Here is a 70,526-nt window from a genome sequence, read left to right on the forward strand (position 1 = left end):
CAAGGGCTTATGCTGGTCACTGGTGAAGACGCCTGTTGGCACCGGCTCTTGGCCGGATGCTGCTTTCGCAAGCACGTCGACCGCCTCATTGAGGCACCTTAGGATGTGATTGAGCTCGAGGACATCAAACTTGTCCTCCAACCAGTGGACTTCTTGGTAGTATGCGGCCATCTTGGCATCATGGTAGCTTGACTCCTTCATGACTTGGTCGATGACCAGCTAGGAATCTCCTTAAACATCGAGGCGTTGGATGCCCAACTCGATGGCAATGCTTAGGCCGTTGATGAGCGCCTCATATTCAGCCACATTGTTGGAGGAGGAGAAATGGAGATGGATCATGTACCTCATGCGTAGCCCAATGGGTGACACAAAGACCAGCCCTATGCTGGCACCCTTCTTCATCAATGATCCGTCGAAGTACATCATCTAGTACTCTTGGTCGACGACCACTAGTGGCATTTGGACCTTGGTCCATTCCATGATGAAATTAGCCAACACCCGGGACTTGATGGCCATCCGAGAGGCATACACAATGCCCTGACCCATTAGCTCGAGTGCCCATTTTGCGGTTCTTCATATGGCATCCTAGTTTTGGACGACCTCACCGAGGGGGAAGGACGTCACAACTGTCACCGGATGTGACTCAAAGTAGTGGCATAGCTTCCTCTTGGTGATGAGGACGGCGTACAGAAGCTTCTAGATTTGGGGGTAGCGGGTCTTTGAGTCAGATAGGACCTTGCTAATGAAGTACACAGGGCGCTATACTTTGAGGGTGTGCCCCTCTTCTTCCCACTCCACTACCAGGGCGGCGCTGACCACTTGTGTGGTGGCCGCAATGTAGAGCAGAAGGGGTTCTCCATCGGTAGGAGGAACCAGGATCGGGGCCTTTGTCAGAAGTAGCTTGACCATGTCAAGTGCCTCCTGGGCCTTGGATGTCCATTCGAAGTGGTCGGCCTTCTTCAAAAGTCGATAAAGGGGGAGACCTCGTTCGCTGAGGCGCGAGATGAAGCGGCTAAGAGTGGCGAGGCACCCTGTAACTCACTGTACTCCCTTCATGTTTTGAATCGAGCCCATCCTTATGATGGCTAAGATTTTCTCTAGGTTTGCTTCGATGCCACACTCGGAGACGATGAAACCAAGCAACATGCCCCTCCGAACCCCAAAAATGCACTTCTCGGGATTGAGTTTGATGTCGTTTGCTTAGAGTTTTGCAAAGGTCTACTCAAGATCAGCTATGAGGTGGTTAGCCTATTTGGACTTGACTATGATGTCATCAACGTAGGCCTCAATGGTCCGCCCGATGAGGTCCCCAAAACACTTGAGCATACAATGCTAGTATATAGCCCCAACGCTCTTCCGACCGAAAGGCATGGTGATGTAGCAAAATGATCTTAAGGGGGTGATAAAAGATGTCACGAGCTGGTCGGATTCTTTCATCATGATTTGATGGTATCCGGAGTACGCATCAAGGAAGTAGAGGGTTTCGCACCCCGAGGTAGAGTCAACTATTTGGTCTATGCATGGCAAAGGAAATGGATCCTTTGGGCATGCTTTGTTGAGACCCATTTAGTCAACACACATCCTTCATTTCTCATGGGGTTGGCTAACCACTCTGGGTGGTACACTTCCTTGATGAATCCAGCCGCCAAAAGCTTTGTGATCTCCTCGTCGATGGTCCTGCGTTTCCCCTCGTCGAAGTGACGTAGGCATTGTTTTGCTGGCTTGGAGCCTGGGTGGTTCTTCAAGGCGTGCTCGGCGACTTCCCTTGGAATGCCTAGCATGTCTGAGGGTTTCCATGCAAAAGATGTCTCTATTAGCGCAGAGGAAGCCGACGAGCGCACTTTCCTATTTGGAGGAAAGCGTGGTTCCAATGCTCACCATTTTGCCCTTGGTGCTCCTGGGGTCTACGAGGACCTCCTTTCAGCCCTCCACTCGCTTGAAGGACCTAGTTGACCGCTTGGGGTCGGGTGCTTCTTCGACGACCTCCTTCCTAAGAGCCACGAGCTCTATAGAGGTGACGATTGTTGCGGCGTGATCGCAGCACTCGACTTCGCACTCGTAGGCGCGCTAAAAGGAGCTATCGATGGTGATGACCCTACCTGGGCCCAGCATCTTTAGCTTGAGATAGGTGTAGTTGGGGATGACCATGAACTTCACGTAACATGTCCATCCTAGGATGTCATGGTAGGTTCCGTGGAACCCAACCACTTCGAAGGTGAGGGTCTCCGTCCTATAATTGGACGGACCCCTGAAGGTGACGGGCAGATTGACCTACCCAGGTGGCAAAGCCTGCTTTCTAGATATGATGCCGTGGAAAGGTGCTCCGGTTGGCCGGACACGCTCTCGGTCAATGCCCATGGCGTCAAGTGTCACGGCATACATGATGTTGAGGCCGCTGCCCCCATCCATCAGTACCTTGGTGAGCTGCTTCGTACCGACGATCGGGTTGACCATGAGCGGATATCTCCTTGGTTGTAGGACATTTTCTAGGTGGTTGGTCCGGTCAAAGGTTATGGCAGATTCTGACCACCAGAGGAAGGTAGTCGTGGCTGGTTCGGTCGTATATACCTCGCGGTGTGCGACCTTCTAGCGGCGCTTGGAGTCGTAGGCCGCCAACCCTCTGAAGACCATGTGGCAGCCATTTGGTGTTGGAAAGCTGCCATCTTTTCCCTTGGCATCATCCATGGTCGGGTCAGGGTCCTTCCCATGCTCCCCTTTGTTCAAGCCTCTGGACAAGAACCGCTTCATGAGGCCACAGTCCTTGTACAGACGCTTAACGGGAAAGGCATGGTTCAGGGATGGTCCCTTGAGCAGTTTCTAGAAGTGGTTCAGAGTGCCCTCCACGGGCTTCCAACCACCCCTACGGTCTATGGCGGCCATGAGAGAGCCCTCGCGCCGCTGCTTGTTCTTCTTCTTAGCGGGATGATTGTAGGTGCCTTCATCGGCATTCTCGTCCCATCTCACCTTGCCTTTGAGGCGGTCGAAGATCGCTCTGACCGCTTCTTCACCTGAGGCATGGCTACTAGCGATGTCTAGGAGTTCCTTGGTGGTTCATGGTCTCTTGCATCCCAGCTTGTCAACTAGAGACTCACAGGTGGTCCCGGACAGAAAAGCTCCTATAACGTCGATGTCGGTGACGTTAGGTAGCTCGTTGCATTACCGGAAGAAGCACCGGATGTACCCACAGAGGGTCTCTCTGGCCTTCTATCAGTAGTTCTTGAGGTCCCATGGGTTCCCAGGGCACTTGTATGTGCCCTGGAAGCTTCCCACGAAGATCTCCTTTAGGTCCGCTCAACTTTGGATTCTGTTGGACGGAAGGTGTTCCAACCATGCTCGTGCCGAATCGGCCAAGAACAATGGAAAGTTGTGGACAATGAAATCGTCATTATCCACACCACCAGCTTGGCAGGCAAGCCAATAATCCTCGAGCTATAGTCTGGGGTTTGTTTCCCCAGAGTACTTCAGGATGTTGGTTGGTGGTCGGTACCTTGGTGGGAAGGCAGCGTTGAGGATGTGTCGACCGAAGGCCTGAGGACCCGGTAGGCCAGGGCTTAGGCTTCGGTCCTCGCTGCTGTCATATTGTCTGCCATGATGAGGGTGATAGCCACAGCTAGCTCCCTCTCTTAGGTCATCATGGGTACGCCTGCGAGCGTCGAGGGTGTTACATGCGTCACGGTTGCGGATGAGACGTTGATGCACCAGAGCCGTGGCACGCTGCCTGTCACTTTGTGGTGCCTGGTGGACCGATGCGTCCCTATTGAGATGCTTAGAGAGCATGTGTTGGCTGGCATCGAGCTCGCGTCGATGAGATAATGAGCTCTTGGCCTACTACGTTGGCGCACGCTCGAGCAACATGCGAATCTTGCGGTGGGCCTGATGATCCTCGGGCGTCGTGGCCTTTGGAATACCATGGAGCAAGGCCACTGCAGCGGTAATGGTCTGACTAGCCCGAATGAAGCGAGGGAGGGTTTCATCATCCATGATGATCCTTCGGTTCACATCATGGGCCATGGCACATGCACGCCCACCGTCTCCATGGCGCTCGATCTCCTGATCAAGTTCCACGCGCTCCTGCTCAAGCTGGAGTCACGCTTCCTTGAGCTCTTGGTGTTGGGCTTTCAGCTACTCCACCCGCATGCATGGGGGGCTACTGTCTCCCCTTAGCCTCATCACCAAGGTCGTTTATTAGGGTATCCTCCTCCTCATGGACGCTTTCAATGTGTCCCTCAGGGGTACCTATCATGAAGTATTCATGAGAGGGGTGATGACCCCCCTGCTAGAGTCAGAGCCAGAGGGTGACTCTGGCTCCTCTGCAAGGAGGTCATGGAAAGATTCCACAACACGTTTGATCACCCCCACGAATTCGTCATTCGTGGGAGGTGGAAACATGCATTGCACCAGAAGGTGGCTAACGGTCTCCGTGGCATTGCGGAGACCGAACAAAAGCACCGTTGGGGCACTTCGGATGAGGTGTTCTAGAGAGAGGGGTTCCCCTCTGGCAAGCCATGCTATGTCATTGGCGTAAGAGAAGGTGAGGTGGCGCAGGTCTTCCTGGGATGGCTAGGGTCCCAGGAACACGCTGAGCTGGCGCTCAAGCCTCCCGTAGTCGAGAAGCTAGTTGTTTCTGAGGGAGTAAGCCCCTGGTGCATGCAGCTACAGCTCCTCAACCACCTCATCGACTGTGTCGAGGCCAATTAAGGGGAGAGGTCAGATGCCAACTCTCCTCCCACCATGATGATGAAGTCCAGGTCTCCGAAGCACACGTGTGCGCCTGGGACCCAACTGATGCCATGACTAGCCATCTGTGGCCTGATGTTAATGTTGAGACGCGCAAAGGCCCCTACCTAGTGCGTCAACTATCGATGTTTTGAGTAAACACCAACAAGTAAATTTGTGTTATTGCGCATCTAGCTAGGATGGTATGCTAAAAAGACACAAGGTTTATACTGGTTCGGACAGAATATCCCTACGTCTAGTTCAGGGCTGCTGCTCATGTTATTAGCACTGAAAAGTTTGTAGTAGGGGTTACAAACGGGCGAGAGAGGGATAGGTCCCAAGTTTCAATGGAAAGGTCGAATGGGTGCTGAGAGCTTGGTTGCTGCTCAGCTATGTATGATGTGATGTGTGATGTGTTGAATCGATCCCCTTAGTGGGGTGCCACGCTCTCCCTTTTATAGGCCAAGGGAGAGTATGGATTATAGATGGGAGAAAAGAGGAAAACGAGAGGCAAAGGAAGTCCCTCAAGGATGTCGGGTCTTCCTTTTCCTCTATGCGGGCCCCCTTGACATGGTAGGCGATGATGGGGATAGCCCCACACCGGGCGCATGTCTGTTGATCCTAACAAGGCCACACTGAGTGTCTGCCCGCTGATGATGCCATGTACTGGTATTATCAGTAGGTTGTCACGTCCCATCCCGCCCCAGCAGGTGGCACGGCGGACCAGCATGCTAATCAATATCCATATGGGGAGCAGGAAGCACCATGACCGCAAGTCCGTTACTGTGGATGATGCGAGTTTCCTTCTAGATCATAGTGGTTGTCGTGAGCTCCTATAAGGATCCATGCCCGAGGGCAAATGACGGCCCCCGCAACACTATAATGGCAAATGTCGGTGCCTACAACACTGTTGGGGCTCTGACATGCCTGGACAGTTGCAAAGCACCCTTCTGGCATAGCCTGACGGTACTGTCCTATAGGTGTGCAGGGTATGATCCTCGATACTACAGTTGACTCGAGTGTCTTGCCTTATCTACTCCGCCTAATTCCTAGGTACGTCGGGCAAGGCAGAGCCAGCCCTCAAACGTCAGGCGAGGCAGAGCCAGCCCTCGGATGTCGGGCAAGATGGAGTCTTCCCTCAGACATTAGACAAGGTGGAGCTTGGCAAGCGGCGTAGTCATGCTCTTGATTGTGCGGATGAATCAATGTTTGATGATCATTAGCTCCTCCTCTTTGGGTACCCTAGTATTGGTCCCCGACAGCACATGAACGGACTTGGCGAAAAGGAGGAAGGAGAAATGGCAGCGGTTGAAGAAAGGCTAAAGAACAGGAGGAAAACCCTCTCCCTTCCCCCTATTTAATGCGGAAAGGCGTGCGGCGGGACGTGGCCCTAGCTGACAGGACATGGCCTGCTCGACGAAACATCGCCTGGCTAACGGTACGTGGCCTGGGTGGGGCCCACCACTACCACAACTTGGGCATGGGAAACAAGGCGCAACTGCATGCAAACAACCCTCCGCCGTTCCAGGTAGGGTCTAGAGGGGCCCATCGATGGAATCTCCATTGAGGAGAGGCCAACGGGTCACCCGAGTCGATCGGATGGCTCGAGCGGCTGCCGAGAGACGGGTAAAGAGCAGTGGGATGCCCATGCAGGTTATGCCAACCCCATCACGAACGATGGACACGGATCCTACTCGGACATATCCGATAGAAGCTCCTCAGACCCGTCACTCGAGCCATCAAGGTAACTTTACCAACCCCCATTCTACTTTCCCAGTGCATGAGCATTCATTCATCCATTCTCATGTATACATTCAGTCATTCAATCATATATTCATCCATTCAGTCATCCCATACATCCAAGCATTGTATATGTAATTGTTGCATCACAACGCTTCGTGTTGCATCACAAAGCGGTGGTCGTCTCATTCATATGAGCGACGGCCGACCGCGGTTCGAAGGCTAGCCCATAAAGGGCTCGAGGCCACCTAGCGTCAAACACAGCCAGGGGAGAAAATGCAGACGAGCCCCAGCGGCCCTCGCTCGATCTAATCAGAAGTGGACAGGGCCATCTTGACCTTCTCGTTTGATCCTGACCTCGAGCCATGCTCACAGAATCTCCATCGAGGGGAGGTCAGCGGGCCACCAGAGTCGGTCTCTAGAATGGCTTGGGCATCTATTGGGAGGCGGGTTAAGGAATAGTGGAATGCCACATGAGGGCTATGCCAACCCCGTTATAAATGACAAACCCTAATTTCTCTCAGACATGCCCATTATTAAGCTCACTAAGTGCGCCACTTGAGCCATCGAGGCAAGCAACATTAGCTCAACCCCTTTGGTTGCGAAAACCGCAGATGGGGTGACGCATGAAACTCGACCAACCCCTATCGAGCCCAACGGGGCTCGGGGGCTCAGGCCACCCGACCCCGACGCGGGAGTCCAGCCGACTGCACAGGTTGCGGTCGAAATGTACACGGGCGAACACCCCGACCAAAAGGAACCAAGATTCCATAGCCCTAGAAAAGAGTACCAAAGTGCTCATCCTCCAACCGACTCTCCAGCCGGCTGTAGGCTCGGGGGCTATGCCCATCTCTGTCTCGCTCGACCCTTGGGTTCACGCTCCATCTCGCCCGACCCTCAGCCATGGGCTCCGTCTCGCCCGATCCCTCGGTTACGGGCTCCATCTCACCCGACCCCTAGTGTTCGGGCTCCTTGTGTGAACAGCCCCTTCATGGCTTCACAGAAGTACCAAAGGGGCTTGGGTGCTCCTATTGGGTTCATAAACCCAGGGTCCCCAATAGACTCGCTTCCCTACAAAACTTGGGGTCCCCAATGGACCTGCTCCTATCGGCACAGCGATGACGCGCACCTGGGCCGGCTCAGATTCATAATGACAGGCCGAGACAACGATCCGGTCCCCAATCGGAAGACCTGGCCAAGGTGGGACCGTAGTCCGACTTCGACCTCCTTCTCCGACCGAGGATACGCTAGACCTCTGCTCGCTACACTTTCCCTACCGACACGGTCGGGGCCGACTAGGAACGACCAACTAGGGACGCTTGCTCGGTGAGGGCCCAGGGATCAGGCGAAGCAGATAAGGTAAGGCGCTCAAATCAACCGTAATACCAAGGACCGTACCCTGCCATGCCCTGCGCACCTGCAGGACGAAGCCACTAGGCCATGTTAGACAGACACTATACAACCTTCCAGACGTGTCAGAGCACAAACAATATTGTAGGCGCCGACATTTGTCGTACCAGACGAACACGGTAGAGCCTGCCAGATGCGTCTGAACATAAACAGTATTGTGGGCGCCGATGACCGTCTCATACCTGACAGCGTGGGCAATAAGACTAGGTAGCACACGTATACACTCTATCTCTCTTTCTCTCTAACTTATAAGGCCATCCCTTTCAATTATAAAAGGGGATGCGCTCTCTCCCAATAAAAGGACACTGGACAACTCGAGGACTCGACGACCTGAGGACTCGAATAGCTCAATAGCTCTAGAACTTGATAGCTACACAAAGCATATACTCCAATACTTAGCGTACGTTAGAGAACCCGTCACTCTCTTCCATTCGGTTCTGAGTCTGACCAGGCCTTTAACACCCCTCTTCTTATTCCTACTCGTTTGTAACCCCACAGCAAACTTCGAGCACCTAGGCTGAGGGATAAAGTCACCGACCGACTAAAATTGAACGTAGGGCACATTGTCTGAACCAGTATAAATCCTGTGTCATTGAGTGCTAGGCCACATCCGATCACAACGCACGACAAAACTACAAATATTTACTTGTTGGTCACTTTTTGCACCGACACAACACTTGCAACATACAAAAGAAGACAGATGAAACACTTAAAACATGTATCTAAAACACTTGCAAAAATATCTTAAAACATTTGGAAAACCATTACAAATATACACAACATGCAGATAAACACACTTGTAACGTATGTGTAAAATATATGCAACATGCAGATAAACACACTTGCAACATACTTCTAAAAAACAAATGAAACATCAGGAATAAATGCTTGCAACATATGTGTATAACCATTGCAACATATGCAACATCCCGATCCACTTTACAACATCCGTATAAAACACTTGCATTATACCTCTGAAACAACACAACATCTCCTTGCTGCATGGGAGAATGAAAGCTCGTCGGTGTGTGGAGTTGATAAGAGGCAGCGGCCAGGGGCGAGGAGCAGAGCTAGGTTGGCAAGTGGATCTTGGCGAAGAGTGAAAAAGATGGCACCTACATCGAGTTTAATGAGGTGACGGATGGATCTTGGAAGAAGGGCAACCGGCGGTCCTCGGCTCCCACCCGGAGTTCAAGGAGCCGGCAGTCCGGGGTGCGGGGGAGCAAGCATGGGCGACGCGGCAGGTCAAGCGGGAGGGCCGTGCGATGTCGGGTCGGAGCAGTGAGGAGGCGGTGGGGCGTGCGGTTGCGCCAGTGGTCGGCGGGTTGGGGCTGCGGGTGATGGCGCAGCGCTGCAAGCAGGCGGCTCGAGCTGCGCGGGTGCAACGCGGTGGGGAAGGAAGAGAGCCACGAGGCACGAAGGCCAATTTCTCTTTTTAGAGAAACTCCCAAGCGAATAGAAATGGGTAGTTGGGCTAGAGTCATGGCCTGGTAGCATCCGGATGGACAAACGCCGCTTCCCATATCACTGTAACATAAAAGAAAAACCATGACAAAAACAAATGGATTAAAAAATACAAGACTCATAGTAAGGGGGTGTTTGGTTTCTACAGTAAAATTTTAGTCCCTGTCCCATCGGATGTTTGGACACATGCATGAAGTATTAAATATAGATGAAAAAAATAACTAATTGCACAGATTGTGGCTAATTTGCGAGACGAATTTTTTAAGCCTAATTAGTCCATGATTTGACAATGTTGTGCTACAGTAAATATATGCTAATGGCGGATTAATTAGGCTTAATAAATTCGTCTCGGAAATTAGTCTCCATCTGTGTAATTAGTTTTATAATTAACTCATATTTAGTTCTCCTAAATAGCATCCGAACGTTCGATGTGACATGGACTAAAATTTAGTCCAGGAAACCAAACACCCCCTAAGACTCTTCACGAATCACGAGAACTCAATGAATGCACAAAAAGTAGTATTCTGTGAGCGTACAAGCACACACATCTTTCATAGCTTACTTACTCCCTCCGGTTCTCTAAAACAGGTCGTTTTGGACATCGACACGGTTTTTAAGAAACGACTTTGACTGTAATTTTTTACTATAAAATATTTATAAAATATAGTCAATATATACTTTTATGAAACTTTATTTCGAGATGAATCTACTTACATCACTTTCATATTTTTAAACTCAACCCAAAAGAAGTTATTTGTAGTCAAAGTTTAAAATGTTTGATAAGACAACATCAAAACGACTTGTTTTAGAGAACCGGAGGAGTATTCCTTACACTAATAATCACATCGATCAACTGCCAAATACTGAAATACAGCCACCAGCAACATGGAACAGTGTATATCTCTTCCAACGAATCTGCATCAGCATCGGACCAACGGTGCGAATCGTTATCAGAAAACCATTCCGGATTGCCGGTTCAATGTTAGTTGTTATTTGAGGCGCGGGCAGCATTCTTCGTCATCACCAGCTTGGCGTACTCTACCACTCTATCAACGTCCTGCAGGACCGCCTTGGCCGCGTCGAGCTCACAGAAGCGCTCCATCCACGCGGCCAGGAGCGGCGTCTTCTCAGCGTCGATGAGCTTGGAGCCGGAGAGCGGCTCGGATGCCTTGACCCACGACACCATGCCACCCAGAAGGATGTCCACGTACCCGACGCTGTCGCCGCCGAAGAAGGGGCCCTGGCCCCCAGAGCACTCCTTGAGGCCATCCTCCAGCACGTCCACCGCTGCGATCGTCTGCCTCATCGCCTCGGCCTTCTCCTCGTCGGTCTTGACCTTGAACACCCGCCCCCACGGCGTCAACATCTGCGCGTGCGCCGTAAGCGCAGTTAATTCTTCAGCACCGTAGCTAAATGTTCTTCTAGCTATGAAAAAACAAACACACAACAAGAGTGTACAGGACAAGGACATGTCACCTTGTCTTCGAGGTAGGCGGCCCAGAAGCACGCAACGGCGCGCTGGTAGGGGTCGGCGGGGAGGAGGGACGGGCCAGAGCCGGCGAAAGCGTCGTCGATGTACTGCACGATGACGGACGACTCGCAGACCGGCTTCCCGTTGTGGATCAGCACTGGCACCGCCTTGTGCACCGGGTTGGAGCTGAGCAGGAGCTCGCTCTTGTTGCCGAGATCCTCTTCGACGTACTCGTAGCTTAGGCCCTTGATCTGGAGCGCCAGCTTCGCTCTGGTGACGAACGGGCTTGCCCACAGCCCCAGCAGCTTAAGCTCACCACCGACTCTCGCCATCCCCTACTATACAGTCTCCTGTCCTACCACAAAACTAGAAGGGTGTGTTTGCTTCTTTGTGATTCTGAAAGTTGGAGTTGGAGTGGAGCTCTAGAGTGCTTCGATGGGCTCTTTATCATGGCCGGCAAGGAGCTGATAGCCTGCTATTGGGTGAATCTTCTACCGTTTGTGGATGGTTTCCTCCATGTTCAGATCTAGGGGATATGACAGATGCATGGATTATTCAGAGCTCCAATCCTATCGACGACTGACGGACTGAGCGCCGTGCGTGCGTGACGACCCGTTACTACGGGGCACAAGTCGCATAAAATCCACCGCTTACTCTTCAGATTCAACGGTTGACTACTTGTGGAATATGGCCAGCATTGCAAACCAGAGCTGTCGAGATCGATGACCCCTGACAGGCCTTGGAGTCGACGCCACCACGGACTCATGTGACTGTTGCAAGAATCGTGGCGTCGCAGGGATGTCATTGCTTCCGTCAGAGTACCATGTTGTACAGTACTACTCAATCTTTCACTTTCTAAAGTCATCTGGCACAATTTTGTCGATTTGCGCTCACTACTACATAAATCTATATCGAGGCGGCCGAAAACGATTTACGGAGGCGGGCAGTGCAACCGACTCCATTTAAAGATCTCGGTTAATCCAAACTTAGACTGTTGCTTTACCCGCCTCCGTCAATTAATCAGAAAAAAAAAAAGAAAAATCCGTCGACGAGTCCACCAAGCCAATCCACAGGTCCACCGAGCCCATCGACACACCGCCGCCGTCGCTCGCTGGATCTGTCACCGCCGCCGCATTTGGAGGTGGAGGGGGGAGGGGAGCGGCCCACCGTTGGGATTCAGTCGCCCACCGCCGGATCCAACCTCTTGCTGTCGGGATCCGACCACACGCCTCCGGATCCGGCCACCCACAGCCGCATCCGCCACATCCATGCCAGCGTCGCCACCGGCCACACGAGCGCAGCCAACGGATCCCGCTGGTCCTGTGATGAGGGAGGGAGGAGAGGTGCGCCGCCATGGGTGGGGCCAGCCCATGCGCGCGCCGCCGCCGGTGGGACCTGCCCCGCATGCCACTGAGAGATGGAAAGAGAGGTGGGCGTCGGAGGGAGAGATAGAGGGCGACTGGGCGAGTGAGGGACAGAGGCGTCAGGTGCGCCGTCGGAGGGAGAGAGAGGGAGAGGGAAGAGCCGAGAGAGAGAATGGAGAATGAAACCCTATGCCCGAGTATATATAGTCCTAGCATGTTATTGGGCTTGGCCAGCATTTTTTGAAGCGGGCCTTATAGTGTGACTGTCTTCGAAAATGGATTTACGAACTGAAAATGGACCATTTTTTAGGCGATTGTCTTAAAACGACCGCCTCCGTAAATCTATTTTCGGAGCCAGACATTTTCCAACTGCTACAGTTAATAAAATAATCGCCTCCGTAAATCGGTTTTATGAGGTGGGCAAACTTGACCGTCTCCATAAATGAAAACATCCGCTTTCGAAAATCGACCGATATTTTCTGAGGCGGTTGGATTATGTGACCGCCTCGGTTAATAATGTTTGAGTACTATTTCGTAAAATTATTTTTGTAGTAGTGGTTTTGCAAAGAAGTACTAGAATTTTTTATTGTTCACACGCTCAAATGGCCGTTACATCATTGAACCGATTTTAGTTGCTACTACTAGTGTCCGTGGCCATGGCTGCAGCTCGTGCCTGCTTCATCTTGCTGTACTCGACCAGCTTGTCGACGTCCGGCAGGATTGCTTTGGCGGCATCCAATGCCCCAAAGCGCTCCACCCACGCCACCAAGAGCGGGCTCCTAGTGTCGTCAAAGAGCTCGATGCCATAGCGCGCCTCGCCGTAGTAAACCATCGGTGTGAGGCCCCCAAGCACGATGTGCAGGTGCCCCACGCTGTCACCACCGAAGAAAGGCTTCCCCTTGGAGAGGTCCTTGAAGGCTGCCTCCAGGGTCTCCACCGCCGCGAACGTCTGCTTCAGTGCCTCGGCCTTTTCCTCCTCTGTCTTTGCCCTCCTCACCTGAAATGCCGAGGCAAACAGCTGCAAGACGTACGCGCTCGATCCATCAGTATGTTTGAGCAAATTAGCACCATTGGTGAACGCTTGCATCCACAGATTCAGTAATCAGTACCTTGTCGTCAATGTACGCGGCCCAGAAGCGAGCCATGGCACGTTCGTAGGGCTCGACGGCGAGGAGAGAGGGGCCATTGGTGCTGAAGGCCTCGTCGATGTATTGCACGATGAGCTGGGATTCGCAGATGGACCTACCGTTGTGGATGAGCACGGGGACCTGCTTGTGCACCGGGTTGGACTTGAGGAGCAGCTCGCTCTTGTTGTAGTAGAGGTCCTCCTCCTCGAGGTTCTCATAGCTCAGGCCCTTGAAGCTGAGCGCAAGCTTCACTCTGATCACAAACGGGCTCGCCCACGTACCGAGCAGCTTCAGCTCCTCTCCTCCTCCGGCCATTCTCTGCTTTGTTCACCAAAGGTTTAACTCCTTTTTGCTTGTGCCTCTGTTGTGTTCTTAATCAGGGTCCGAGCGACAGGTGTACATATATACGCCACTGTGTGAGCAATGCCATTCTCCACACTAAATTAGTTGAAGAGTGATCTTGCATTGAAATGGATCTTCATTGGTCCTCAGAAATATAATGGTACTCGATTAAATAAACTTATCCAATGGAACATTCAACTGTCAACTGGTCAAATGAACAGAAAGTCCACTTGAATAAATTGTAGATAAAACTCACTAGCTCCATGCTTTGAGACAGTGCATTATTTTATTCTTCTCTATAGACTATAGTGTCCATTCAATCAATGTTGGAATTTGGAACCATTGATGATTTGTTCAAATCCTTGGAGAAGAAGTTTAGGAAGTAGTAAGCAGAAAAATGGTGCCTTCTTCTCTGCATTTTTTTTCAAGGTCTACTACTAGTATCTCAAGATACCTCTTAAAAAAAGTAGCATGCGTAGTAAAAACATTTAATACTTCGGGAAGCCAGAATAACACTTATTTTAGAACGAAGGGAGTAAGTGAAGGCATGAAATATAAAAAAATCATATTGTTGCAAAGAAATTGTATATGCTAGTAAATATGCCCGTGCGTTGCAACGGGAGAAAAAAAAACTATTAGATATTCATGGAAATTAAGAACCGAAATGATACATATCTATTTACATTTCACTCTTTCTATAGAATTTTAAAGCTATAATTTATTAATTTTATGATAACTATGACATTCATAATATAAGCTAATTTTATATCATCACTTTAATATTACTTTGGTACATGCATATTAGACACATTTATTTAAACTGATATGGACAACAAGCTGTTTTAGATTGTAGTTCACGTTCAAGATTTTATTAGTTGGATCAACGGGCTAAATCAGACTAATAGGATTAGTTTTGTTTGTACTCAAAATTGCATCAATAACTTTAGTGGTGTAAATCTCTATTTCTTAAGGAAGAGATGAATTCCAACTGTTCATACTATTATTATTATATCTATTATTTGTTTTAATATTTATATGATAAAAAAGGAAAAAAGGATGGAAAAAAATCAATCTGTTGTTAAGGACAGATGCAATCGGATGTGGAAAAAGAGGTAATAAGAAAACACACAGAAAAAAGATATTTGTTTTTAATATTTATATGATAAAAAAGAAAAAGGATGGCAAAAATCAATCGGAAGTTAAGAAAAGATGCAATCGAATGTGGAAAAAGAGGACCGTGAAAAAAAAACGGAAGCCATTCACATACCGTAAAGCAGACAAAAAAAAGTAAGTACAAAGAAACTTTTCACCCTAATAAGAAAACATGAAAAAAAATAAAAAGGCCTAAAACCCAAAACGCATCGTGGTTTGATATTTATGATAAGCTTTGACTTATTTTTATTTTTATTCTTTTCTATTTGAAGTAGGATTCCTATTCAGGTTGTTTAGGATCGAAGGGATCTATTTGAATTAGTATTCCTAGATATCTAGGTTACCTTATTATCTATTCCTAGCTATCCAGGTCACCTTATTATCTATATGCATATGTCATATATATAATAGCGTAGACTTCTAGACAGTTTCCATATTCATAGAGTGAGTTAGGGAGGGTTCGACCAAAAAATTGATAGAGAGAAATTTTGCTTCTTTAATATTAGGTATAGGCATAGATTTATGGGTTAACGAACAGATAATGAGATACCGACGAAACTGTTTAAAAATCGTATCTGTTTTATTACGTTCGAACAGTTTTCACCAGCAATACAGAAAACAGAAAACGGTAAAAATGCCATCTTAACAGCAGTCCGGTTCATCAACATCAATTCGCGTCTGCAGGCTGGGCCTCCCTCGTATGCAATGGAATCATTCAACGGTCAACTGGTTAAATGAGCAGAAAGTCCACTTAAATAAATTGTAGATAAAACTCACTAGCTCCATACTTTGTGATGGAGAAGTACATTATTTCGTTCTTTTCTATAGTGTCCACTGGAGGTTGGACCAATCAATGCTGCAATTTGGAACCATTCAGGATTTGTTCAAATCCTTGGAGAAGTTTAGGTAGTAAGTACTAGTAAGCAGAAAAATGGTGCATTCACTTCTTTTTTTTTAAAGGTCTACTAGTACCTCAGGATAACTTTTAAAATCAGTAGTACTACCTAGTAAACAATCTATTTCCAAAATCACAGTCGGTAAACAATTTACCGAGTGTTTATCCATATTTGCCGGGTGTTTATCACACTCGGTAATTAATCAGTATCCCGTAGTGTGATGACATGAAGTATAGAAAAAAAAACATATTGTTGCAAAGAAATTGTATATATTTATGGGTTAACGCACAGATAATGAGACACCGACGTCATTGTACGTATCTGTTTTTATTACATATCGTACAGTTTTCACCAGCAATACAGAAGTTCGGTTCATCAACATCAATTCGCGTCTCCTACAGCCTGGGCCTCCCTCATCTTGGCGTACTCGACTAGCCTGTCAATATCCGGCAGGACCGCCCTCGTCTCATCCAGCACACTGAAGCGCTCCACCCATGCGTTTAGCAGTGGGCTCCTGGAGGCATCAAAGAGCTCCAAACCATGGCGCGCTCTGGAGGCATGAACCCATGCCACTAGGCCGCCAAGCATGACGTCCAAGTACCCGACGCTGTCTCCGCCGAAGAAGGGCTTCCCCTTGGAGCACTCCCCGAAGGCAGCCTCTAGAGTCTCGATCGCCGCGAACGTAGGCTTCAACCTCTCCATCTTCTCCTCCATAGTCTTTCCCCTGCTAGCCTGCACCCATGAGGCCAGGAGCTGCAATATATACACACGTTGGTCAGCATAAAAACTTGAACTGAATTGATGGATACAAATTGGATTGCAGGGATAGAAGAGTTAGTGCTACTAACCTTGTCGTCAATGAAGGTGGCCCAGAATCGTGCCATGGCACGTTCGTAGGGGTCAGCTGGGAGGAGGGAGGGGCCTGTGCCAGTATAGACCTCATCGATGTACTGCACGATGATCTGTGACTCACAAACAGGCTTGCCGTTATGGATAAGAACGGGCACCTTGTTGTGCACCGGGTTGGACTTGAGGAGCAGCTCGCTCTTGCTGCCGAAGAGGTCCTCCTCTACGTACGCGTAGCTCAGGCCCTTGAAGCTGAGCGCGAGCTTCACCCGCAGGACGAACGGGCTCGCCCACATGCCCAGCAGCTTGAGTTCACCATCACCTCGTCCGGCCATTTTCCACTCTTCTTCTCAGCTCGGTTTCTAGCTTCTGCTCTTTTGTGCTGCGTTGTTGAGTCCAGTGGAGCAAGAGAGACCGCATATATAGACATATAGTATTTTGGAGGCTGGGTATGGATCCCATCTGCTTGGACGTGATATTGCCAACGATACGGTTGCTTAGTTTATTTGTTCATTTTGGGGGCGATTCAACTTCCAAATAGGAGATACTAGTAAACAGTGTTGGAATATGGAACTGTTCAGATTTGTTCAACTCTTCTTGGGGAAGAAGCCTAGGAAGTAAACTAAACGTCCCATGTCACTGTCCGGACTCACAGGCTGTTAGCGTAACTCCAGCATGGCCTGGTCCATGCTGTGAAAAATTTCCTCGAGTACAAGCTTAGAATGTGGTACACAAAACCATAATGCAATCACTGTTTTCTTTTTATGTCTCGTTTTTGGAGACGATCTTTGTTCCTGTTTGGCTAGACAAATAGGATAATCACTACAGGAATCGCAAGCTTTGAGTGCCAAGAACTTTGTCTGAGCGTTTTATATCGGGCACTCGGCAAAGGATGTCTTTGCCGAGTGCCCAAACTCGAACACTCGACAAAGGCACGAACCTCGGCAAACTGCTCTTTGCCGAGTGCTCAGGGTTAACACTCGGCAAAGACGTCCTCTTTGCCGAGTGCTCAGAGGTAACACTCGGCAAAGACTTTCTTTGCCGAGTGTCAACGGCTCACACTCGGCAAATTTTGGCCCGCCGTCAAACCAGCCTGCCGCCGTCAGCTCTTTGCCGAGTGTACAAAGGCAACACTCGGCAAAGAGGCTCTTTGCCGAGTGTCAAAAGTAGACACTCGGCAAAGTATAATTTTTTTTGGCTCCTGTACTTCAAAATTTTTCACCTCTCCACACACCACATGTGGTACTCCATGCTTAAGCTTGGTGTGTTTTTGAATTTATTTGCTATATTTAACTAATTAATTGCATTTCAAGCAATTTTTTGAATTAAGTTAAATTTGAACCGCAAGTGATTCAAATATTTGGAAAAAATGAGTATAAAATTGATATTCATGTTATTCAACCCAGTTTGAGGCCTTACCTATAAGATTATAAGGGTTTTCGAACATCTTATTTCAGAAACACGACCCCGAGTGTTTGGTTGAATGGTTTTTAAATTCAATAAAAAGCAAAGGAAGTCCGAAAATCATGAAATTTGATAAGATGTCATGATATCATATGTGGAGGCTGTGGTAAAAAATTGAGAAGGTATCGCATAAGTTGTCACGTACATTGCTTACAAACTGAAACATCTCCGAAGAAGTTTCATGATTGTTGAGAATGATCTGGTAAGATTTGTAGTGAAAGTGATGGTCGAGTTGTGGTTTGACTCCGAAACTTTTTGTATAGCCAATAGACATCAAATATCGTGTCATGTCAAATTTTAGTGATTTTTTGGATCTATTTGATAATTATTCATTTTTAATTGCAATTATATAAATGGAATTTGAGCTATAACTACATGAAATCATGGTCTATTTTTCGCTGAAGCATCAAATTTGCATTGTTGAGTGAATTTGACAAGGTATTTTCAAAGTGTATTGGAACAAATTTGGAAAAAACGGTTAAGGAAAAGGGAAAGGAAATAGAATTTTTTTTTAAATACCTTTGCCGAGTGTGCTAGGGTTAGCACTCGGCAAACTATAGTCTTTGCCGAGTGCCTTATCGGTTTGACTCTCGGCAAAGATGTTTATTGTTTTTTTAAAAAAATCCCGGCTTTGCCGAGTGCTGGATCGCGGACACTCGGCAAAGGCCTCACCCAAGAATTAACTGGCACGGCCGAGACTCACTCACGCATGCCCCTGCCTCACCGCCCCCGCCCTCACCCGTCCCCTCTCTCCCTCACCGCCCCTGGCAGCGCCGCCCCCCGCCCTACCCGTCATCCTCGTGCCGCTCCCGTCACCGCCCCGCACGCCACCCCGCCCGCAATGCCGCGCCTGCGCGCGCCCGCCCGCCCACGCCAGCCGCTCCCGCCGGCGGCCCGCCGCCTAGACTCGTCTCGCCCGCACCCGGCACCCGTCCCCGCGCGCCGACGACGCAAGCTCCCACGGCTGGCCCCCGGCGTCCCGCACCCGGCGCCCTCCCCCGCGCGCCGACGACGCAGGCTCCGGCGCCTGGCCTCCTGCGCCACCTAGGTAATCCCTTGTCATCAATAACCTACATATTGGATATCAATCTGTATTAGGCAAACTTATTTCTAGTTAAAACAAAAAAAAAAGAAGAGATGTACAAAAAAATATCACCTCTGGAGCAACATAGTTGGGTGTTCCACATGTAGTATGCAGCAATCCATCATTCTGCTAGCATTGAAATAGTTAAAGATTATGGTGTAAATTAGTGAAATGCAGTGAAACCAAAAGAAAGAAAGAAACAAACAAAAAGAAATAAAACACAATAATTTCTGTTGTATCTTGTCTGATAGTACCTTCACTTGGTCTAATAAAGCACTTAACCCGAAATCTGAAATCTTGAGGTTTCCAGCAACATCAAGTAACAGATTCTCTAGCTGCATACGAGAAATATCAACATTTAAGTTTCATACTATTTCCTTGATCATAACTGATGATACAAACAAAGAGCAGAATCAAGGATGAACAATACTGCACCTTCAAGTCTCTGTGGTATACACCCCTACTGTGGCAATAGTCTACAGCATTGATCAACTGCTGAAAGTATCTACGTGCTTCCTCCTCCTTCAATCTTCCACTTGTGGCCTGGTTGTGAATTTGGACAGTGAATCACAAACTGTCATGTAGAGAAAAGAAGCAAACGTGCTATATATATAAAGCATGGAATGTTAAATGTCTCTTCATGCAAAGTTTAGGCTGGAAAAGCAGCTAGCAACTAGCATGCTATATAAATTATCATTGATGAGAAAAGAATAAGGTCAAATGACAGAGGAAGCATTGACAATGATACAACAGTGCTTACAATGATATCATGGAGCTCTCCACCCATAACAAACTCCAGCACAATGTAAATCCTTGTTTTACTTCCCATCACCTGTCTTAAAAAAAGGAACAAAAACAATGCAAATAAATGGTTATGAACTGTAGACCTGGATGTGCATCCCATTCCAATGCAAGAAACGTAATACTGAAAAATTATATATTTTTACATTTAAAGTTTAAGCTTTATTACCTCATACAGGCGAACAACATTGGGATGCTGTACTAACTTCATTGTACAGATTTCCCTCCTAATCTGCCATACAGTTGAGAGGGTGGGATCGGTAATTATCACTACTAGAGAACAGATTTTAGAACGATGTCCCAATTTAGCATTAGCTTTGGTATTTTTTGTCCCCGGGACTAAAGGACCATTTAGTCTCGGTTGGTAATACCAACCAGGACTAAAGGTCCCTGCCCAACGGTCGTCCGCGGGTCAGGGATCTTTAGTCCCGGCTGGTATTACCAACCTACCTTTAGTCCCGGTTGGTAATACCAGCCGGGACTAAAGCTTTTAGTCCCGGTTTGGGTTATGCCCCGGGAATAAAGATTAATCTTTAGTCCCGGTTTGGCCCCCTAACCGGGACTAATTATCCCGGCCTATAATCCAGCTCATTTCTTCCTCCCCGAGCCCGAGCCATTCCATTCAAACTCACTGCCTCTGTTCTTCAGCTTGCTGTTGTTCTTGCTCTCTCCCCCTCCATTGGTGTTGCTCTTCGATTTTGGAGGTAACAAACTTAATCCTCTTATGTTTTATCAGTAGCTTGTCTCATTTTGCGATGTAGATGCATGTGTAACTTTATATGTTGGACTTTATTATGATTTTATATGTCATTTTTAGCTCAAAATCACATGATGATTTGCATATATGTTTGGATAAACAAAAGTTAAATTAGTTCATCAAAATCACGCTTTGCTCGTCCTCGCTGGAGCACGCGCCGTCCTCGTCCCCGACGGCTTACGTGATCTTAGAATTAATTTTTTCATGAAATGAAAAACTTAAAAAATAGTTAGAAAATTGTAGAAAACCCGTACTAGTTGAACTTGCGGACCGTGTTTAGCTCGGCCAACATGTTCTCTGCCGAGCGGTAACGGACGTCAAGGAGGAGCTTTGATTCTACGAGCAAGAACGACAACGGTCGTAGAAGACCGTGTTCCCTTTCTCGTAGAATCGGAGCTCTTCCTTGGTCAAGTACGGTACCGTCCGGTGGAGAAATGCTGGCCGAGATGATCACGTAAGCAAGGTCAACTAGTACGGATGTTTATTTATTGAAACATATTTTTGAGCTATAATTTGATGGATATTTGATAACTTCAGACCTACAAATGTCATCTACAAATGTTACTATCCTCGGCAACCTAAACGCCCGCGAGCTCGCCGATATCGAGCAGGTCACTTAGAATTATTTTTTCCATGAAATGAAATACTTAGAAATCATGCTTTTTATTTTTTAGAATTAATTTTTCCATGAAATGAAAAACTTAGAAAATAGTTAGAAAATTGTAGAAAATCCGTACTAGTTGAACTTGCGGACCGTGTTCAGCTCGGCGAGCATGTTCTCTGCCGAGCGGTAACGGACGTCAAGAAGGAGCTTTGATTCTACGAGGGAGAGCGGCAACGGTCGTGGAAGACCGTGTTGCCTTCCTCGTAGAATCGGAGCTCTTCCTTGGCCAAGTACGGTGCTGTCCGTTGGAGAAATGCTCACCGAGATGATCACGTAAGCAAGGTCAACTAGTACGGATGGTTATTTATTAAAACATGTAAAATCCGTACTAGTTTTGTTTAAATATATCATTTTAGAAAATATGAAATTTACACTAGTTTGCAAAAATAAGTATAGAAAGTAGATGACAACTAGTACCGGATCCTCGGCCTCTTGTTCGGTTGCGAAACGACTGAGGCCAGAACTTCCTCTCATTATCTGCGACAAGTGTAAGCAGAAGATTGTGATGGAGTACCGAGTCAAGAGACAGGGACCCAACAAGGGTCGTGTTTTCTACAAGTGCCCGGATCGCGATGTGAGTTTCTTACGCATTTTATTATTATGGCTAATTGACCTGCTTTTCTTGAATATTTTTGACTAAATATTTTTTGGCTTTAATTTCAGTGGGAGGACAATGGATGCGATGGTTGGTACTGGGAGGAAGATTATGCTACATACGTGCAGAATTTGGGTGCGCTTGAGGTAGCGGCTGCTGATGATGAGGCAGTGAGCCAGCAGGAGAAGCTTATTGATATTCAACAGAAGAATGATTTGTCTGTTTTAGTTGCGTACGATCACGAAATAATTATGTTACTGAAGTACATTATAGTTTTAGTTTATTTAGTGATAGTTGGGATTGCTTACGTTGTAGCCAAGCTTAGGTAATTAATCAACCATGTGTGTGTCATCTATGTTGTGTAATAAAATACTTAATTATGTTCAAGGTTTTCATAATTTGTCGTGTAATGCAGATTATGGCACGCCATTGGATGTACAATGCCGATCGCCGCTCCCAAGACTTTATTGAGGGCGTGCACTATTTCTTAGGTGTGGCTGAGGCAAATAAGCGGGATGGTTTCATGTGCTGTCCATGTGCCATATGTAAGAATTTAAAGGAATATTCAAGCTCAATGAGTCTTCATTCACATTTGCTTAAGTCAGGTTTTATATCAAACTATATATGTTGGACTAAGTATGGAGAAAGCGGGGTCATGATGGGAGAAGGTGAAGGAGAAGATTTAGACATTGATGACATTATTGCTCAGTATGGTGCCTTTGATGATACTATAATGGGGAGAGATGAAGAAGAGGTAGCGGCAGAAGATGATCTCGGTGATGCTCTTGGCGATGCCATTCGTGATGCACAACAAGAATGCGAAAGTGAAAAAGAGAAAGTTAAGTTCGAGCGCATGCTTGAGGATCATAGGAAGTTGCTATACCCGACGGCCGAAGAGGGGCAAAAAAAGCTAGGTACAACACTGGAATTGCTACAGTGGAAGGCAAAGAATGGTGTATCCGACAAGGCATTTAGGAATTTATTGAACCTCATAAAGAAGATGCTTCCGAAGCCAAATGAATTGCCCACCACTACGTACGAAGCAAAAAAGGTTGTCTGCCCTTTGGGATTAAAAATCCAGAAGATACATGCATGTCCTAATGACTGCATCCTCTACCATGGCAATGAATACGAGAATTTGGATGAATATCCGGTATGTAAAGCAGCGCAGTATAAGATCAGGCGCGATGATCCTGGTGACGTCGAGGGTGAACAACGTCCTAGAAAGAAAATCCCTGCCAAGGTTATGTGGTATGCTCTTATAATACCACGCTTAAAACGTTTGTTCAGAAATAAAGACCATGCAAAGTTGTTGCGGTGGCATAAAGAAGACCGTAAGGTAGACAATATGCTGAGACACCCAGCTGATGGGTCCTAGTGGAGAGCGATAGATAGGGAATTTCCAGAGTTTGCAAATGAGGCTAGAAACTTAAGGTTCGCCTTAAGTACAGATGGTATAAATCCTTTTGGGGAGCAGAGCACTAGTCATAGCACTTGGCCAGTTACTCTATGTATCTACAACCTTCCTTCATGGTTATGCATGAAGCGGAAGTTCATTATGATGCCGATCCTCATCCAAGGTCCAAGACAACCTGGCAACGACATTGATGTCTATCTAAAGCCATTAATTGAAGAACTTCTAGTTTTATGGAACAAACCAGGTGTACGTGTCTAGGATGAGTACAAACAAGAACACTTTGACTTATGAGCAATGTTGTTCGTAACAATCAATGATTGGCCTGCTTTAAGTAATCTTTTAGGTCAGACAAACAAAGGATATAATGCATGCACACATTGTTTTGATGACCTTGACAGTATATATTTGAAAAGATGTTAAAAGGTCGTGTACCTTAGCCATCGTCGATTCCTTCCTTTGAATCACCAAGTAAGAAAGAAAGGTAAGCATTTTAAAGGTAAGCCAGACCACCGGAAGAAGCCTCATAACCGAACCAGAAAAGATGTACTCGCAATGGTCAAGGATGTGAAAGTAGTATTTGGAAAGGGACAAGGCAGCGAATCTGTTCCCAAAGATGCTAAGGGCATGCACCCATGTGGAAGAAGAAGTCCATCTTTTGGGAGCTACCCTATTGGCAAGTCCTAGAGGTCCGCAACGCAATCGACGTGATGCACCTGACAAAGAATCTTTGTGTGAACCTGTTAGGATTCATGGGTGTGTACGGGAAGCCAAAGGATTCACTTGAAGCATGCCATGACTTGCAGAGCATGAAAGAACGAGACAACCTTCATCCAGAGAAGACAGATGATGGACGTCATTACTTAAGTCCTGCTAGCTACACGCTTAGCAAAGAAAAGAGGGACAGCATGTTCGAATGTCTAAGCAGCATCAAGGTCCCATCAGGATTCTTCTCCAATATAAAGGGTATAATAAATGTGCCAGAGAAGAAATTCCTAAACTTAAAGTCCCACGACTGCCATGTGCTTATGACGCAATTGCTTCCAGTTGCTTTAAGAGGAATTCTACCTCTACATGTACGTCTAGCCACCGTGAAGCTATGTGCATTCCTCAATGCAATTTCTTAGAAGGCAATCAATCCAATGGAACTAGCTACTCTATAGAATAATGTGGTTCAATGTCTTGTCAGCTTTGAGTTAGTGTTCCCTCCATCCTTCTTTAATATCATGACACACCTCCTAGTTCATTTAGTGAAGGAGATTAGTATTCTTGGACCTGTGTTCTTACATAACATGTTCCTCTTCGAGAGGTTTATGGGAGTCTTGAAGAAATATGTGAAAGTCTGTTCTAAGCCTGAAGGAAGCATCACCTAGGGCTATGGAACAGAGGAGGTCATTGAGTTCTGTGTTGACTTTATTCCTGACCTTGCCTCGATTGGCGTTCCCGAATTGCGACACGAGGGAAGACTCAGTGGTAAAGGAACTTTATGGAAGAAAACATATATTGGCATGGAAGACGATTATTTCAATAAAGCACACTACATAGTTCTTCAGAACTCGTCATTGGTGCATCCGTACATCGAGATACATAAGGAGTTCTTACGATCCAAGTTTTTAGGGAAGACTGAAGCTTGGATTAGGCGTCAGCACATGGAAAGTTTCAGTGGTTGGTTGCGAAAAGAATGTCAAGGCAATGACAATATTGATGAGCAACTGTATTTGTTGGCTAGGCAACCATCATGGCATATCCTCATGTACCAAGGGTATGAGATAAATGGGAATACATTTTACACAGTTGCCCAAGATAAAAGGAGCACCAATCAAAATAGTGGTGTTCGCATAGATGGCACAGATCCAAATGGGAATATACAAACATATTATGGCCGCATAGAAGATATATGGGAACTAGACTACGCACCTAATTTTAAAGTCCCTTTGTTCCGGTGCCAATGGGTGAAGCTGACCGGAGGAGGGGTAATAGTCGACAAAGAGTATGGAATAACAACAGTGGACCTCAACAATATTGGGTACAAAGACGAACCATTCGTCCTTGCTGCCGATGTGAGTCAGATGTTCTATGTGAAAGACATGTCTACAAAAGCAAAGAGAGGAAAAAACAAAGACATCAACTCAATGATCAATGAGCCAAAGCGCCACATAGTTCTTTTTGGGAAAATAAATATAGTGGGAATTGAAGACAAGTCAGACATGTCAGAAGATTATGAAAGAAATGTCCGAATTCTACCCTTCATAGTGAAGAAAGATCCAAGCATCATGTTAAATGATGAAGACACTCCATGGTTGCGACAAGATCATAACCAAGGGTCATACGTCAAGAAAAAAATTCACTATTGTGCCCGCATGATACAACGATGCAAATCCTAGATTGTCTCCAATTGAAAAGTTTTGAATACTAAGTTTGTTCAGCTCATCAAGATATACAATCCTTATATAGGCCATTTTTCATTTGAGATCCAAGTCTATATGAGATTCAAGAATTTATGACTAGTGTTTGATAAAACTTTCTCAAATGGAAAAATGAGCTATGTAACAATTGTAGATCTTGCTGAGATGATCAAACTTGGTATTCAGAGATTTTTCATCTGAGGTCATTTAGTGTCTCATTTGAGCAAGTTTGACCAAATCAAATTTGGTCAAATGAAAAAACAACACTTTGACTCTAGTATTCTAAACTATAAATGACTTCAAATTGAAAAGTTTTGAGTACCAAGTTTGTTAAAATTATCAATATCTACAATTGTTGTTTTGGTCAACTTTCCATTTGAGATAGTTTGGACGGTTCAAATTTATGATTTTTAAATTTCGACGCCTATAAACTAGTTTTTCGAACCCTAGATTGTCTCCAATTGAAAAGTTTTGAATACTAAGTTTGTTCAGCTCATCAATATATACAATCCTTATATAGGCCATTTTTTCATTTGAGAAAGTTTGAACAAAATGTAGTTCAAATTTCACAAGTGTATGATATAGTTTTAGAAAGTCTATATGAAATTCAAGAATTTATGACTAGTGTTTGATAAAACTTTTTCAAATGGAAAAATAAGCTATATAACAATTGTAGATCTTGCTGAGATGATCAAACTTGGTATTCAGAGATTTTTCATCTGAGGTCATTTAGTGTCTCATTTGAGCAAGTTTGACCAAGTCAAATTTGGTCAAATGAAAAAACAACACTTTGACTCTAGTATTCTGAACTCTAAATGACTTCAAATTGAAAAGTTTTGAGTACCAAGTTTGTTAAAATCATCAAGATCTACAATTGTTGTTTTGGTCAACTTTCCATTTGAGATAGTTTGGATGGTTCAAATTTGTGATTTTTAAATTTCAACGCCTACAAACTAGTTTTCGGAACCCTAGATTGTCTCCAATTGAAAAGTTTTGAATACCAAGTTTGTTCAGCTCATCAAGATATACAATCCTTATATAGGCCATTTTTTCATTTGAGAAAGTTTGAATAAAATGTAGTTCAAATTTCACAAGTGTGTGACATAGTTTTAGAAAGTCTATATGAGATTCAAGAATTTGTGACTAGTGTTTGATAAAACTTTCTCAAATGAAAAAATGAGCTATGTAACAATTGTAGATCGTGATGAGATGATCAAACTTGGTATTCAGATATTTTTCATTTGAGGTCATTTAGTGTCTCATTTGAGCAAGTTTGACCAAGTCAAATTTGGTCAAATGAAAAACAACACTTTGACTCTAGTATTCTGAACTCTAAATGACTTCAAATTGAAACGTTTTGAGTACCAAGTTTGTTAAAATCATCAAGATCTACAATTGTTGTTTTGGTCAACTTTCCATTTGAGATAGTTTGGATGGTTCAAATTTGTGATTTTTAAATTTCGACGCCTACAAACTAGTTTTTGGAACCCTAGATTGTCTCCAATTGAAAAGTTTTGAATACCAAGTTTGTTCAGCTCATCAAGATATACAATCCTTATATAGGCCATTTTTTCATTTGAGAAAGTTTGAACAAAATATAGTTCAAATTTCACAAGTGTGTGACATAGTTTTAGAAAGTCTGAGATTCAAGAATTATGACTAGTGTTTGACAAAACTTTCTCAAATGGAAAAATAAGCTATGTAACAATTGTAGATCTTGCTGAGATAATCAAACTTGGTATTCAGAGATTTTTCATCTAAGGTCATTTAGTGTCTCATTTGAGCAAGTTTGACCAAGTCAAATTTGGTCAAATGAAAAAACAACACTTTAACTCTAGTATTCTAAACTCTAAATGACTTCAAATTGAAAAGTTTTGAGTACCAAGTTTGTTAAAATCATCAATATCTACAATTGTTGTTTTGGTCAACTTTTCATTTGAGATAGTTTGGACGGTTTAAATTTGTGATTTTTAAATTTTGACGCCTACAAACTAGTTTTCGGAACCCTAGATTGTCTCCAATTGAAAAGTTTTGAATACCAAGTTTGTTCAGCTCATCAAGATATACAATCCTTATATAGGTCATTTTTTCATTTGAGAAAGTTTGGACAAAATGTAGTTTAAATTTCACAAGTGTGACATAGTTTTAGAAAGTCTATATGAGATTCAAGAATTTGTGACTAGTGTTTGATAAAACTTTCTCAAATGGAAAAATGAGCTATGTAACAATTGTAGATCTTGTTGAGATGATCAAACTTGGTATTCAGAGATTTTTCATCTGAGGTCATTTAGTGTCTCATTTGAGCAGCTCATCAAGATCTACAATCCTTAATCAAAAAACAACACTTTGGCGGGCTGGAAAAATTTTAGGCCTTCAGTCCCGGCCCAGGCCAGGAACCGGGACTAAAGGGTGGGCGGAATTGCCTGCCCAAAAATACCTTTAGTGCCGGCTGGTAACACCAACCGGGACTAAAGATCCTTTAGTCCCGGCTGGTAAGCCGAGCCAGAACTAAAAGGTTGGACCTTTAGTCCCGGTTCGGCTTACCAGTCGGGACTAAAGGATCTTTAGTCCCGGTTGGTGTTACCAGCCGGGACTAAAGGGTCCTGGCCTATATATATCGAACGGTTCATCTTCTACTTTTTGATCTACAACGTCGATCTCGTTGTCTCTGCCGCGCCCGCGCCGCCGTCGTCGTCTACCCCCGCCCGGCCTCGATCTCCATGTCTCTGTCGTGCCCGCGCCGTCGTCGTCGTCGTCGAGCCCCGCCCGCACCGCCGTACGTCGTCCTCGCGCGGCTCTGCTTGGCCCCGTGGCTGGCCAGCATGCCCGGCCACCATGGCAGCGGCCTGTTGCTAGCAGCGCCCTCAGCCAAATTTTTTTAGACACTTTTTTAGATAGTTTTTTTAGATTTTTAGGTAGTGTTTGATATATATGTTAGATTAAAATGTATTAAAATTTAATTAGTAATTTATTCTTAGTTTTTAGATAGTTTTTGATATATGTTAATTAGATTTAAATGTATTAAAATTTAATTAGTACTTTATTTAGATAGTTTTTTATTATAGTTTTTTATATATTTAGTAATTTTTATTCTATCTCTCTCTCTCTATATGTGTTAGATTTAATTTTGATTTAGTAATTCTATCTATGCATATATGTTAGGTTTAATTAGATTTAGTAATTAATTCTATCTAGAGATTCTATATGTATACATATATATGTACTTAATTATTTCTATGTGTATATATACATGTACTTAATTATTTCCATGTGTTGAGAGAGAGAGAAAATTATATCTAGAGAGACATTCTATGTGTTATCACATGCATATCTAGAGATATATACATATGCACTTATTCTATGTGTTGAGAGAGAGAGAAAATTGTATCTGGAGATACATCCTATATGTGTTATCACATGTACTTATGTTATGTGCTATAGTAATTCTATCTATGTGTTATCTTGAAGATACAAATGGCTGCTCCGAATGATAACTTGAATGATGACATAATGGTAAATATTATCAACGCCGACACCAATGTGGATGTAGATGACACGAGTCAGTACTTTGCTGATTATGAGGATATCCTGAATATGCCGGTGGTTGAAGATCAACAAATTGTCGCGCAAGAAAATACTGGCGAGGTATATTTGATTATCTATCATCTCTTATAGATGCATGCGTACGTATATTTGTTGTTAATCGTTGTGTTTCTACTCATGTATCTGGTCTCTGGATCTACATCAACCACCGGCAAGAGTAGGAAAGTCCAAGGGCTAAAAAAGCCATTAGAGGGCCGTTTCATAATATCAGAATTCGACACTGACACCGGCAAACCATTGGGACCACATGCTCAGACATATGTCAATCAATATGGGTTCATTGTAAGGGATATGATCCCAGTTAGTGCTCGTGAATGGAAGCAGAAGATATCCGCTCCTAATATTAGTTTTGTATCTAATCGTGACAAGAACCTAGCTTGAAGAGATATCACTCAACATTTCATATTACAAGCAGATGATGCTTTGAAGGAGCTAGTGAGGGATTGGACAATGAAGAAGATGGCAATATTGTTCTAGAGTTGGAAGAAGACATTGTATAAAAAGTTTATCTTGAAGAATGAAACACCGAATTTCAATGCTAAGGCGTTTGTCAAGTTGGAGTCCCATTGGGATGACTTCATACAATATAAGACATCTCAAGAGAGTGAGAAACGTGTGATAAGGAATCAGCAGAATGCCCGACAGAAGCAATACCATCATCGCATGGGATCAGGTGGTTATAGGAGTGCTATTCCCAAGTGCCAGAACCTAGAAGCAGAGATTACTGCCAAGGGAATCATACCTGAAACAATAGAGAAGAACTGGCCTCAATGCGCAGAGAATTGGTTCTACGCTCATGGGGGAAGCCTAGACCCAGACACTGGCAAGCTAATTTTTGGCCAAAAAATTGAGAGAGCAACACAGAGACTAGCTCGTGCTAGGGAAGAAGCTGATAGTGGTGTTTTCAAGCCCAACAGAGAAAAGGATGAATTGACATATGCCCTAGAGAATCCCGAACACGGTGGTCAAACAAGAGGCTATGGGGCGGTTCTGTGGCTACAAGCATTCCCAACAGATAGGGATACCTACAGAAGCTGCCAGAGAAAGAAGGATGAGGAGGCAGACTGAATCCATGTATTGGAGCAATTTGTTAATGAGTCACGACAAGCATTGCTTGAATCACATGAACGAGAAAAATCTCTTGAGGCAAGAATGCAGGAGGAGATCAAGAGGCAACTGCAGCTAGCAATGAGTCAAATGCAATCGCAATCGACGCCAGGAGTCACCATTAGCCCCGTTGGTCAGATGAAAAGCAGTTGTGCTTCCACGGAGCTGCCAGTTATTCAAGGTGATGCTAGGTTGCGGTTCCCTATTGATGACATTACCGAGCCTCTAACAACATGTGAGCTGCATATTCCATATGGTAATAATGCATCAATCATGGTGGCTGTCGAGGTTGTATCTCCAATAGACCAAACGAAGACACCAAGAATCCATGGGTCAGTTATTCAACTTGGATATGCTAGCGTCTCAGTCGATAGAGTGCTCAAAGGTTACAGCAATGTTTCTCTTGACATTGAAGGTGGTGATGGGGAGAAGACACTAGGAGAAGCAGAGAAGACATTTATTCAATGGCGCAAACGCTTCATCATCATTCCTAGGGCGCCACCGCTTCCCCTACCTCACCCTAGGTATGAATGAAAGTGAATGAAATATTATTTTTTCATTAATTTTATATTGGCTTCAAAAATAATTGACCCACAACTTGCTTTTGTAGCAGGGTCTCCCCCCAGCCTAGCCCAATCATTCATTCCCCATCTCATCACAGCGTCGCGGGGGGCGAGGCGACTTCATCCCCACGGCGATCTCCAACTCCTACACCGGCCCCATCGCCTCCACAACGATCTCCAACTCCTACACCGGCCCCACCACCTCCACAATGATCTCCAACGCCTCCACGTCGGACTCCAACACCAGCCTCATCGCCTCCACGCCGGTCTCCAACACTGCCCCCACCACCTCCATAGCGACGCACTACAAAGACGTCTAAGGTCCCGGTGGCAAAGAAGACCCCCAAAAAAAGAGTTATTTCTCAAGAAATATTTCCTAAAAAGACTGATGAGCAAATAGCAGCTGAAGAAGGCAAAAAAGTGAAAGATTTTTTTATAGATATCCAAAAGCAGAGACAAGCGAAGCTTAAGGAGAAGTCATACTTTTACATACCACGAGATCAGCTGAGGCAGAAGGTCGAAGCTCACAAGAAAAAGATGCTTAAAGTTCGTAAGCCACCGCCACTATCAGACTATGACCGCTCCCTCATGAAGTCACATGATGCACATAAGAAAAGGAAAAGAGCATTAGGGAAGGATGTCCCACAGCTCGGACAACAAAAGCAACCAATGCAAAATCTTGTTGTTGCTAATGAATATGGTTCCAATATAAAAGTCTATCGACCAGACAACTCTGGAGAAGTGTCGGTTCAAGACCTTAATGCTTTTTTTGAACAAACTGGTTTAACCTTGGATCAAGTGACGGGCAAAGCTCCAATCCAGAACCTGGAAGTTGATACCTGGAAGACTTATAAATTTGGCAAAAGTCTGTACAACCCTGTGGCTCTGAATGAATTGGGTACGCAAATGTACTTGCTCAACAAGTGGTACATGTAGGCGTGTGGCAGGGGTGAGCAGTGGATCTTTGTCAGATTTAGAGACCATCATTACTTCCGTGGAGATGACATCTTACATATTAGTTTCGAAGAATTGCATCAACTATTCCACTTGGACGCTCTAGACAAATCAATCATTAGCTCCTTTTGTTTATAAGTGATTCTTACTTTTATTTAATAAACTCACTTCCATGTGTACGTGTATATAATTATCCTCACATGTAACTTATATTTATATACAGATTCCAGATGTCAGAGCTCCAAAAAATACAAGACACTAGTGCTGGCTTCATTGATCCTTATATTGTATTCAAAACCGATATTATTGTCAAGGACCACTGGGTATCTGAAGCACAGACGAATATCATGAAGTTCTTCGTGAAGCAGCACGACAAGACAGTAATACTTTTCCCGTACAACTTTGAGTAAGTGTTAATAATAATGTAGTCTACACATTTTATGTAATATCAATATAACTTATATGCATGTACATGTGTGTATAAACCAATGCAGGTTTCACTGGATACTCATTGTTATTGAGTTAAACTCAAGTCAGTTAGTAATCTTGGACTCATTGAGAAAAGAGCGAGCACTATACCAAGATATGATAGACATTATCCAGGGGTAATTTCGATCTCTCGCGCACAACTATTATTGAATAGACTTTGCCATAATTTATTAACGATCGTACATTATTGGTCGTACAGGGTTTGGAAAGAGTTTATTCGGCAACACCGCAAGGATTGCAAGGCACCACTTAATGTAGTTAAAATACCAGTAAGTTGTACTATATATATTTCCCCACATGTTTAATTACTATATCGTACTTCAATTTACGTGTGAGATGATGAGAATAATCTTCTTCTAGTACAGTGGTGTTTATGGCAGAAACCAGGTAATAACTTGTGTGGATACTACGTTTGTGAATTTATCATTGCATACATAAGAAGAACTCCTGAAGATGTCCTCAGAGTACGTATATATCAATTTTTTATTTATTTTTAAATGAATATATATATGTATTAATACTTTTCCTTTTATTTCAAATGCAAGACTGAATGGTTGAAACGAAGGGTCATGCAAAAAGACCATTTGAAAGCAGTTCAAGAGTCATTAGCAGGATATCTTCTAGAAAAAGTGCTAAATCCCAATGGCGAGTTCTACTTTGATCTAAGGAACTAATGATGTAAATTAAATGTTTATTGATATCGTTATTTTCGAGAACAAGATTATGAAAGTGTTGTATATATACATATATATCTATAATATATATAGTTTCATACTTTATTCGAATATAATAATGCTGATGTAATTATATGCGTGCGTGTATTTATATTAACAGCGTAGAATACATATATAAAAGCATATTATATATTAAACAAATATGTGTAACTGAACTGAAAACAAATTAAACAAAAAAAAAGAAAAAGAAAAGGAACCTTTAGTCCCGGTTGGGGTTACCAACCGGGACTAAAGGGTGCGCCAGGTTTGCTCGGCTGGAGGGCTTTTATTCCTGGTTGGTAACACCAACCGGGACTAAAGGTCCCTCTTTAGTCCAGGCTCGATGACCCGGGACTGAAGGTTCCACCTTTAGTCCCGAGATCGTTGTCCCGGCGCGGTAACTGGGACTAAAGGCCGTTACCGTCCGGGACAACAAGTCTGGACTAAAGGCTGTTACCGTCCGGGACAACAAGTCCATTCTGTAGTAGTATATCTTTTTTCTCACTAGACATATATCGCAAACAGAAGGGAATTCACTGTAAATAACTTTTTTTGAATCGTGCAGTGAAAATCTATGGAAATAGAATGCAGAGTCTTAACACTTCACCTGTTCAGCTAGTTTGTTCTTGTGAACCTTTGCCTTGTCAAGAATTTTGATAGCAACATGATCCCAGTTCTCCATGTTCTTGGCGATCCGGACCTTTGCAAATGTTCCTTCCCCAATGGTGCGTCCGAGCTCATACTTGCCAACGCGGCGCTTTGCTTTGAGCGAAGCAGCCCTCTTAGCTCTGTACATCCTGCTGCTCTAAAGCCAGTCTTTGCCAGGCGCCTTGAAACTATAGCTAGCTACTTCTCAAAGGCCTGCTGCACCTGAAAGATGAGCAAAGATTGAAATGTGCAGAAAGCATAGTAATTTGGCATTCAGAATTGACAGCCATTTGTCAGCAGAGCTAGCGCATGTAGCTAATGTATCTCATAGAAATGGTCTAATGCGTAGTACTACGTACAAAATTACCAAGCTAGCTAGCCATTTTTTAATCTCCAGGTTGGTTGTTGAATGATGGAGTACATCGATCACACAGTGATGGCCCATGCTGAAACTAATCATGCATATGATTAATATATAATCCAACTTGAGACGACAAAAGATATGTGTGAGGATTATATATATAGGCGCGTGCGTGCTCTTCGGCCGGCTGGCCAGCATGGAGCTTGTAGTGGCTAGTTAGCTAGCCTAATATATACATGCATACTGAGAAAAGCTAGCTGCCATTAGCATAAATCCTTTTGCGATCACTTGCTTGTTATTTGTGGCGGCCGGCTGCAGTGATGAGTATTAGTATTTTGGCAATGTCCAAATAAAACGTCGTCATCACTTGTTACTTTTGGCTGTGCGTGCAGTGAGTGTGTGTATATATATTACTAGTACTAGTATATTTGGCAACGCAGGAAGCAGATCCCTGCTTTGTTTGCAAACTACAGTATTTGCTTTGTGATTATATATGTTTATATGAATGTGAATCCAATGCATATGCATATGTGGTTATCGGCCATCGTGCCGTATGTTTTTTTTGCAGGTTTTAGAAACCTCACCGTGTAGGGGAGGTTCTATCAAAATTTTCAACTAAGTCCGTATGTTCTTTTTTTTTTGCAGAGAAGAGCCCGTCGGAGCTGAGCCGGAGTACCTCGGCAACCCCGATCGTATTCCTCGCCACCCAAGGTATAACCCCTCTTTCCGTATCATGTTCGTAGATCACATAACCAAGTTATGTGTCTCCCGTTCGAAAGGGATACAGTTGGAAGTATGCAGATCTTTGCATATCTATAACCGTATGTGTTTTGAATTGTCCACATTTTTTGGACAGCCCGAGGATGCGTAGATGAGGTTAGTTTTCATGGTCTACTCCGATCCGAGACAGAGTTTCGACATCATCTCCCTATTCTTCTCCGGATACACAATCTCCCTGCTGGGACGTGTATTTGGAGAAGAGCAGGGAGGTGCTGCCGAAATTCTGTCTCGGATAGGAGTATAGCATAGAAACTAACTTCATCTACGCATACTCGGGTGGGATTAGGACCTATCTTCACCTATTAGATAGTAGGATCCTCGTGTAGATGCAATAGATTCTTATATTACTCGCGTATGTGGTAAAGGATGGATGACCGTGAGTGGATGTACACTGGCCGAAGGGGTTATGGAGACTGGACTGATGAATGGATGAAGAAGACCAATGCTTTCTTGGAAGCAGCATTTCGGGAGGCTAAAGAAATGGATAAAGTTTGGTGTCCCTATAGCGAGTGTGAGAACAGGCGTAAACAAACAAAGGTGGACATGGGTAAACATCTTGGCAAGTATGGATTTATGGCAGACTATACCCGGTGGACCCTCCATGGTGAAGGACGTAGGAGAGACGAGGTCATGAGACAACGCATCGAGGATCTTGATGCTGATGGCGGGGTAGGAGACATGTTAGGTGACTATCATGAAACACACTTCGGTGAAGGACGTAGGGATGAGGAGCTAGATGGAACCGCAAAGGCGTATTACGACATGTTGTCTGCGGCACAGAAATCCCTCCACGGCCAGACAAAGGTCTCTCAACTAGATGCCATTGGATGCCTTATGGCTTTCAAGTCCCAGTGCCACCTGAGTCGAGATGCCTTCGATGCTATGCTGACAGTTTTTGGCACTTTGCTTCCGGAAGGTCACATTTTGCCAAGGAACATGACGAGTCGCGGAGACTCCTCCGTGTACTTAAGATGCCATATGAGCAGATACATGCTTGTCCAAAGGGGTGCATCTTATTTAGGAACGAACACGCAGAAGCTAAGCACTGTCCAAAGTGTAAATCCTCTAGGTTCCTTGAGGTAGACTATGGTGATGGTCTCAAGAGGTAGCTTGACATCCCCGTGAAAATCCTACGGTACCTTCCATTCGTACCGAGGATCCAACGGCTATACATGACCGAGGAGTCCACGAAACAGATGACATGGCACAAAAATGGACGTCGATACAATCCAGATAAGATGGTACATCCTTCCGATGGTGAATCATGGAAACATTTTGATGACATTCATCGTGAGAAAGCTCTAGAGGCCCGTAATGTCCGTGTTGCGCTGGCAACAGATGGGTTCAATCCTTATGGAATGATGGCTACCCCATACACTTGTTGGCCCGTGTTCGTTATCCCACTCAATCTCCCCCTCGGCGTCATCTTTCAACGGCAGAACATATTCTTGTCGTTGATAATTCCTGAACACCCGGGGAATAGTATGGGTGTGTTCATGGAGCCTGTGATTGATGAATTGCTCAATGCTTGGGACGAAGGGGTATGGACATACGACCGAGCTACAAAGAGAAGCTTCAAGATGCATGTTTGGTACCACTACTCCCTACATGACTTCCTAGCATATGGAATATTTTGTGGCTGGTGTGTTCACGGCAAGTTCCCATGCCCAGTATGCAAGACAGCTCTGAAGTTTATTTGGTTGAAGAAGGGTGGTAAGTATTCCTCGTTTGACAAACATCGATAATTCCTCCCTCTTGACCATGCATTCAGACAAGACACCAAGAACTTTACGAAAGGCCTCAAAGTTACAGACCCTCCACCGGTGATGATGAGAGGTGCCATGGTCCGTGCTCAGATAGATGCTCTCGAGGTCAATGAAGTAGAAGGTGGTTTTGTGGGATATGGCGAGCAACGTGCATGGACTCACAAGTCGGGCTTGGAGAGGCTCCCCTATTTTGATGACCTTCTTCTTCCACATAACATTGATGTAATGCACACTGAAAAGAATATCGCTGAGGCACTTTGGGAACAATCATGGACACTGATAAGTCAAAGGACAACATTAAGGCTAGAGTGGATCTGGCAACGTTATGCGACAGACCAAAGCAAGAGATGCAGCCTCCTAGAAATGGCAAGAAATGGACTAGGCCTAAGGCCGAATTCACGTTAAGCAGGCCCCAAAGGAGGAAAGTACTAGAATGGTTCCAAACATTAATGTTCCCTAATGGGTATGCAGCAAATCTGAGAAGGGGAGTGAACTTATCTACTATGCGAATCAATGGGCTCAAGAGTCATGACTACCACATATGGCTTGAGCGGCTTCTTCCGGTGATGGTTCGAGGCTATGTCCCAGATCATGTCTAGCAAGTGCTGGCAGAGTTGAGCTATTTCTTCCGCCAGCTTTGTGCTAAGGAGTTATCTCGGGCCGTGGTTGCAGACATGGAAAAAATGGCACCTGTGTTGCTCTGTAAGCTGGAGAAAATCTTTCCACCAGGCTTCTTCAATCTGATGCAGCATTTGATTTTGCACCTCCCATATGAGGCACGAATGGGGGGGCCTGTGCAGGGCCGTTGGTGCTATTCAATTGAGAGAACCCTAAAGGTTGTTCGAAAGAAATGTAGAAATAAATACAAGATTGAAGCTTCCATCGTAGAGGCATCGATTCTAGAGGAGGTGTCAAACTTCACAACAACATACTATGGTGACAACCTTCCTAGCGTGCATAATCCACCCCCTCGTTACAATGCTGGGGAAAATGAATCGAGCCTCAGCCTTTTCCGAGGGCAACTCGGAAGTGCAAGTGGTAAGACCCTCAAGACCTTGAGTCCTGAAGAGTGGCACACTATCATGCTATATGTACTGACCAACCTCGAAGAAGTGGAGCCGTACATGGGGTAAGTCACATTTTTCAACAAACTTGTTCTCGACTAGTCACTATTCTGCATCCAACCCCCTTGTTTCTCGTCGGTACAGGGAATTTACTCATGAATTCTGGCATCGATCAAGGGCGCCTACCCCGCGGGAATTTCACACCCTTCTTAAATGGGGTGCGGGAAATGGAAAACCCAATTTCATTTCTTGGTTCAAACGCAAGGTACGTTCTAATTTAGCTCGTACTTAGTTTGACATTACAAGTTGCTCGTACGTGCAAATGATATAACGAACTATCCCGCTTGAGCTTGTAGGGCCAAACCGATGCATCTATGAGCGTCGAGTTGAGTCAGGTTGCTGGTGGTTGTGCCTTTAGGGTCATGTTATTTACCGGTTATGACGTGAATGGATATCGTTTTCACACAACAAGACATGAGCAGAGTCGGCCCAATCGAAGAACCACAAATACCGAAGTTTTCACGCCCGCCCTTGATGGGCTCGATTATTATGGAAGAGTTGAAGAAATATATGAACTCACGTTTCATGGCCGCAAACCTCTTAATCCTATCATATTGAAATGCCATTGGTTTGATCCTAAAAAAATAAGACGGACCCCAAATCTTGGGCTAGTCGAAATTCGACAGGATTCCAAGTACCCAGGAGACGATGTCTATATCGTGGCTCAACAGGCCACACAAGTTTATTATCTCCCATGGGCGTGCAAAGACGACCCACATCTTAAGGGTAGGGATGTTGTGAACAAGGTATCGCCACACAATAAACTACCTGTCCCAAACAATGAAGATTACAACTTTGACCCAAACACATATGATGGAGAGTTCTTTCAAGAAGAGGGGATACAAGGGAGCTTTGTGATAGACATAACCGATCTGGTCATAATGGAAGTAGACAATGAAACGGTTGATGATGAGGACGATGGGGATGAGGTTCAAAATGTGAAGGACTTAGAATTACTTCGGCGATTAGAATTAGGCAATGACAGTGATGACAACATTGCTCCTCTGGATGGTCATGATATCAACATGGAAGTAGACATGCATGATAGTGATGATGAGACTTATGATCCAGCTAATACTGATCATGATGATTATTTCTAAGACATGTAATATTATGTTGCCTTCTAATTATGTTTTGCTCATTTTGCACTATGTCTTATTTATTTTACATCTCTTTCTAATTATGTTTTATTCATTTTGTATCACTTTGTAATTGCAGGTGATTGAACAAAGATGCTAGGCGGCGGGGGTCTCTTAAGGGGTTTAGGGAATATAAAGTCGAAATACAAGAGGGTGGAGGAGGTAGCTCCTCCGCCACCACCAAGGAAACGCAGGGGTCGTCAGGCTCCTCTGCCACAGAGGCAGGAGGAGGAGGTGGAGGAGTCCGAGGAGGAGGTGCCCGAGGAGCACGAGGAGGCGGTGGAGGACGAGGAGGACGACAAGGAGGACAAGGCTGAGGAGGCGGCGGGGGGTTCCTCTTCCTGTGGTGCGTCGGCAGGGGGCTCCTCTTCCTCTAGCATGGCTAAACTCTATCAGCGAGGTCCCTCGCAACTCCCAAAGCGACCGATACCTCTTGAGAGATGCCCGATGGTTCGACCCGGTGGTTCAAAGTAAGTAACTTTACATGCTATCACTATTTTCTCATTTGTTATGTTGAAACTAATATTTTTTCTTGATCACTTGGGCAGGGGTTTCGTGATTGTGGGTGCAGGTGGTCACGGACGCCATCCCAATGGCGTTCTTGGTCTTTTGTGCAAGACACACTTCCCTGGCTTTGTTGACTTTGCCGGAGTGCGGCAGCTGGCCTGGACGTTTGCCCACTACGCCGTCTGCGCAGATGCATATGATCGGGATGGCAGGATCTACGGCCACAAGGCATAGCGGGTGATTACGGAGCTGTGGGTAAGTCTTCGTCTCACTACACTGCTCAATTCATCGCATTCATTGGACATTCTTCAAATAATGATAGAATACATTGCGTCTACATATAGGATTTCTTCAGATGCGAGCCGGGATGGGAGGTGGCAGCGATGGCGGCGGCTAACAAAGTTTGTCACAAACTCGTGGGTGACATGCACTACGAGGCGCGCCTCCAGGCCATCGTGACATAGAACGTGACCTTCGAGTTTAGGAAGGTCACGAAAAAAGAGGCAAGAAATGAGACGCTTACCAAGGAACAATACATGAAGGTAAATATATAAGATTAATACTAATTTTTTCTAAGATTAAATAAGCTTAATTTGATCTACATATACTTGATGTTGTGTAGGTGGTTCCATGGTGGTGCACTGGGCACGAAGACTGCTAGGAGGCAATGGTGGACAAGTGGTGCAGCCCCGAGTGGTGGGAGGCGCACAACGCTTGCCGGGAGCGGTGTTTGATGATGCCTGGTGCACCACACCATCAAGGCAACCTTTGCCTCCCAGCCTACACAGCTAAATGGGTATACTGAATCCATTTCTTTATTCTAAAGCTCAACTATGCAAATTTCTAATCATCCTGTTGTTTCTTTCGCAGTCGGCGTCACATGGTGGCGCGTCCGTCTCCCAGTTCGAGGCGTGGGCAATGGCCCACAAGGGCAAGGCGACGTCCGACGTCCACTACAACCTAGAAGACCCGCTCGAGGCGTACAACAACTCGTCCATCCACACCTGCCTCACTGAGTACACAGCGATGGCAAGGGAGGTCTATGGGCCAGAGTACGATCCCACCTCCGAGGACCTTGATGGAGAAGTCGTCATGAAGTTGGGAGGAGGGAAGAAGCATGGGCGGTATTGGATTGGCGACGACGCAATTGACCCGACCCGTACTAGGTCTCTCTCCCAGATTCGAGCAAGGAGCACGAGCTCGAGCCCGGCCATACGCACATGGCTGGACTGTACATAGCACACAGTGCAGGCACTCAAGGTTATTTCTGTTTTATTCATCGTTCATTGATTTTTACATACCTTTGCTTTGCGTTGTATCATTGGGTGAAATATTGTAGGCCGAGGTGGCAGAAGAGAGGAGGCGACGGGAGGAGGCTGAGGCGAGGGCTGAGGAGGATCGACGGAGGATGGAGCAGATGTTTCAGTATATTCAAGGTCTTGGAGCTCACTCAGGCTATGTTCCGCCACCGATGATATTCACTCCACCAAATGATCCTGCTGTCACTCCTGTGAGTTTCTCTACCTTAAATCTAAATGTGAATGTGGATATGGATATATGAATGTGAATCCAAATGATATGTTGAGACAAATGCACCATGATATGTGAATGCGGCTTTTGCAAGGGTAGTTGTCTTTCCTTTCACAAAGCAGAAATGCTCTGGGAAAGTGTGCATTGGCACTCTACTATCCCAAAGGTCCAACAGCTTTAGGATGTCTCTGCCAGTTTTTATTCGCTATCCGTATTCAAATAAACATGTCACATTTGTGTCTTTTTTAAATTTTAGCCCACGTTGGAGCATATGGGATCAGCGACTAACATACATAGAGGGTTTGGTGCTACCATGAAACGCAACTTTTTCTGGACTTTGACTGAACTTAAATAGAAGATCCGAGACTCAAGAGTCAAGCAAACTAATTAACACCACCACTTAAATAGAAGATCCGAGACTCGTCGCCATTGCCAGTGGCCGCAACCCACCGGCCTCCCCTCTCCACCTCCCACCTCATCCTCTCCCACAGCACCATGTCAAGCCCCACACCTCCAATAGTGGTTCTCGCCGCCGTCGATGGTCGGAACCACATCGCCCCATCATCCGCCTGGGGCGCGCCTGCTTGTACCGGGCTGGTGCCGCCCAGCATCGCCATTTGTTTACTCCAAATCCACTCAGTAGCTAGCAGCATCCAACGCTGTAGTAGTAGTAGTAGTACTGCGTTTGTGTGTGTCTGAAGTCTGTTTGGACTCTAAACATTGACCTGTGGCTGTGCTGCGTACTTGGTGTCGATCGGTGCCGGAACAGTGGACAGCAAGCAAGTGCTGTACTCTACGACGTGCGCTTGCTTGCTTTTGTCTGTCCTCCTGCACCAGCAGCAGCAGTCCAGCAGTATATCATCAGCATGGCATCCATCTCCCGTTGGTGTCAGTCAGTGAGATATGCGTGCATGCATCCATGATCCATGATCCATGCATCACAGTAACAGGTCTGCAGGTGACCTGTTTAGTCACCTGTGCTACTGCAGATCAGATAACTAGGGACAATATAAAGTTCATGGGCGTTTGGAGAAATGTTCACATGCATGTGTATGTGTAATAGAAAATATGGGTACCAAAATAAGGGCATATGTGTGTCAGTACAAAGAAAAATTATGATAAAAAGATTGCTCTCCCAATATTTATCTTGACAACAGAGTTGCATCCATCCTTTGATATTTTTTTTGCCATTGTTTTCTATCGAGAAAGAAGCTAGACTAGTAACTTTTACTACAATCTGTGATCGATATTCATTTTCTTCTGGTCCAAAAGAAAATAATTTGAAATAAAGTAGAGATCACAGATGGTGCATCAGAAGATAAATATATTCACATTGACAGTGCTGATTGATTCTACATTGCTGGGATGACATGGATTGCATAACCCACCAAATATAAAAGATGATAAACAAAGTTGAGCAAGGTAAGCTTGCTAGCTCCACCAATCAAATAAGATCAAATCAAATTATATTACGTATGTGCGCAGAAATAACGCGGATAAGAACCTCCATGCAGCTGCTGTGTAGGAGTAGGAGCTAATTACTTATCGGAAATGCTATGTGCCGGACATCCGACGGATCACACAAAATGCTAAGAGCCTCTTTTGTGCAGGGGCAATCGACGGTGTCGAATGATGTTCATGACACACCTCCAGCTCAGGGCACACCTCCGTCGCAATGGGACCGGTGGAGTGGCCGTCAACAATAGAGGTAGATGGACTTGTGCTTGTGATGCTTATTTGTGAATGGTGGCACTTGTGGCGGCACTTGGATGATATTTGTGGACTATGTGATACTTGTGGACAACTTGTGATGATATTTGTGGACTATGTGATACTTGTGGACAACTTGTGATGATATTTGTCATGGTTATGGATTATATGTGATGACTGTGTGATATATGTGATTGTTGTGTGATATGTGATATATATGTGATGGTTGTGTGATATATGTATGTGTGGATGCAATAAACAAAAAAATGCAAAAAAAGCAAATTTCCCGGCTATGCCGAGTGCAATGACCAAGACACTCGGCAAAGCTAGGAGGATTTGCCGAGTGCTATGGCCATTGCACTCGGCAAAGGCAGGGAGGCTTTGCCGAGTGTCACTAGTAAGCCACTCGGCAAAGCCTCCCTTCTTTGCCGAGTGTCACAAGTAAGACACTCGGCAAAGCCTCCCTGCCTTTGCCGAGTGTCACCAGTAAGGCACTCGGCAAATCCTCCCTTCCTTTGCCGAGTGTCACAAGGAAGACACTCGACAAAGCCTCCCTGCCTTTGCCGAGTGTAACACTCGGCAAAGAGGGCGGGCTTTGCTGAGTGCCCCCCCGTGAGGCGCTCGGCAAAGCAACCATCACCATCAATTGGCGCCGTAAGGCAACTTTTCTTTGCCGAGTGTTTTGCTGGCACTTGGCAAAGCCTTTGCCGAGTGCCCGACAAAAGACACTCGGCAAAGAGGCCTTTGCCGTCACTGGGTTTGCCGAGCGATCTTTGCTGAGAGTTACACTCGGCAAAGGCTTTGCCGAGTGTATATGGGGATTTGCCGAGTGTCACAGGCACTCGGTAAAGAGCCTGAGTCCGGTAGTGAATCCATGTTTGTTATTTGTTTTCAAGAACTAGAGCAAGAATGAGCTAGAGATACGCCATGAGAGGAAGGACCTATTTTTGGTTCTAATAATCAATGCTCCAATGGCTGCTGGTCCTTGCTTGATATTCCTCTTTCATGGGCCCAATGGGGTTGCAAATCAACCCACAACCACCAAGAGCGCGAGCATGATCGATGCCCAATGTTGAGCCCGTTCTAGACTCCTGAACTTCTCCCAGGAAGACCCATAGGGGAGGAGCATGTGGAGGGTGTCCTTGGACCAGCAAGGCCACCTAAAATGCCACCGAATCTTGTTGAGAGACGTGATGAACAGCAAGAGGGGTAGTAAAAGGGGTAAAGGGTGTAGTAGATGTTTTTTGACGATTGGATAGTTGGGAACCCAATTGGCCGTGATCTTCTTGTATATATAGAGGGGGTGGTCTTACAGCAGTAGGAAACAAGTTCAAATCACATTCTCCAAGTTTACCACGTCGAAAACATGCAAAAACCGATTTGAAAATGAATCGGTTCAGACTTTACAGGGGGAGTCAGCTAAGCCGACTTTTTGTGGACCAGAGAAGTGCCTCGGCCAGCTTGATCAGGGGGTTGGCTAAGGCAACACCTTTCGCAGCACATCCGGGGTCCACGTACCATGATCCAACGCCAAAAGAAGAGGAGAAATCTTTGAAGGGGAATGACAGAAGAGGTAGACCACCCAGCATAAGATTTGATGATACCACTGTAAGTTTGATCTCCACCAATTGGCCCAACAGCCAATTGAGCCTTTGGATCAACGCCCTAATCGGGGGCGTCCAACCACTCTATGGTTGGTGGGCCCCCGTCACACAACACCATAAAAGAGAGGTGGGGCCGGGGCACAAGGTACGAGTTTCCCCTGAGCCGCCAGACTCCACACCGATGTTCTAACCCTATCCGATCTAAAGAGAAGGGTGCTGCCAGTGACGGGAGGCCCCACTGACTTTACTGTCGCCTTTGTAGTGCCACCACCGGGACGCTACGCCTCCAACATCCTCGCCGGTGCCACTGCAACTACTACACCGACTCGAGGGGACTCGGACAAGATTCACTCTTGGTAACGATGACCTAGGGCGAGGTACACCTCCAAGTTTCCCCATCTAAGCAATGCATTTACCCATTGATCTACACCTAAAGGTTATAGAACTTCTATCAAACGTACCAGACCAGGCTTTCTAGGGTGTAGATCTAGTTTGGGGTAGAAAATAGAAAAGAAATCGAGAAAGAAGGGATCCTAACCCTAATCCGAGATGAGACAGGGGGGCTAACCAGGGCTCCTCTGCCGTAGTAACCACCATCGTCGTGAGGGAAGAAGAACACCGCACGGCGTGCGGGAAGGAAGCCACCTCGAGCCGCCGTGGGCACGTGGGGTAAGAGAAAGAAAGAAGGGGAAGAACAACAATAGAAAGAGGGCTCAATTTGGCCTAGTTCGAATCGACCCAGACATGAACCCTAACCCTAACTCACGAAAAGCAGGCGGGGAAGATGAACCGTGGGTTCAGCTAAACCCTAACCGGCTGAATCTGCGACCGAGGAAGGGGAAGAAGCAAAGAGACAGAAGGTTTGAACCCTAACTCAAACCCCAAGCACTAACTCGAACCCTAATCCATCGGAGAAGAAGAACAGTGAGTGAAACCCTAACCCTAACCAAACCCTAATCCCCAAATCGGACAAATCTGAGAAGAACGAAGCAAGATCCAGGCGGAGAAGAAGAAGGGGAAAGAGGGAAGAGGCCTACCTCACCGTGCACCACGCTGCCGCCTCACCGGCGTGCGAGAAGAAGGTCGAGCGGGGTAGCTACTTGTCTGTCTTGTACGGGCTCTGGCGAAGGGCGCCACGGCTAGGCCCCTTGATAGCGGCACGTTCACCCGTTTGGGAGCGTGCGCGCTAGCGAGAGGGCCGGCAACGACGCCATGCTCCACTGCACTCTCGCTCTTGGTTGCTGCATGCTAAAGTGAGAGAAAGGGAGGGAGGAAAATGGAATTAGGGTTTTGGGTGCACCGACAGTGGCGTGCTTTTGATCACCCGAGACGCGAGGGCGACCGTCGATTTTAGATGAACGGCCACGCTGATTGGACCGGGGTCCAGCCTAGGCGGGAGCGCATGGGCGGGCGACTTTGTCAGCCTAGGCTTAGGTTGCGGCCTTGGAGGCACAGTCCACGCGTCAGCAGAGCAGACCGGGCCAGTTTTTGCTGCTGGGCCAAGCGCACAGTAAAGAATGAATTATTTTTTGTTTTTCTTTTTCTAGTAAATATTTATTTCCTAGAAAATGATTAATAGCTCAAGAAAATTAGCAAAAGAATTTTTCCTATAGGTAAAAATTCACCAATTATGTTTTAAGTTTTCGCTGCAAAGTTTAATGTTTATTATCTTTCAATTTAATTCGAACCAACGGGAGAATTTAATTTGAAAAGCAAGAAAATTATGATTATGTTGATCCTCTAATTAAATTAGAACCAACAGAAAAATTTAATTAGAGGAGTAGTCCATTTTTATTTATGTAAGATTATGGTATTGTTATTTTTTTATCAACGTTGATGATGACAATATTATAATAAATTTAAGTTTGAGGTTTAAATCTCTGATAGATTTCACACCAACATGGTCAATTTTTCAGAGAGTAGATAAGGACCAAGAAATGCTATTGAACTAATAGAATGTATTTTATTAACATGTTTCCGTTGCAATGAAGTTGATAATCTTCCAATTAAATTCAAACCAATAGAAGAATTTAATTATGAAGAGTAGTTATATGGATTTCAAGTTAATTTCTGAGTTTTATGCATTAATTCTATTTTCTGCCCAATGGTGATATAGAATCAATGCAGAAGCATATTGTATGTTTTATTTTTAATAGACGAGATCACTCGGCTGCATGCCAACGGGCTGCAAGCTGGGGTATGTGAATGAAAAGGCTTGAGTCAAGCCAGTTCAGGACAATTTTTTGTTAGTTTACTAATTTTCTGATTAAATTGGAACCAATGGGAAGATTTAATTGGAAAATAAAGCATAAGTGAATGTTTTAGTCGTTATGACTAAGTTTTTGTATAGATGTATCCCGCATGGGAAGAAATTTTGGCATAGTACTTATGGTAGTCAATCCTACATGTCGGGACAAGTTTTGTGATGATTCACATGTTTTGTATCCCACATAGCGAGAGAAGTTTGGATAGCTCTTAGGCTATCCTAGTATTGACCATGATACAATAGAAATGCATCGTCATGGTCAATACTAACCAAAGGATAAGAAAAGATGCAAGCGTGACTTGCAAAAAGTACTGCTAATGAAAGACCTCATTTAGTTCTTAAAGTGAATTAAGGAAAGTGTACTCCTAAACGGATCAAGAAATAACTTTATTTACATGACACAATCATGTGAATGAAGTGAGTTATAAGTGTTTCCTCGTTTATAGGCTTTCAGAATAGTTATCAAAATTATGGCAATAAAGTTCATGCCATATTTCAAGAGGAAGAATATAAAGATCAATTAAGAAAGATACTCTTCATTAAGAGTGAAATAAAGATTAATTAAGACGAATGTGACCATTGGAGGAGTACAACGGTTACAACAATGATACCCCTAAGCAGAGAAATAGCTAAATTCCTGGACCTTTTAAACTTTTGACAGGAAAATAGCGTAGTCAGTCTCAAAGATGTTAGGGTGGTGCTTAAAGCACCATATGAAATTTTAACAGATTAAACCCAAAATAAGATATTTGAAGATATACTATCTTTAGAAAAGATGGAAAGATCTGGGGGAGCATGGATGTAGAGGTATGTAGAGACCTAAGACTTGAAGAGAAGCAGGACTGCGTGCCCACTTCAGTGATTCAAAACAACAAATTTCTCAATACCTGTTGATGTTGTATGACTTATACGACACCTGTTGTTGGCTCTTCGAAGAAGATAAATAATGTAAACAAGGATCTTGTAATACATGAGCCTATACAATCAATTGCCTCTTGGCAGTGAAGGGCAACAACAGCCCCATATGAAAGTGCCAGTAGTTGAGGCCATAGAACGTCTCAAAGAATTAGTAAACCAGTTTTTGATGACTATGAAGTCTATGTTAGTAAAGAAATTCAAATGGAGGGTGATCCCACCTCATTTGAAGAAGTTATGAGAAGCGTTTACTCGTTTAAATGGCAAGAAGCTATGGAAGTTGAAATAAATTCAAAGAATACCAATGATGTTTGGGACTTAGAAGTAATTCCTAATGGAGCGAAAATAGTAGGCTGTTAGTAGGCTGTTAATGGGTCTACAAGACAAAATATGACTCCAAAGGGGATGTAGAAAGGTATAAAACATGACTTGTGGCAACATGCTTTAAGCAAAAAGAATGAAAAGATTACAATGAGAGTTTTCTCTCTAGTCTTATGTAAGGATTTTAGAATCATAATGGTGTTTAATGGCACATTACGATTTAGAGTTACATCACCTCCATGGAGTTTTATATGAAAACAATTAGATGGCATAACCCAAAAGGTTTTATCATGGAAGAAAAGAACATATAGGATGCCGCCTGTGGAAATCTATTTATGGGTTAAAAGTAAGTCTCTAGACAGTAGCATTTGAAGTTGATGAAACAATGAGAAAGTTTGGATTTTAAGAAAAATGAGAAGGACAATAGCGTTTATGTGAAGTTCAAGAATGGAAAATTCTTTTTCCACATCCTGTGAATAGATAACATTCTACTCACTAGTAGTGATGTTAATCTATCATTAGAGAAGAAGTTTTGTCCTCAAGTTTCAATGTGAATGATCTTGGTGAAGCATCATTGGTTCTAGGAATCAAAATTCACCAAGATAGAAGAAAATGGAGTATTAGGATTATCGTAAAGGCATACTTAGAAAAGATTCTAGAGAAGTAAAGTATGCATGCGAGTAAACCTACGCCTGCTCCTATAGTCAAGGGTAATAGTTTTGGGAACTCTAAGTGTTTCAAGAACCGATATGAGATTGATCAAATGAACATGGTTCCATATGCTTCAGCTGTTGAAAGCTTGCTGAGTGTACAAGTACAAGTAAGAACTTACCCTGACGTAGTTTAAGTATTCGAGATATTTTGGTAGAAGTCCAGTTTAGATATAGATCACTGGAATTGAGTTGAGAATGTCTTGCAATTTTGCAAAGTATTATAGGCCTTATGCTGAGTAAGAAAGAATAAGAACTCTCAAATAGTTGAGGGTACAAAAGTTAAGTCTTGGTGAGATGTGTAGTAAAATCCACAGCAGTTGCTAACACTCGTAGTTGGAGTATTATTGTGGAAAAGCTCCAAAGAAATAGTTGCGGTGTCATCAGTGATGCATACCATAGTATAGCTTGTCATGAGGCTTAAGGAATAGGCAAAAGGAGGTTAAGGAAATTTGTACTCGGATTTAACAATGGTAGACAACAACAATAACCATTTAAAGTAAGTTAACTCCTAACACAACAAGTCAAGTGTGCTGCCAAACACATTGACACTAAGGTATATTTTGTAAAGGAGAAAATCTAGAATTATTTTGAAAGCATTGAACACATAAGTAATGAGTAAGTACATATGGATCCGTTTACCAAATGCTAACCACCCAATGCGTTTAGAGAACACACAGTTGACATGGGTTTATGGGAAAGCCTATGATTTCTAGATACTAAGGGCCTAGTTGAGTATCTGTTTCAAAATAGAGAGGTGTGTTGTAGCTATTTAATCTAATGGCAACAGACCGTGAAGATGAGACACGCTCTATGCACTGATCTATGATGGAATGGGAACAAGATAAAGTAAGTTAAGTTTAAGGAATAAATTGAGAACAAGGGGAGAATGTTAGTTTGATCTCCACCAATTGGCCCAATGGCCAATTGGACCCTTGGATCATTGCCCTGATCGGGGGTGTCCAACCACTCTATGGTTGGTGGGCCCCCATCGCGCAGCACCATAAAAGAGAGGTGGGGGTCAGGACACAAGGTATGAGGTTTCCCTGAGCTGTTAGACCCCCATCGATGTTCTAACCCTATCCGATCTAAAGAGAAGGGTGCTACCAGCGACAAGAAGCCCCACCAACTTCACCGTCGCCTCTGCAGTGCCACCACCAGGACGCTACACCTCGAACATCCTCGTTGGTGCCACTGCACTACACCGACTCGAGGGGACTTAGACAAGATTTATTCTAGGTAACGATGGCCTAGGGTGAGGTACACCACCAAGTTTACCCATCTAAGCAAAGCATTTACCCATTGATCTACACCTAGAGGTTATAGAACTTCTATCAACCACCAATAGGAGATCGCCGATGGAGCAGAGGCGTCGAAGGCGGATAGTCACTAGGCCATGATAGGAGCCAACTCGCAATGCCAGCCATGCCGTCGCCAGTTAGGCTCAAGAGATGAACGAATGAAGGGGGAAGCAAGAGGTACGACCCCACACGAGTAACATGGGGCGACGTTTTGCAAGAGAGGATGATTCATTGCACATTATCCCATGGATGAACACATGGCACCGGAGGACCAAGTGGAGGTGCAGCCTGCACCTCCCCGCGCACTGGCGTGGCGCTTTCGCTACATGGTCGAGCGCTGCAGGCATACTCTATGCCATGAGCCCCAAAGCTAAAGTGAGTGGCAGCTCCACAGTTTTGGCACGGATGCCAGGACCAACACCAGTAGAGGAAGGAGAGGGGCTTCGGCAAAGGGGAGGAACGCCATCTTAATGGCGAGTAGCAGCAGCTGCATACCCAGGAGGCGGCCCATCGCCACAAGGCGCACAATGGACCTAGACGAAGCGCCACCTACCTGGCCGTGGGTGGCCCCTGGAGCGATGGCCCCTAGCATGGTTGCCCCCTGCACCACACCTGGGCAAGCATGCGCCACCCACGTAGGAGGGCCATCACCGGCAGTACGCCCGACCTGGATTCGCGTCCGTGGGCTTACGTCCTGTGTTTTCCTTCCTTCTCCTTTCTTCATCTGGCTTGTGGCTTACCTATGTTGTTGCCCGTGGTTTCGTAAATGGACATGCCTAGGATTTGCACATTACTTGGGCTTCCTCAGCTTATGGTTTCGTCTCTCCTCCATGCTATACTCGCGACGGCAGCTACGCCAGTGCTGATGCTCCTTGGCTCTGAAGCCTAGGTGAGTTCCCACATCCTCCTCTTCTCTTGCTCCTCATGAGGCGTTGTAGCCCATCCCCTCTCCAGCAGGCGAACGGAATTAGAATGTCAAATTGTGTTGGTTTTAGAAAGGGGACATAGAGGATAAGCAAGATTGCTTTGCTGGGGATTCTTGTTGATCTGGGGGGACGACTCCATCTGCCTTCCTCACCTTTGGATAAGAAACCTGTGCTATGGTTTGTTGCTCTGTATGCTAGATTTCTACTGCCTGTAGTTTAAGTGTTCGATTAAATCCCTATTCAAGTTGTGATCCCGACAGCCTCCACAACCCTACTTCATACGAATCAAATATGAGCAACAGCGTTATCCTAAAATGTTGAAAGGCACATCTTGGAAAATTAATTTATAGGTGTTTCTTGTTGATGACTGATATCTGGCATCCACTAAAAGTGAAAACTTTATTAAAAATTAATTACTTCCGACATTCACAATCAAGAAATAGTTGTATTATTATTATTTTTATTACTCTTGGATTTCTAAGTCTCCAATCTCGATTCATGTTCACAGCTGATCTCTCCCAAACTAGTGTCACATGGACACTCACTCATTTCTACTAAAAGGGTGCCATTGCTAATTTGAGCACGAAACTCACCAAACACATAATTTGAATACCTTATCTATTTTGTTGCTTCTTCCTGGCTTCATGCTTATAAAGCTCCAATTGTTTTATCATGAAAAATTTTCTATTGAGACGGCTTTCTGGCTTCTCAACATGTTTTAGTGTTCACAGCCTATATCTGCACTTATCTTTCATTGCCTCCATATCAATGCTTGATTGTTGGCTTCTATGAAGGTATCTAATACTGAATATGATGAGCACAAAGGAAGAATAGCAATTGGACGGCTGCATGCAGGAGAACTTCAGCGTGGCATGGAGGTCAAGGTATAGATCTGCTCTGCTTGTGCATGTTTTGGCATAATAATGTGAACATGAACATTCCAGTTAGAAAGTTATATAAAACGTGGTAGTATCACAGGCAGGCTCAACAAAAGGAGAGATTGAAATTCCTGCTGAGTGAAAATAACCATTTACAGTGAGGTGTTATATGGTTCTTTACTACATATATGTTGGATAAAGTATTACTGAGTCGATGACACAGTGCTAGTAAATTTCATTTCCAATATAATAAAATGTATAGCATTTTTTATGAGTACCTGAGTTTTGCCTTCTCTATTTGAGATTGGCGCCTTATGATTCATCTCAAATTTATTGAGGAAGTCTGTGAGTAAACCAAATCATATATAAGATAAAAGGAACTGCTAGGAATAATTGAGGCCTGAGTAGCCTCCACATCTCTTTAGCTTACATGTTAGGCCTTGAAAGCTTAGCCCCTTGGATATGATTTCAGCACAAACTATGTCAGGATTCTTATGAGTTGCTTTGATCTATTAGTATAGGATGAGCGCTCAGTGAGTTGTGTCCTGTTTATTTCTCTACCCCATAATTAATTCTTCAAAATCCTACTTGCAATAAAACTAATGATAGTTCAGTAATGGAACACAATGTGATGAGCTGGATTTGGTTTGATTCTATAGGTTTATTTAGTATCCATAATTAGAGAATATAAAATCGTTGACAATTAAAATGAACTCTTATTCCTGAAGCGCTCACTAAAATTAGTTGTGATACCTCTCTAGTTAAGCTTATTATGGTACCTGACTTCTTGAATTTTTGAGTCATTTTGTTTTTGTCAGGTGGTTTTGACTCCAATAATGGTCTGACATGCATCATTTTTCCTTCTCTCGCAGACACTCTTTATCGTGTCCCTGTGCAACAATCAGCTCTTGTATCTTATTGAAAAGGAGTTAATCTGGATATTTGGTCACATTCCTGGGTTTTCTGCCACCCTTCCATCTGTGATTGCCAAACTCCATGCTGCCAAGGACAAGTACCTATCACCACCAGCCCCAGTCTCACCGTACTCACAAATGGAGGTTAGCACCATCAGTTTAAATCTATGACCCTTTGACTTTGAGCTTGAATGACCTGTCTTACGCACCCTTAATTATTCATCTCACTTTCTTATTGGTTCAGCAATTGTACCAGGTACAGGAGAAATAGTGGAATTTCTCTTTTACATTTGTCTGGAACTCTATGGTGTGGCTTGTGCTTCTGAACTTCTTCATTAAGATAATCACATCAACAGCACAGAATTATCTTAAAAAGTAGCAGGATATGGAGATGGAACTTATTTCCGATTCCCTGCTCCTGGACCATTCTAAAACTAACTAGTGGCGCAGCTAGTGGTGTTTATTCAGCTGCTAGCTACAAAGATTCTCCTTTGTAGCCTAAACTCCTGGCTAAGCCCCTGTAGATGATTTCAAGTTCCAACAATTAGTATAAGTAGTTATTCGTCTGTACAGTGAACAAAATCATGGGCTTGGTTAACTAGTCAGGTGATGGCTGCGACCTTTTGTCATTGTGCCTGTACTGGCAGTTCCTCGAGGAGGAGTCATTCTATTTATTTTTCGGACATCTACACCGGTAAACAGTAGTGATTGTTTATGGACCACGGTTGGCTTTGTCGAGATGTATCCCTCATACCTGTTCCTCTTTATTTTTGGGACTTGAAATGCAATAGAAACCTGGGAGGATTCAACAATGATACATCACTGTGACAAGTTTACTGTGTTTATTTGTTTTGCCATTGGTAGCAGCAGGAGAAGGCTTCTTTGTTCTTGAGATGAAACGTGTCTGCTTCAAATTTCAAAATGGATTGATTGAGATTGCTCAGGTCTAGTCTGTATTTTGGATTGTTTGATTGATGGTGCTACCAAGCCAATCTCATTTCAAGATGGAGTTAGAAGTACACTTAATGCAGAAGCCAGTACACTACACTTCCTCAACAGTTTGGTTGAGTTCCTATGGAGTTGCTTGCATTCAAATATGAAAGTGTGACGTAGAAAATCACATTTAATTTGCGAAATTTTAGTAACGGTAATTTTTTGTTGGATCTACCTACTAAACACCAGTGACATCATCGGTGTTACTGCCTGATTGTACTGTACCATTATGAAAAAAATGCCATTCATTTTAAGTCATTTTTTCCCAGCAGTATGTAAATGTATTGTGCATGTATATTACAATTTACAACTAATGTTGCCCTCATGTATTTTTTTAGAGTTTTAGGCCTTTGCCCGTCTTAGCATTAAACAAAGACAATAGCATTCAATTACAACATTCAGGTGGATCTACCCTCATGTATTCTATTTGGTTGGTATTTTTAGATTTGTTGTTGCCTAATATTTGGCTTTAATTTCTAGCCCTACCTTGGTGAGTTATTATTCTATATAGTGCATAGCCTTGTATTGGATTGAATAGAAGTGCTGGCTTTGCTACTGCATTACTCTTTCTTTTCTTTTTAATGAAATGATACGCAGCTCTCCTGCGTGTTCGAGAAAGAAATAAATGCTCCACCGTATAAATTGGAAGTTGTATAAATTTAAGTGTAAGTTTGGAAGGTGTATAAGCTCTCTGTGGTCCTAATTGAACATATGACTTTGGTCTATCCAAATGAGTTCATAATTTAGAACTTCTCACTATCTGACAAAGAGTACATAAATAAGCATCACACAAACCATTGAATAATTGGCAGACTTAGGTGGGTTATCAAAACCTTTTGTTTTATATTTGCTTTTTTACTATTTAGCTTGGATAAAAATTGTTACAAAAAAGGTTAATACAGATAAGTGATAGGCATGACTAAGTTTGCGACGACCAATAGGGCATCAGTATAAATATTTGACACTTTTACAGGTGGAGCAACATTCCAGGAATCTTAGAGCTATCTTGTGACAAATTCAGGGAATTGTGTATTGTGTAGATATCAGAGGCACCAGCACAAAAGAAAATATTAAAATAATTATTCTGAAACAATGATAAGATTGCATAGGATACACGTACAGGCTAACAAGTATTATTGGGGGCAGCGAGATTGGAAAACTACCTTCTAGATGAAAAATGACCTTCTGAAGAAGCAAAGCCGTCACCTGTACTGATCTTCTGAGACGTTTTCTTTTCCTTATTCCCATTAACCTCAAAGTATGGGAGGACACGGTGGTAGCAGGCATATAACCATACAAATGCATTATCGCTGCCATATATATGGTCTAAGTACTACCACCTGAAACGGTTCCACAGAGAATGATACCCCACGGCAGAGTGAGTAAAAGTGATATTGCATATTACAGCCACCATAGTATCCCTCGTAAATGTTAAAGTGTAGCCTGTACGAACTTTATTTAGTTATTACTAACAAGGAACTCACATGGATACCAGCACTGATACTATGCTAGGTACGTAAAAACTTAACCACAATGACAATTACAAATGACCTTGCATCACAATATAGCTGGTATAGGAATTGCGCCACTATTTATTTGGTGAATGTAAGAAATAACTTAATCATGTGTAGTCAAGTTGTGGACAGGCCCTATGCCCTCGAAATTTGAATAAATCCACGAAGGTTGAATATTTGTTCAGCTCTTCTTATTTCAACAACTATCTCAGGGCCTCTCGTAGGGTAGTGGGCGCATTACAAGGATATACAATATGATTGATGCCACCATAGTAGGAGTTAGGATAGCAAAGATGGTCATGGTGAGCTCATCTTCATCTAAGCACATCTTGAGAGTGTCAGCTTCTTGCTTCTAACAATGTACTCTAGCTCCTACTTGATGTTTTCTTCGATAGTCTCTAGCTTGCAGCACTTATCTCAGGCTTCTTCTTAAAATGTTGAAATAGGTTGGCATTTGAATAGGGGGCTTATGCGGGTGATTAGTGTCGAGTGTGGAGTGTCTTGTTGTGAGGGGGGGGGGGCTGGGGGGCATTTTATAGGTGATTGACAACGGGTTTGGAGGGTGGGTGCGCACCATTATCGATGGCACTAAGCAGCATCGGGGGCTGAGGGAATCAGGTTTGTGGGGGACAGCAGCGGCAGCCTCGGCCCAATGAAGGTGACATCACAAGCGATGTCGTGGGGCGGTGGTGCGACGTGCGGTGGGTGGCGGTGCAGAAGAGACAGCGGCGTGACGCTGAGAGGATGGCACCAGTGTGCGAGAAAAGGAGCGCGGGTGAGTGGCCACTGGCGGTGCGCGTGGCTTTAACTTGCATGCGGTCTCAGGTCAAACATAAAACTTGAAAATGAAAGCCTACACTATGTTAGTGGGAGGTCTTTAATTTGTGAAAAGGCGGCTTTAATTTGTTACCTCCTTTGCGATTCATTTCCAATCATAGCTGGTCTGCTTGCATCTGAATGGTTGCTTTTCTTGTAACCTGTTTGTTTTTTTTGCCTTGAGAACCCTAAGTAAGTCTAACGAGGTCTAAGGGTAAATCAACATAACAAACACAGCGGATAAAGCAAAATGCACATCCAAAACACCCTTATACGAGTACAACATACAGGCACTCCCTCTCCCATTCTCGACACATCGTTTGGATCCTACGACCTGACGGTTCTTAACATCTACGGCTGAAATACAATGGAAAGATTACAACACTAGAGGAAGGCGATGAAAAGCACTACTAACTACGAGTACATGTCCCCTAGGACAACTCATCTACTTCGTCGGACCAAACGACTTCATTCCCAGCCTCGGTTGGTTCTTCTTCTGCACTAGCTAAGGATCTGTCTCCTCTCGTGGTGGTGGCTGAGAGAGGGGAAGCAAGGACTCTACTTCTGATACCTTTGAGGGTGGAGGTGCTAGTGGTACTACAACACCGGTTCTCCTTCTTTTCGATGGGTGGACAGGGATTCCCTCCAAGACCAAGGGTTCCTGCCTTTCTGTGTCAAGCATCCTATGCTTGGCCCTTGTGACCAGATAAGCATCCTGCAGCTGCTGGGTGTGCCAATCTTTAGCCTCCTTCAGGGCTTCCGCCATGGTAGTCTCACGACTTTCTATGGCTGACACATTGGTGTGCGCCTCAATGAGTTGCACTTCGAGCATCCTGGAGAAGATCTCGGCTTCCTCAGCTCGTTGGAGGCACTTCCTTAGCTCCGAGTCCTGCCGGTCATACTGCTCATCCAGAGCAATCAAATACGTGGCCAGATGTACCATAGTTGGGCTGTCTTCTTGCACGTCCCGTCCTTGCAAAGCCTCCATGCGAGCCCTCCATACCCGTCGATTCTTTTCCAAAGGTGGAAAGAACTTCATGGGGGTACGAGCAATTGGCTCTTCATAGATCTAGCAAAGATGCCGCAAGGCTTTGTGGGCCACAACTTGGTAGGTGTCGACAAAGCAAAACCCTGTTGCGGTCACGTTCTAGGCTTCAGTGATATCAAGGAACTCCTCACTCTTCCCAATGTAGATGGTGACCTCACATTGCTCAGTACCATGCTTCTCATACTCACGACCCTCATACTCGGGGTGATCCTTGACTCCGTGTTTTTGCAAGGTGGCATACAGGATTTTGGGAAAACCCTCAGTGTTTAGGCAATAGCTGCTAACCGAGGCTCCTACCATCCTTGGTGGATGCTGGTCACAAGGAAGGATCGAGCGAGAAGCTTGCTCGGGAGAAAGGCTAGGTGAGCTGAGACTCACCGAGTGGTGGTACCAAGTGGCTAGGCTAGGCCTTTTGTAATGGAGGAGAGGTCATTGGGCCTAGCGCAGTACACCATTTAGTCTGGCGCAGAGAACAATAAAAGGAAAGCGGCAAGATTTTTACACGCACGAGACGAGTAGTGTCCGAGGCCATTCCCTAAGCTATCCAGAAATTCACTCAGCAAATTTAAAAGCGCTTGACATCTTCACCTACGTAGGGTGGGTCAAAAGCAGGTGGACACATTTAATGCCTCCCCTCCATGCTACCATCAGATAAAAACAAGTCGGGCAGGTGGACACATTTAATGCCTTCCCTCCATGCTACCATCAGATAAAAACAAGTCAGGAAGGTGGACACATTTAATGCCTCTCCTCCTTACCATCAGATAAAACAATTCATCAACCATGTAGGAACATTTGTACTTACACATGCATCCATGCATCTAAGTCATGACTTGGTTTGTGTGCATGTTGCTCCTGAGGTGGTCGATGGTTGGGGTTGGTTGCCAACAGGGAGAGAAAGATGTGCCAAAAAGCTGAGAACGATTTCCCTATATGTTGGCAACAGTGAAATGACGTATAGCACATGCATTCATGCATATCCTATTTGTGCATTATAGTGCCGCATTGCCGATAGATACGCCATCCATAGGTGTCATGCATGTCGTATTGTGCATGACCTACTCGTTCTTGTTCTAGAGTTAGGTATGCACTATGGCTTCGTCCTTCGCGTTCGCCCGTGGTTCACGCCTGTAGTGACCCACGTCTCCTCGTACCCCTTTTCTGTGCTCTTGTCGAACCATTGCCCTGCAGTCGTACTACTCAGTAATGGCACCGCACGTCGCTCGCCTCGAATGCACAAAATTTGGTCGATTCATTCGTAGTGATCCCACGTAGGAACCCTAGTGAACCGTGTTACGACCACATACCACTCCGCCATTATAAGCAGAGCCTGGCTTAGCCATTGGTACCACCACTCAGCGCACTTTAGCTTGCTTAGCTTTTCCTTTGAACCAGCTTTTCGCTCAGCCTTCCTCACAACCACTGCTAGAAATGGCAGGAGACTGGGTTAGTAGTTACTGCCTGAACGTTGAGGGTTTTCCCAGAATCCTGCATGCCACCCTACAAAAGCTCAGAGTCAAAGATCGTCCCAAGTATGAGGGCCATGAGTATGAGGAGCAAGGCACCGATTGGTGTGAGGTTACCGTCTACATCGGGAAGAGTGAGGAGTTCCCCAACCTCACTGGAGCCTAGAGTGTGACCGCAGTCGGGTTTAGTTTTATCGACACCTACCAGGTTGTGGCCCACAAAGCCTTGTGGTACCTCTGCCAGATCTATGAGGAGCCCATTGCTGGTACCCCCATGTGGTTCTTTCCAGCTTTGGACAGAAATCAGAGGGCATGGAGGGCTCGCATGGAGGCTTTGCAAGGGCAGGATGCGCAAGAGGATAGTCCTACTGTGGTGCATTTGACTGCGTACCTTCTTGCCCTGGATGAGCAGTATGACCGGCAAGCCTTGGAACTAAGAATCTGCCTCCAGCGGGCGAAGGAAGCTGAGATCTTCACCCGAATCCTCCAGGTGCAGGTCGCCGAGGCACATGCCATTGCTGCAGCTGCTGAGAGCCAGGAGACTACCATGTCTGAAGCTCTAAAGGAGGCTGAAGATCGGCATGTCCATCAGCTGCAGGAGGCCTATCTTATCACCAGGGCTAAGCAGAGGACGTTGTTTGCTGAAAGGTAGGATGCCCCGATCTTGGAAGGGATCCCTGTCCACCCACCTGAAAGAAGGAGGACCAGTGTTGCAATGCCACTAGCACCTCCACCTTCGGAAGTGTCAGAAGTAGAGCCCTTGATTCCTCTCACTCAGCCATCGCCAAGAGAAGATGTAGATCCATAGCCAAGGCGGTTGAAGAATCCACCAAACCCGGGAATTAAGATGCGTAGTTCCAAGTAGATTAGTTGCCTTGAGATGTTGTACCCGTAGTAGTAGTGCTGTTCTTTGCTGTCTTCCGGTATTGTACTCTTGCCGTTGTTTTCGTCCGTACTATTGAGATCGTCCGTCATAGGGAAGGTGAATGCTGTGTCGTGAATGGGAGACTGAATGCATGTATGATGTACCCATATAAGACCGTTTGAATATGCATTTGGTTTATTTCCCTGTGTTTATTGCATCCATCTACTTAATTCCCATTAAACATGCTTAGAGTTTTCAAGGGCGATGGTAGGTGGGTTACAAGAGAAGTTGTCATCCAGATATCAGCAAACTAGTCGTGATTGGATAATATAGGACGATGTATCGATTAATTGTGGATGTCCCAGTAGAACACTTGAATCTCTTTAAATCAAATCCGCCGCTTGATTTGAATTCATTGTCTCTTGTTGTGAAGGGAACCCTTGTTGTTTGAATCTTCCCTTGCAATACTCCCCTCATTTTGTGGTCCATGACCCAACCGCCTTCAGGCCATGAAATTGCTAGTAGTTGCCTGGTTAATAGCTTATGGTGTCGCGGTGAAACCGAGGGCTCCCTGTGGAACAGCTGCCACATGGTGACACTGCTCGCCACGCGCTAGTATCGAGGTTGTTGACCAAGTACCTTTACCAAGTTACACCGTCATACCACTTTTGATACAAATATTCGGATGTTTGAACGAGAAATCCACATTGGGTTGATGAAATAGTATTCTCTCAAAGTAAATAAGAGGAGGTGGTTTCGGAGGAAGCATGTATGTTGCGATCTCACTTCATATAAAGTTTGGCGCATATTATGGACAAGGAAGGGAAGGAAAGAAGAACACCTAGGAAAATTTAGCCTTGGGTAGTAGGGAATGCTTAGAAAAGCCTAAGTGGATGTCAAGTCTTAGGCACTGTGCCTAGCTCGACCACGCTACGCACGTCAGGTCGCTGTCACCGCGTGCCTCGCGGACGTCGTCGGTGTCGAGCCCATTAGCACCCTGTCCTCGCATGGCCTCGACATCGTGCCGCACTCACCGTCCTCATGCACTGTACGCTTCTCCTTTTCTCGGCCTCCGGTCCGCTCTTGATCCTCGCCCTCGTCCCCGTACCAGACCCCCCTCCCTTCTTTCTTTTTTTGGGGACACGACCACCCGCACGCCGCCCTCGTCGAGCGAACCCTCTCTCCTCTCCTTTATTACCTCCCTCCGCTCGCTTGAGCAGGGAACGCGCCATGGCCGGCTGTATCTCCACAGTGTGAACCGGCAGCGTATCCCATCCATGCCGTCTCCACTTCTGGTGCGCTGCGCCCCATCTTCGTTCGCCACTATAAGATGTCCTTGGTCCTTGCTCTTCTTCTTCATCCCCATCCTTCTCGAATCCGAAGCAGAGCTACGAGATCCAGTCCTCATTTCGTCTGACTGAGGTGATGGTGTAATATAAGAATAAGGGATCTGGTTTTTGAAGAAGTTCAAGTCTACCGTTGGTTAGTTTGGTCTTAGGGTTCATGATGTTTGACTTCTCAGTCTCCTGTTTCTGGATCTGTTGGTCATACGCCATGTTTTGGATAGTCATTGTCTTGTTGTTTCTCCATTGCCCTTGTCTATCCCAACTTCTAGAGTAAGCCTTGGTTGTGCTAGGTTGCTCTTAACCATATAGCTTTAAATCCCAGTGTAATTTAGTGTTCGACACCGTGTAATCTTTCGTGTAATTCTAGATTTACGAAGTGTATTGTAGTTTCGCCTAAGGGGAGTGGATCCTAATTCACTCTTTTGTAAACCCTCGCGTTCTCGCGTTAGGAGAAGTACCTGTGTTGTAGTTTTTGCTATTTCCATCTATAATGTAATCCTAGCAAATGTTGTGCTTTAAATCTAAGTGTGTTAGTTGCTTGAGCCCAACTCCATCAAATACTTTTTTCTACTAACATGTCATCGATTTGCTGGCCTAGAATAGGCACCATGTAATGACAACCAACCTCTATGTTCGTTTACAGTATTGAGACCAATCTTCCGTACCAACACGATGCGAAAACATATTAGACATATGAGTCATATTTCTCAAGATTTTTCCTATACCAAGCATATCACCCGCAGCGAAGCACGGGCAGCAGTGGCTAGTGAATATGATGATGGAAGATTCCCATATAACCACTTTAGGCTGTTTTTTATAGCGTTGTATCCATCTTAATTCACATGTGCTGCAGTGTACTGGGTAGAATTTAAACTAATTTATACACCCCAAATCCATCTCGCCTTGTTTGATATAGTCGGATGGGCATCAATCCACATATATTGAGGTGAATTGGAGTGAATTTTAACATAAATTTCACACCATTTCACGTCAATCTACTCTAACACATGTGAAATGAGGTAAATCCGACGGTATCCGCACAAAGCCTCAACACACGTGGACCTTCGAGATTGCGGTCGTGCAGCGGTTGGCTGGAGTTTGGAGGAGGATAAGGCTGGAAATATTATATTAAAAATATAAAATGCAGTAGCACCTAGTGCGTACACACTGTCAAGAATACGTCGATCATGATGTTTTAGTGTCTCTTTGAAGATGGAACCACTGGCAATTTTCTCAGGCGTCAGCAGTGACCTCACCATCGCCAGCTGACCAAAAAATAAAATTGATTGCCGGCATGGGATGTTCCCCACGATTTATTGGATCCTCGTCCAAGTAATAGAGGCTCCTTAGATTGTTCCAACAATCTTGTTTAAATAAAAGCGTGGGGATGCTAGAAGTCAATCAATCAAGACAAACAAAGGAGTTGTCATCGCAGCAGAGGATGCTCTGCCTTTGTGTATATATAGACTCCCCGGCACTTCCCTCCCCAGTCACCAAGAATTAAGCCAACGAAAAGAAGAAAAAAAAAAGCTACTCGTAGAACATTAGTGAGAGCCTGCAGTTCCAGCAATGGCCGGAGGAGACGACCTGAAGCTGCTGGGCATGTGGGCGAGCCCGTTCGTGCTGCGGGTGAAACTCGCTCTCAGCCTCAAGGGCCTGAGCTACGAGTACGTCGAGGAGGATCTCAGGGACAAGAGCGAACTCCTCGTCAAGTCCAATCCCGTCCATAAAAAGGTACCCGTGCTCATCCACAACGGGAAGCCCGTCTCTGAATCGCTGATCATCCTGCAATGCATCGACGAGGCCTTTGCCGGCACCGGCCCGTCCCTCCTCCCTGCTGACCCCTACGAACGCGCCATTGCTCGCTTCTGGGCCGCCTACATCGATGACAAGGTACGTACGCATCACCTCAGATCTTGCAATCGATTGCATGTTGACCGATCGTGTGTGTGGGTGCAGATGCTGCCCGCTTTGAACCAGTCGGCGATGGGCAAGACGGAGGAGGAGAGGGCTGAGGGAAAGAAGCAGTCGCTCGTCACGGTGGAGACCCTGGAGGGGGCGCTGAGGGACTGCGGCAAAGGGAAGCCCTTCTTCGGCGGCGACAGCGCCGGGTACGTGGACGTCGTGCTCGGCGGCCTGCTCGGGTGGGTGCGCGCATCGGATGAGCTGCACGGCGTCAAGCCCTTCGACCCCGAACGGACTCCGCTCCTGGCGGCGTGGTCGGAGCGCTTCGGCGCGCTGGAAGCCGTCGAGCCGGTGATGCCAGACGTGAGCAGGCTGGTTGAGTTCGGCAAGATGTTGAAGGCACGTCTAGCGGCTCCTCCGGCCGCCGGTGCAAGCAACTGAAAGCGCAGGTTATATCAGTCTGGACTTAGCTGCTTGCCACGTGTTTCAGAGTTTCAGGCTTTCCGCTAGTGACGAAAAAGAAATAACGGAACGCGGCTTTGTGCTCTGCACGATGTACGTTGCGGACTTGCCGTTGGTCAGTTTGTATGTGCAATGAGTGTTGCCATGGATGTGTCTTCACTGTGTTACTTGTTTGTAAAAGTCCTACGTCCATTTGCTACTTGTCTGTATTGCTTGTATTCGGCGAGATTGCGAATACAATATGGTTAGGCTTATGAAAGAGTCGATGATTACAACAAGGAGAATTGCTAGCAATTTATATCCGACACCAACTTGCCCTATAAGATAAGGAGTCATGCCCTAGTCGGAGTCTTGGCGTGATCCGGAGATATCCTTCCTTAAATAGGGTCGTCATGGGCCTTCGGGTCGTCTCTAATCTGGAGTAGATAGTCGGCAATATGGAAGTCGGGGTACCCGGGGTATGGCATCGACATACGCCCCCAAGCTTGTCTGTCAAATGCAACTCGACCATCTGTGTGTAGTCGGGATTGTCTTAGTCGGTTGGCTTGAGATCCGGGTGGTTAGACTCCACCCAAAATTGCCAGTCGCGACTTAAGACCCGATCTTGAGTAGGTCGAGAGAGGTGCGCGGTTAGGAGATGAGCTTGTTCTAGTGCCATTCCTGGGTCATCCTGTCTTGTCAATCCCGTTTCAGATGCAAGCCAGGGGACGCGCAGTCGTCTATCAGTCGAAGCGCTACGGTCGGCTCGGTTCCCCATGAGTACACGTGGTGGAGATTTAATTCCTTTTTAATTGAGATGGCGGTTGAGATTCCTGGAATGATGGCTTGGTCCTATTTAATTAGGCCCGCTCGTGATGAATCTGCAACCTCCATTTCCAAATCTCGTAGCAAAGATGAGGAAGAAAACTGCTGGCCGCAAACGTCCCCACAAGGTGCTGCGTCTGCTACTCACACAGTTGCTTGGCCAATCGGCCACGGCGGCGGTGTCGAGTAGTACGTCGGCGCCTCCAGCGTCCACTCCCGCGTCTCCATCCCCGACGTCCTCTGGAGCTCCAGCCCCGGCGGCAGCATTGCCGCTAGCAATGACACAGGTGGCTCCAGCCCCAGCGGTCCCTGGAGAGGAACGTGAGGTCAATGAAGTCGCTTCGCCGGGATTTCCGGTAGGGCCTGCAACTCAGCCGGTGCCATCGGCGCCGGAGGTAGTGATCGAGCTCTCCGACGAGGGCGAGCCGGAAGGCTCAATCCCGTCGGCGGGTGCTGCTCCCGTTGCTCCAGTCTCCACCACCGCTCCTACCTCCGTTGCCTCCACCGCCCTCGACGTCCCTGGGCCCTCCGCTCCTTGTGCCGCTGGCTCGCTGGACACGAGTCGTGACGAAGAGATCACGAGGAAGCTCTTTGTTGAGCTAAACCATGAAGCCATCGGCATTCTGGGAGACGGCGGCCTAGTGATCCTCAGCAGCGACAGTGAGGAAGAGGTCACCGAGGAGGAGGAGGAGGAGGAGGAGGAGAACGAGCCCGCGGGTGGTGGGTCACCGTCGAGGAGCTAGACTGCTCCATCCCATCAGCCAGCCCTCTGAGGAGCTTGGTGACAAGCGGCGGAAGTGCCTACTCTGCTATCTTAGATTAGGATCCCAGTTTAATCATTTGTAAATACGTGTTAACGAATTATATCAATGAAATGACTAGTTCCCGATGAGTATCTTGCTGTTGATCTACATTTCTTCACACTGTTCCGTGTTCGAGTCGCCGCGGTCAGAGCCACGACACGCTTTACATGTGGGCACAATCCGGAATCGGGATAACATTAGCAGTGTCGTCCCAGTTACTGAGTTGATTCATAGCCCCGAGCTACAGGCCAATTGGGATGCTCTAGTCGGGTCAGAACTTTACTCACAACTCGGGTACAAAGTGCTTGTAAATTATTGAGAGAGTACTAAATCGTCAATTCTATTCTGAGAATAAAAAAGCGATGGTTTGCTTTGTGAATAACTTACATTGCAGCTGCCGAGCCATATTTAAGACTTGAATAGACTAACAACGCTGAGCCTGTCAATTTGTGGTGAGGAAAAAATGGAAACATTTACCTGTTCCGGCAATATTGTAAGATTGTTAAACTATTTTGTTAGTCTTATACAATTCTTCTTTCTTTTGTTATTTGAATTCTTCGTTATGCAAACATTTAGACTTATAGTAGCTAAACATGAGCGGTTTGTGTACTGAGTCAATGCCAGTTTGCGTGATTTAGGCTTAGCATGATTGAGAATTTTTGCAGACTAGTGAATAGCAGTATGATAGCCCCCGACTATTTATTTGGGTACGAGTAGCTTACCTGAATAAATAGTAGAAGACTAGTCTAGAAAAGACTAGTCGGTCACCTACCGTTTAGCCATTATTCGGACAAAACGTCCCATTAAACGGGCTAAACGGCCAATTAAACGGGGTAAACGGGTGATTAAACGGAAACGGCGCACCACTGTGTAGCGTTTACACGGTGTTTAAACGGGCTAAACGACCGTTTAGGCGAACAGTGGTAATTGAACAGCCCCAGCCCCAAGCGTATATGCTCGAGAAAACTACTACTAACATAGAAATAAAATTAAACAACAAATGAAACACTTATCTGGGTTGTATGCTGAGAAACAGATCAGGAACGCAGTTTATTATGCATAAAAGCGTTGTAGCTGATCCATGTTCCACGTATTCGGGAGCATATCCCCGTCTATCTCTGCAAGTTGGTATGCACGTGGTCGAGCTATATCAACTACGATGTATGAACCCTGCCAAGGGGGTGTTAACTTAATTTTATCCTTTGTGCGTTGGTCTCGTTTGAGTACCAAATTGCCGACGTTAAGTGCCTGGCCGCGTACACACTGGCTATGATATCTCCGGAGGGCTTGCTGGTATTTCACGACTCAGAATGCAGCTATATCACGCTTTTTTTGAGGAGTTCTAGGTCGGTGTAACGACGGTCAGCTTGCTCTTCTTCGGAAAACATCGCTACTCGGGGCAAGTTTAGTCAGACTCCGGGGGAAGGACAGCTTCAACCCCATACACTAGGAAAAATGGTGTTTCACCCGTTGCTCGATTAGCTATAGCACGCATTGCCCGTAAAAACGTGGGGAGTTTATTGACCCATTTTCTATCATAGGCACTCAGCCTATTGAAAATTCGTGTCTTGATCCCTTGCATAATTATGCTGTTAGCACGCTCTATTTGACCGTTGGTCATCGGGTGGTGAACTGAGGACTGATAATGCTTAATGGCATGTCTTTCATAAAAATTCTCAAATTTTTTGCCGGTAAATTATGTACCATTATCCGAGAGTATTCGGTGCGGTACGCCAAAATGAAATACAATGCTCTGCAAAAATTTGACTGTATTTTCTTTGGTTATCCGGCCTACTGGCTCGGCTTCAACCCACTTTGTGAAAGTATCGATCGCTACAATAAAAAATCTGTAACCAGCCCGGGCTCTTAGGAAAGGACCCAGGATGTCGATGCCCCATGTGGCAAATGGCTGGTGAATCTGTAACCACAAGGGATCATATTTAGCGCTTGAGCAGGCTAGTGAATCTGCCGTTTAAAAGACTGACAAGCTTCACATGTTCTAACCAGCTCAGTGGCATCTTCGAGCGCTGTAGGCCAGTAAAATCCTTGTCGAAAGACTTTCCCGACCTGCGTTCTGTGAGAGGCATGTGACCCATAGATTTCTCCGTGGATGTCGTGGAGCAAACTAATGCCCTTGGCCTGGGTGATACACTTGAGAAGAATCCCATTTCACCCTCGCTTGTAGAAGGTAGCGTCTACCATTTGATAGCCCATGGCTTTACGGCTAGTTCATTCTATATTCGTATCATCGACCAGAGTAGCCTAGTTTGTGAGGTACGCTCGGATTAGATCCATCCAGTTCTCTCCATTTCCATCTAGAGTGGCAGCACGAGCCGTATCGCCTAGCATAGACTTTCCAAGGAATTCGCTGAGTATTGCCTCTTCACTTGATGGATCAAGCATGGGGTTTGGACCGACTTTGACATCGGGATAGAGGGTTTAGTTAGCACTTCGACCAGGATGTCCCCCGATAGGTGCTGTCGTTCAGCTTCCCGGGTAGCAAGCATGTCAGCATCTGAGTTTAGTTTTCTCGGGATGTATTGGACCTCGAGTCCATCAAATTTAGATTCCAATCGTCTATATGCCAGTAAATATGCGGCCATGTTCTCGTTTGTTACTCGATAATCCTTGCTGGTTTGTTTAGCGACTACTTCTGAATCCCCTTTCACAAGTAGTCGTTTAATACCCAAGGATATGGCAATTCATAAACCAGTTAACAGGCCCTCATATTCGGCAATATTGTTAGTTGGAGTAGGATGTATAAAATCAATTTGAATTGCGTACCTCATGGCATCCCTTTCCGAAGAGATTAAGACGTCGCCAGCCCCTGCGCCATTCTTGCATTTTGCTCCATCGTAGAACATTAGCCAATGCTTAGGGTTTTGAGCCACCTCCTCGGGTTTAGGATTTGTCCATTTTGCAACAAAATCAACTAGAGCCTGTGATTTGATCACAGTTTTAGGTACAAATTCTATATCGTATTGGCCTAACTCAACTGACCATTGAGCGATTCTACCAATGGCATCTCGATTATGAACAATCGTACCGAGTGGATACGAAGAAACCACTTTGATCTTGTGACTTAAGAAATAATGCTTAAGCTTTCAAGAAGACATCAATACGACATAGATTAGTTTTTGAATATTTGGGTACCTGGATCGGGCTTCTTGTAGCACTTCGCTCACAAAATACACGGGGTGTTGTTTTGTTGACTTCTTGTCTTGACGCTCGACCACCAGGACCACGCTGACAACTGTGGGAGTTGTAGCTACATAAAGGAGCATGGCTTCGCTATCTTTGGGAGGAACAAGTATAGGTAACTGTTTCAAGTATTGATTGAACACCTTAAATTCTTCCTCGGCCTATTCACTCCAAAGAAAACTGTCATGCTTTTTTAATAACTTATAAAATGGCATACCTCGTTCGCCTGACTTGGATACGAATCGACTTAGGGCTGCCATCATGCCAGCTAACTTCAGGACTTCTTTTTTGTTACGTGGAGATTGCATATCATCGATAGCCTTGACCTTTTTCAGGTTAGCTTCGATGCCCCGATGAGACAACAAATACCCGAGTAGCTTACCCGAGGAAACGCCAAAAGAACATTTGTCGGGGTTTAGCATCATTCTGTTCTTATGTAAGTTATTAAAAGTTTCTTCTAGGTCAGCGATCAGATCACATTAGAACTTGCTTTTGACAACAATATCATCAATATATGCTTCCACATGGCAGCCGATTTGGCCTTCAAGAACAATATGAACACATTTTTTATACGTAGAACCAGCATTCTTAAGGCCAAAAGGCATCTTAATATAACAGTACACACCGAAAGGAGTTACAAATGTAGTTTTTTCCTCATCATCTATGCACATGCTAATTTGGTGATACCCCGAATAGGCATCTAGAAAACATAGCAATTCACAAACGGAGGTTGAATCTATAATTTGATCTATCCTCGGAAGAGGATATTCATCCTTAGGGCATGCTTTATTAAGATTGGTATAGTCCACGCACATCCACCATGTGCCGTTAGGCTTATTGACCATGACAAAGTTTGCTAACCACTCTAGGAAGGGGACCTCTCATACAAAATCGGCCTTCAGTAGTCGGTTGATTTCATCTCGTATGGCGGCTTGCTTCTCGGGTGTGTAGCGTCTTTGTTTTTGTCTGACTGGTCGAGCGCCAGTTGGTAGACCTAATTTGTGCTCTATTACCTCCCTAGGGATTCTGAGCATGTCTGATGGTTCCCAAGCAAACACATTCTTATTTGTCCGGAGGAAAGCAATGAGCTCGAGTTCCTATTGAGGAGGAAGGTTGGTCCCGATATTGGTGGTCTGGTCCCCAGTTGCGACCTCCTTAGATTGAGGAGTGTCATCTGGCTTGTTCGCGACCACCGCTTGTTCAGAGTTGACCATGTTGATCTTCAACGTCTAAGACTACAGGAATTCTAGAGTCTGGGATTGCAAGATCATTGGGATCAGAACTTCAGAGGGCATTAGAGCCTGAGGTGGAGGTAGTGCCAAGATTTGATTCTATGGCTAGATAGGCACCTTGGACCTGGCTTCGGTCGCTTTAGAGCTCTCGGCCTCTGGGATTGCGGCTTAGCCACAACCGGGGCTGCTACGATAGGCGCAGGTAGTGTAGCTACTGGCGTTGTCATAATAGTTGGGTCTATGGTCTTTTGCTACTTTGACGGTGGCTTAGCCGGGTCTATGAGAACCTGCCTAAACTACTTGATCAGGTCGAGAGTTTTCAAGTCGTAGGCGATTGCACCTTTCCGGTCACCGTATATAGTGAGGGGGCCGTGGGGCCTAGGCACCTTCAGCACTGAGCAGGCGAAGTGAGCGACAACCATGAATTTCTTCAGGAACGGTCGCCCCAGAATGCAGTTATAGGCTAACTCAAAGTCGGCTACCTCGAAAGTCAGGATTTCGGACCTTAGGTTCTCACCTTCTTATAGGGTAACCTGGAGGTTGATCCTTCCGAGTGGATAGGCTGACATGCCTGGCATTATTCCATAGAAGGGTTCCTTGACTGGAATTAGAGCCTTCCTGGGCAACGCGAGGTTGTCATATGTATTGGCAAAAAGCAGATTGAGCGCACTACCACTGTCGATTAAGGTGCATCTGACCTTGTAATTTCTGATGTATGGTTTAATAACCAATGGGAGCAGTGGGCCATCGTATAGGTTCAGGGGATGATCCCTGATGTAGACAAGGCCTGATCTTCCGAGAGGTACGATAGCGTCGATTGGTGGAGAGTCGACGTTCATGATCTAGGCTTCGAACCAAGACTGATTCGGACCCCCCGCAACCGTTACACCATTGCTCCGTTGGTTATCAACCACGTGAACGAGATTGACCTTGTCAAGAAGGCTTTCCTATAAGCAAATCGAGAACACAAGCAAGAACGGGATGAATGCAATCTAAAATTGCAAATAAATATGAGGCTTATGATAACAAGAAGGATTTCAAGTCTTTATTCGAAAGGACTAATCACCACAAGCGAACAAGATTAAGAACAGGGGCCCTGGTTCACAGCAAGCGGCCTTGACGGCACAGTTGCAGCAAAACAACATCTGTTTCACGTGGAAATCAAGAACTAAATAAAACCCTAACCCTAAGGAGAGTGATGGCTGCTAATTATAGAGCCCTGGATGTCACGCCCGCTGGACGCGCCCCCTAATGGGCTCTAAGACGATACACAGCCCCACGGACCAAAAGACGGTATCGCAGCACCCTGGCAGATTCTGGACGCTGACTTGTTTCGACGATTCCTATTGATTACAAAGTGCTTTTGATGTGAGACCACTTGCATTGGCTTTCTTATCTAATTAGCTTTCCATCCATATGTTGATCGTCAAAAACGGAGCCTGGACGCGCCCGTGTGACCAGTTTTATGACAGACTGGTCCTGAAACCCGAGATGAGCTCGAACTTGATTTGGGCCTCCACCTTGGTGACT

The 70,526-nt window shown here is 45.3% G+C and overlaps 7 protein-coding genes and 1 pseudogene across 7 annotated transcripts in view; 2 read left to right on the forward strand and 6 right to left on the reverse strand.

Moving 5' to 3' along the window:
• The window catches only part of LOC136536986 (uncharacterized), a 378-nt gene extending 207 nt beyond the window's left edge, over positions 1-171 (reverse strand). The window contains exon 1 of the mRNA XM_066529099.1: positions 1-171. This exon is cut by the window's left edge and continues 207 nt beyond it. Coding sequence (XP_066385196.1) covers positions 1-171 — 171 coding nt within the window.
• Positions 172-9,956: 9,785 nt separating this feature from the next.
• Positions 9,957-11,317, reverse strand: LOC136528923 (probable glutathione S-transferase GSTU6). The gene is made up of 2 exons (XM_066521930.1): positions 10,807-11,317; positions 9,957-10,696 (listed from the first exon to the last, which is right to left on the reverse strand). The coding sequence occupies exons 1-2, from the start codon at positions 11,131-11,133 to the stop codon at positions 10,313-10,315; spliced, it is 711 nt and encodes a 236-aa protein (XP_066378027.1). The 5' UTR covers positions 11,134-11,317; the 3' UTR covers positions 9,957-10,312.
• Positions 11,318-12,793: 1,476 nt separating this feature from the next.
• Positions 12,794-13,607, reverse strand: LOC136536987 (probable glutathione S-transferase GSTU6). The gene is made up of 2 exons (XM_066529100.1): positions 13,275-13,607; positions 12,794-13,183 (listed from the first exon to the last, which is right to left on the reverse strand). Exons 1-2 carry the CDS (start codon positions 13,605-13,607, stop codon positions 12,794-12,796), a joined length of 723 nt encoding a protein of 240 aa, XP_066385197.1.
• Positions 13,608-16,063: 2,456 nt separating this feature from the next.
• On the reverse strand, positions 16,064-16,863 carry LOC136536988 (probable glutathione S-transferase GSTU6). The gene is made up of 2 exons (XM_066529101.1): positions 16,531-16,863; positions 16,064-16,435 (listed from the first exon to the last, which is right to left on the reverse strand). The coding sequence occupies exons 1-2, from the start codon at positions 16,861-16,863 to the stop codon at positions 16,064-16,066; spliced, it is 705 nt and encodes a 234-aa protein (XP_066385198.1).
• Positions 16,864-19,054: 2,191 nt separating this feature from the next.
• LOC136536989 (CBL-interacting protein kinase 3-like) lies at positions 19,055-33,937 on the reverse strand. The gene is made up of 7 exons (XM_066529102.1): positions 33,749-33,937; positions 20,047-20,109; positions 19,837-19,908; positions 19,512-19,619; positions 19,331-19,411; positions 19,149-19,202; positions 19,055-19,081 (listed from the first exon to the last, which is right to left on the reverse strand). Exons 1-7 carry the CDS (start codon positions 33,935-33,937, stop codon positions 19,055-19,057), a joined length of 594 nt encoding a protein of 197 aa, XP_066385199.1.
• A 7,593-nt stretch (positions 33,938-41,530) lies between these two features.
• On the reverse strand, positions 41,531-41,647 carry LOC136541046 (small nucleolar RNA Z206; annotated as a pseudogene).
• Positions 41,648-62,147: 20,500 nt separating this feature from the next.
• On the forward strand, positions 62,148-63,227 carry LOC136528984 (probable glutathione S-transferase GSTU6). Its single transcript, XM_066521999.1, has 2 exons — positions 62,148-62,482; positions 62,549-63,227. Exons 1-2 carry the CDS (start codon positions 62,159-62,161, stop codon positions 62,933-62,935), a joined length of 711 nt encoding a protein of 236 aa, XP_066378096.1. The 5' UTR covers positions 62,148-62,158; the 3' UTR covers positions 62,936-63,227.
• Positions 63,228-63,849: 622 nt separating this feature from the next.
• On the forward strand, positions 63,850-64,503 carry LOC136536990 (classical arabinogalactan protein 9-like). The gene has a single exon (XM_066529103.1). It carries the CDS (start codon positions 63,850-63,852, stop codon positions 64,501-64,503), a length of 654 nt encoding a protein of 217 aa, XP_066385200.1.
• The last annotated feature ends 6,023 nt before the right edge of the window (positions 64,504-70,526 follow it).

Source organism: Miscanthus floridulus, chromosome 2, assembly GCF_019320115.1.
Source record: "Miscanthus floridulus cultivar M001 chromosome 2, ASM1932011v1, whole genome shotgun sequence".
Taxonomy (NCBI): Eukaryota; Viridiplantae; Streptophyta; class Magnoliopsida; order Poales; family Poaceae; genus Miscanthus; species Miscanthus floridulus.

What these genes read in the sequence shown, in the direction of transcription:
- LOC136536988 (XM_066529101.1), bottom strand. Translation starts at nt 16,863, where the DNA reads ATGGCCGGACGAGGTGATGGTGAACTCAAGCTGCTGGGCATGTGGGCG. An exon ending in CCACCTTCATTGACGACAAG is followed by an intron (nt 16,436 to 16,530) that starts GTTAGTAGCACT and finishes TATATATTGCAG; the next exon opens with CTCCTGGCCTCATGGGTGCA.
- LOC136536989 (XM_066529102.1), bottom strand. Translation starts at nt 33,937, where the DNA reads ATGTACAGAGCTAAGAGGGCTGCTTCGCTCAAAGCAAAGCGCCGCGTT. An exon ending in AGAACAAACTAGCTGAACAG is followed by an intron (nt 20,110 to 33,748) that starts GTGAAGTGTTAA and finishes ACTGTATGGCAG; the next exon opens with ATTAGGAGGGAAATCTGTAC. An exon ending in CTTTATTAGACCAAGTGAAG is followed by an intron (nt 19,203 to 19,330) that starts GTACTATCAGAC and finishes CAATGCTAGCAG; the next exon opens with AATGATGGATTGCTGCATAC.
- LOC136528923 (XM_066521930.1), bottom strand. Translation starts at nt 11,133, where the DNA reads ATGGCGAGAGTCGGTGGTGAGCTTAAGCTGCTGGGGCTGTGGGCAAGC. An exon ending in CCGCCTACCTCGAAGACAAG is followed by an intron (nt 10,697 to 10,806) that starts GTGACATGTCCT and finishes GCGCACGCGCAG; the next exon opens with ATGTTGACGCCGTGGGGGCG.
- LOC136536987 (XM_066529100.1), bottom strand. Translation starts at nt 13,607, where the DNA reads ATGGCCGGAGGAGGAGAGGAGCTGAAGCTGCTCGGTACGTGGGCGAGC. An exon ending in CCGCGTACATTGACGACAAG is followed by an intron (nt 13,184 to 13,274) that starts GTACTGATTACT and finishes TACGTCTTGCAG; the next exon opens with CTGTTTGCCTCGGCATTTCA.
- LOC136528984 (XM_066521999.1), top strand. Translation starts at nt 62,159, where the DNA reads ATGGCCGGAGGAGACGACCTGAAGCTGCTGGGCATGTGGGCGAGCCCG. An exon ending in CCGCCTACATCGATGACAAG is followed by an intron (nt 62,483 to 62,548) that starts GTACGTACGCAT and finishes GTGTGGGTGCAG; the next exon opens with ATGCTGCCCGCTTTGAACCA.
- LOC136536990 (XM_066529103.1), top strand. Translation starts at nt 63,850, where the DNA reads ATGAGGAAGAAAACTGCTGGCCGCAAACGTCCCCACAAGGTGCTGCGT.